The sequence below is a fragment of the Primulina huaijiensis genome, chromosome 13 (assembly GCF_012295235.1).
Source record: "Primulina huaijiensis isolate GDHJ02 chromosome 13, ASM1229523v2, whole genome shotgun sequence".
In the NCBI taxonomy this organism is placed as follows: domain Eukaryota; kingdom Viridiplantae; phylum Streptophyta; class Magnoliopsida; order Lamiales; family Gesneriaceae; genus Primulina; species Primulina huaijiensis.
In genome coordinates this window covers 18,596,699-18,659,123 of record NC_133318.1, presented here as the reverse complement: position 1 = coordinate 18,659,123, position 62,425 = coordinate 18,596,699, and the positions used below count along the sequence as shown (strand labels likewise).

Sequence of the window (62,425 nt, the reverse complement as noted above, 5' to 3'; positions counted from 1 at the left end):
CTTCAGATTTTTTTTTTTTTAAGTTTTTGCAGGTATGCATGATTGTTCGTTTTATATGCCGCATGCCATGTCCTGCTTGTTTCAGTAAGTGATATTCCTCATCACAAGTAGCTTTTCTGTAATATTCATATGTTGTAATAATAAAGTCCTTGTGATTTCGTGATCATGATTTATTCCCTGCACCTCAAGTTGATTTGCAGAAAGTATATATGCGTATATATAGTGAGAGAGAAGGTGGGATCATCAAATTCAAATTTGGTTTGAAATTTACAGTAAATACTACGTTCAATGTTACATATCGATCCATCGTTGGATCAAAGGCATACACGCTAGTGTCGTTTTTTCTGCTAACTTCGAGTATACTGATCACTTATTTTTTCTGCTCGCTCTGCTCTTTCCATCAATGGTAATATACAGATCGATCTGTAACCCCCCGCCCTCTAATTATATACGGGATCTATAATCCCGCGGGATTTATTTCTTTTCATGATCTCCCTTTTTCTTTTCTTTCACCTTCATCCATCTGCGAATCTAGTATAGAAACTAAAACGCATAAATTTGAATCAAATTATATATTAAATGAAAACAAGTATTAGTTTGATGATCCCACCTTCTCTCTATCTCTAGATATACACACCATAATAGAATAAGGGGAAAAGATGATCCAAAAAAGAATATCCTTAATTTGTTAAATTATAATTCAAGTAATTGGAAACAAACCATATANCAACGTCATGTAGGGCCCATGCCTGGCAAAATATTTACGTCATATTTTTTTATAAAAACAAAATACGATTTCCACACGGTTCTTTATATCTACGTTACCTATCATACTTCTGAGAAAAATAGTCCCCAAGGGAAGACTAAAATATGCGTCATGTCGCATTAATTTAAAAGTCCAATATAAATAAAATAATTAATTTTATAATCAAAGTAAATCATAATATATAATTGAAAAACTACAAATTAAAAATAATATTTTTTTTAAAAGCAATATCATCAATTATATCATCGTATGAAAATATCTTCAAACATGTGTTTTTAATGTAAACGATCATTAAATCATTCGATTTCTCTTACCTCATTGTGGTTCTCAAATAAGATTTCAATAAATTTAACTTAACAAGTACTCTATTCTCAATTTACTTTAAAATTGGACCTAATTCAATCACGTACAAAAGAAAAAGAGAAATAAAGAAATTACTTTTGTGTTGGAGGTGCACACAACGAAGAATTAATTATGAAAAATGTAATTAAGGGCCCAATGCTAATTGTCCAAATATTTGACAAGATTTAGTAATAATTATTTTAAAAGTGCAAGGATCTATATTATCCATAGTGATGTAACAGGGAGGACCAATACTATAACTTTCAATTTTTGATAATTTAAGTCATTTTACAACGTGAATGCTAATATAACAATAACATACATAACTCACATCATGTCTGGAAAAAATATTACAATATAATCGCAAAAAAATACAAAAATAACGGATTAATAGATGATCAAAATATCGCTTGCAAAAATACAAACATACACTACTAAATAGCAATTTTACCTTTAAATTTCATTCTTTCCAAATTTTATCGCACGGTCATTGGCCCATCACATCCCTTTCGTTTGCTAATCTTGAATGTACATAAATTTTCTTCCGATAAAATATGCCCATTTATTATTATTATTGTCCTTTTTTTTAAAAAAAAATTATGAAAAGGAACGTTTCTAAAGCAGGGGCTTGCCTTGTGATCGTTGAATAATCTGCAGCGGCCGGGGCGGAGTCACCTTTGGTTTAGGGTGGGTTCTAGTTCCACCTATTTTATTTTTAAAAAAAGTTAATATTTTTGAATTTCAAAATTTTTTCAGCCCGTATTAAAAATAGAACAAATTTTTTATCAGTTTTATTTTTTAATTTATTAGTCTCGTGTTTAAAAATTAAAAATAAAAAACTCCCACAAATCATAATTCATTAATGTGTATTGGTTGGTTTATTGTCATATGTTTTAAATTATGTAATTTTGGGATAAAAGATTAACGACTCTAAAATTATATTGAATATTTATTTGTGATCATTCGAGTTGCAATAATATTTTCTTATGATGTACGTGAATTTTGGAGTTTGAATTTTTACCTTAAAAATCTATTGTTTTAGATTTTTGGAATGATAATCAATTGATTGAAATGTTCGATGATTATTGATGTGTAATTATTATTGGGCTTGTTTTGTGATTTTTTTTAATAATCAAAATTTGAAAAAAAGTATGAAATTTGAAAAATAATTCTTTGTTGTAAAATTTTGGGAATATTTAATTTTTCTAGTTAAGTGATTTAGAGAATGAAGAAAATAAAAACTGTCAAATTATTAAACCAAAAGTGCATATATCAACAAATAACGTGCAAACATCAATTATAGTCTATGAGTGAATAATATATCGGTTTCAACCAAAATAACAGACCGAAATGAATTAATTTGAAAATTCAGTTTAGTGTTGATGTGCAATAATTGTCCCTACTAGGTGGAGCAATCGAACCATGACGCTTGGGCTGCTGTGCGATTTAAATATTTGAGTTGCACAATTACCATCAGCTATAGCTTTTGATAAAGCGGCAAGCGTTTAGTCCTACATTCGGTTTATTCGGAAGTTCGGTTTAAATTTTTTAAAATATAGATTAGTTCAGTTCGATTTCGGTTTTTAATATAAAATTTCGTTTAACTTGACAAACTAAACTTTTATAAATAAAATTAATATTATTATTTTTTTAAATAAAGTTTATAAAGATATAAATATTACAATTTCAAATAAAATTTAATAGACAATAGTACTATATTTTAAAAAAAAATTTAATAAATAAAATTCTAATTTATTCAATCCAATTTTTATATTGAACTTTTTTATTTAAAACATGATTATTTTTTAAAAAAAATTTAAATTTCGGTTAATTGTGTTACTGACCGAAATAATCGATTTTTTTCGATTTGGTTTGTTAGGTACGCAGTAAAGTTCGATCGATTTGGTTTGTTGAAAAAAAAGCTCACTTGGTTCGGTTTTAGAAAATTCTCTTCGATTTTCACTGAACCTATTAATGTTTAAGACAATATGGAGCCAGCCTCATATATTTATGAATCTTGGCTCCTCCTCAGTGTAGCGGCAACCAGGCAACTACTCTGTTCAACAATAGTTTCCACTCGCGTTATCAATTTCAAGCCAAGAAATTCAAAAGAAACCAACATCAGCACCCCCGGCCGAAGACTCATAAGAAATGGACATTTTGAGAAATCAATTCCATCTCCATCTCCATGCATAAATCACGCCTCCTCATCATATATATATAAAACCCAATGATACCCCCATAAGGATCCGGGTCGTTGATGACCCGGACACTATCAAGAGCCCGAGCACTACATATTTGTCAAGTATTCTTCGAACAGCCCGGTCTCCCGCGCAATCATCGCCTGAGCTCTCATATAAGTACCCGGGTAATCAACTGCCCGAGCCACCTCGAGAATTGAACCACACTCGAGTATGATTGATACAGGACGTCTAATCTGTCAGAACAACTTGGGCTTGGAGTGTCCTAGAAGTCATCAGAAGATAGGGTATTGGCAGCCGACTTGCCATACTTAGTAGGTAGCACTGGAATCGAGGTACTTACCTCATCTTCTACTATAAATAGCAGGTATTAATGTCATTTACAGATTCTGAAATCTTTGAACTCTTGACCATTATACATATTTTCTATCAAATATTGCTTGTGTTCATCTTCAACCTGCTGACTTAAGCATCGGAGTGGCCACGTCGGACACCTCTCCGGCGCCCATTCACGAGTTCTTTTCATTGTTTGCAGGTGCTCTTAAAGCCATTATCTTCTCTTAAATTTCCTAAAAACTATAAATTATTGATTTGACTCGTTGGAGCTCCTTACCCGGTTCACCCATTTCAACGAAGTCACATCATTGGCGCCGTCTGTGAGAAATTGAGATTAAGGCGTTGATATGGCTCATACTCGAAGAACTAACCTAGAAAATTCCCGGGCTCATGGGGATAATGGGCGTAGTTCGGGGCAAGGTGATGGTGTTCCTCCCACAAGACCCAATCTTATTACCATGACCTCGGAGGAGTTGGCTAGAATAATCTCCGAAGCGGTGGAGAAGGCTGTGGCCAGGAGAGAAACTTCTCATCAAGTTACACCACCCGGAGATGGGCAAATCAATGAGCAGGAGCAAGAGCAAGAGTTGAGGGAGGAGGAAGTGAGAGGAGAGGATGAGGAGTCTAGTGCTGGATCCAAGTCACCTACCGTGGCTGAGGAGTTGTTGGAACTAAGACAGAAAATGAAAGTTCTAGAAGGGCAGTTGGAGAGTCGTAGCATTTCACGAGCTACTGCTAAGGGTTGCCCATTTACTGATATCATTGTCCGGGAACCTCTTCCCGGGAATTTCAAGTCCGCCAAAGTCAAAGATTACGATGGCAATGCGGATCCTGATGAGCACTTAGCCCGGTTTGAGAACATGGCTATGTTACACTGTTATACAGATTGAATCAAGTGTAAGGTGTTCCTTACTACCTTGGTGGACTCAGCTCAAAGGTGGTTCGTAGGGCTGACTCCTAAGAGTATTGATTCATTTAAAGACTTCCAGAAGGTGTTCCTACACCACTTCAGTAGTAGCAAGAAATACAAGAAGACTGCTTTTAGTCTTTTCGAAGTTAAGCAACACCTAGATGAAAGTTTGAGGGCTTATATCAAAAGATACAATAGAGCGGCTTTGGATGTACCCACCTGCGCCACTGAAACAAAAACTACGGCATTCACACAAGGCTTGAGGGAGGGTGAATTTTTCAAGTCGTTGACCAAAAAAGTGCCCGGGGATTTCGAGGACTTATTATCTCGGGCAGAAAAATACATCAACATGGAGGAAGCCCAGAAGCAGAAGAGGGAAGCCGTAAGGAAAGAAGAGGAGACCGGGTAGCTAGGCCCGAGGAGAAAGGACAGAGAAAGAATAATCCAGGACACTTCTCTCACCACGTGCCTCTTAAGATTGCCCGGGACAGAGAGGTCCAGGAATGCAGTAGGGATCTGGCCCCGGACCATCAATTATCCCGGCCTGAGAAAAAATGATTTTGTACTCTCCATAAGGTGTGCTATCACAACACCGAGGATTGCAAAACATTGAAGGGAAACTATTCCTTCCCTTCCGCCCCGGAGCAAAGTCAAGCTAATAAGAGGCCGAGATTGCCATGGACATCTCCACAGCCAGGGTCCAACGCTCGGGGAGAAAGTATGAGGAGTATACCGAGAGGAGAGCATGGGAGGAGAAGAGATGACGAGCTTGAGACAAAAAAGAATTCACCCCCTGCTACGGGGTTGATAAAAATAATATCAGGAGGCTCTACTGATGGAGACTCCAACCGGGCGAGGAAGTCGAGGAGTAGGAGGGAATGTATGGAGGTAGATGGAATGAGAAGGAGCGAGGCAGTAATTAGTTTTAGCCCAGAAGATTTAAAGGGGGTGAATCTACCCCAAAATGATGCTCTGGTTATCCAAGCCCGGGTTGCAAATTATGACATTTTGAGAGTCTTTGTTGGCTCGGGCAGCTCTGTAAATGTAATTTTTAAAGATGCCTTTGTGCAGATGGATTTGCAGGGTTACCGTTTGGAAGCCGTGGAAACTGCCCTCTTTGGCTTTGCTGGCCATGTGGTTTACTCGGAAGGGGAGATTGTCCTACCATTAACCCTGGGCTCTCAGGATCTCAAGAAAACGGTGATGACTACTTTTACTGTGGTAGACTCCCCTTCATCATATAATATCATTTTGGGGAGGCCAGCTATGAATGAATTAAAAGCTGTGGCATCTACCTATCACCAAAAGATTAAGTTCCCAGTTGGTAGTAAAGTGGGTGAAGTTCGGGGAGACCAACCTTCCTCCCGGAAATGTTATGTAGAAGCTGACCGGGTAGATCAGAGCAAAGCAAAGAAGGCAGGGAAAAAGGCCCGAACTGATGAAGTAGGTGGAAGAGCAGTTGAGAAGGGAGGAGTGCATTTCGTGGCAGAAGAGGAGCAGGAAGTTGTGGAGATTGGACCAGACCAGCAGATCCGGGTGGCCCGAGATCTTAATATATCCACCCGGGTCAGTCTACTTAACTGTTTAAAGGCTAATATTCACGTTTTTGCTTTGTCCCAACAGGAGTTGACGGGAATCTCTCCCTTGATATCGGAGCATCAACTAAATATTCTCCCGGGATCTCACCCGGTAAAGCAGAAAAAGAGACACTTTGGCCCTGAAAAGGACAAAGTTATTGATGAACAAATAAAAAAGCTTTTGAAAGCCGGTCACATTCGGGAAATTCAATTCCCTACTTGGCTCTCGAATGTGGTATTAGTGCCTTAATCAACAGGGAAGTGGCGCATGTGTGTGGATTTTCGCGATCTCAATAAGGCTTGTCCCAAGGATCATTATCTTTTACCCCGTATCGATCAATTGGTGGATTCCACCTCAGGCTTTAAATTGTTAAGTTTCATGGACGCATACCAGGGATACCATCAAATCCCCCTGGCCAAGAGTGATCAGTATAAAGCCAGCTTCATCACCTCGGGGGGTACATTTTGTTATATTGTAATGCCTTTCGAGTTGAAGAATGCAGGGGCTACTTACCAGCGTCTGATGAACAAAGTCTTCGAGAAACAGCTGGGACGAAACGTGGAAGTCTATGTGGATGATATCCTGGGCAAGACCCGGGAGGTTGCCAGCTTTATTGACGATTTAGAAGAAACTTTTGCCACTCTCGTACATTACGGAATCAAGCTTAACCCGGCCAAGTGCATTTTTGGCGTAAAGAGTGGAAAATTTTTGGGATTCATAGTGACAGATCGGGGGATTGAGGTGAATCAGGAGAAAGTCAAATCCGTGCTGTGCATGCCATCTCCTCGATCTGTCAAAGACGTACAAAAGCTGACTGGGAGGATTGCTTCCCTCTCTCGATTTATTTCCCGATCAGCACACATGAGTTATCCTTTCTTTCAAGTCTTGAGGAAGGCCCGGCAATTTGGATGGGATGACAAATGTGAACAGGCCTTCCAGGACTTGAAGATCCATCTTGCAGAGCTCCCTGTGTTGGTGAAACCAGAGCCCGGGGAAAAATTATTTGTTTATTTATCCACCACAGAGTATGCTGTCAGCTCGGTTCTAATAAAAGAAGAAGGCTCCGATCAAAAGCCTGTTTATTATGTCAGCCATGCTCTGAGAGGACCCGAGCTTCGGTACAGTGAAGTGGAGAAGATTGCTCTGGCCTTGATCATGACTGCCCGGAAGCTAAAGCCTTACTTCCTGTCCCATCGAATAATTGTCTTGACTAATAGTCCTTTAGGCAGGATCATGACTCATTCTGAAGTATCGGGGCGAATGATCAAATGGGCAGTGGAATTAGGAGAGTATGATATCGAATACAAACCCCGGGTGGCCATTAAAGCACAGGCCTTATCAGACTTTTTGTCCGAGATGGTACAACCCGATAAAGATGAAGTATGGAGGGTGTTTGTAGATGGGGCGTCCAGCCTTGCAGGGTGTGGAGTAGGTGTTGTAGTAATATCTCCTCCAGGAGAGAAGATTAAATTGGCTTTAAGAATTGATTCCCAGGTTACTAACAATGAAGCTGAGTATGAAGCTGTCCTTGCGGGAATCCGAGCTGCTAAAGAGATTGGAGCTTCCCTTATTATTGTATATTCTGATTCACAATTAATCACTCAGCAGATAAAGGTTGCTTATGAAGCTAAAGATGACAGGATGCTCAAATATTTACAGCTCATAAAAACCCAGGCAGCAATTTTTGTGGATTGGAGTATCGAACAAATACCCCGGGAGGAAAATGGAGAGGCAGACGCTCTAGCAAAAATGGCTGCCTCATTATCAGAAGTGGTCCTGTCCACCGAAGAAGAAATATTACCAGTACCCGAGGACTCCTGGATGACGCCATTGATTAAATTCATTACAACAAATGAATTACCTGAAGACAGTACTCGGGCTCAAAAAATCAAGAGACAAGCTCCCAGGGTTGTTCTCTTAAATAAAATCTTATACAGAAGATCATTCCAGGGACCTCTGCTAAAATGCTTATCTGAAGGAGAAGTGGATTATGTCCTCCGAGAAATACATGAGGGATGTTGTGCTGAGCATCTCGGAGGAATGGCTTTGGCCCGGAAAACAATGTTTGCCGGGTTCTGGTGGCCAACTCTTAGCCAGAATTCTGCTAAAGTGGTCCAGGCCTGTGAGAGATGTCAACATCACTCAAACTTCCAGCACAGTCCGGCCACTCCCATGAAGCCTATCTGGGCATCTTGCCCCTTTGATCAATGGGGCATGGATATTGTTGGTCCTTTCCCAACTGCTAGGGCTCAAAAGAAGTTATTGCTGGTGGCTGTGGATTACTTTTCCAAATGGGTAGAAGCCGAGTCATTGGCTAAAATTACTGAACAGGAAGTATTGAAATTTTTGTGGAGGAGCATTGTGCCGGTTCGGAGTGCCCAGAAGACTAATCTCAGATAACGGGAGGCAATTTCAGGGCAAAGGAATTACATCTTGGTGTCATGAAATGAAAATCACTCAGTCTTTTACTTCTGTTGCCTACCCTCAAGCTAATGGTCAAACCGAAGTTATTAACAGAATTATTGTACAAGTATTGAAAACCAGGCTACAAGGCAAGGGAAAAGACTGGGTTGAAGAATTACCCAGTGTTCTCTGGGCGTACAGAACTACTCCCCGAGCACCTACTCAAGAAACTCCTTTCAACCTGGTATATGGTTCTGAAGCAGTCCTTCCTGTTGAAATTGGGCAAACTTCTCCCCGGGTAGAATCTTATCCAGGCAGCAATGATCAAAGTCGGGCCATGGAATTGGATTTGGTAGAAGAAAGAAGAGACCGAGCAATAATTCGAATGGAATCATACCGAGGTCGAATCATGAAATCATGCAATAAAAAGGTCCGAGTTCGAGATTTTCAAATAGGGGATTTAGTCATGAAAAAAGTTAATCCTGCCGGGGATGTTGGGAAACTAGAAGCTCGGTGGGAAGGACCTTATAAAATTACCCGGAGGGTTAGCTCGGGATCTTTTTATATAGAAGACACGCAAGGACGCTCTCTCAAAAGGCCTTGGAATGTATTTAATTTAAAGCAGTACTATGCCTAACAGATGTAATTGATTGGTTGAAGATATAATGAAAGATCTGTTTTTCTCAAAGAGAAGTATTATATTATTTATCGGGAAGAACCAATTTGAAAGCCCAGGGCACTACACCCTGGCTCGGGGACCCACACCTCGGCCATTCACAAGTCCCGGGACATGATCCCCGGCCCAAGGCCCCGCACCTTGGTTCTAAAAAGCCCAGGGCACTACACCCTGGCTCGGAGAACCACACCTCGACCATTCACAAGTCCCGGGACATGATCTCCGGTCCAAGTCTCCGCACCTTTGTTCTAAAAAGCCCAGGGCACTACACCCGGGCTCGGGGAACCACACCTCGACCATTCACAAGTCCCGGGACATGATCCCCTGTCCAAGGCTCCACACCTTTGTTCTAAAAAGCCCAGGGCACTACACCCTGGCTCGGGGAACCACACCTCGGCCATTCACAAGTCCCGGGACATGATCTCCGGCCCAAGGCCCCGCACTTTGGTTCTAAAAAGCCCAGGGCACTACACCCTGGCTCGGGCAACCACACCTCGACCATTCACAAGTCCCGAGACATGATCTCCGGCCCAAGGCCCCGCACTTTGGTTCTTAAAAGCCCAGGACGCTACACCCTGGCTTGGGTTTCCGAACCTTGACATTCTTTAATCCCGGGATACGCCCTCCGATCCAAGATTCATATTTCACGGTTATTCAAGCCTATGTCTTGACTTAAAAAGGCTATGATTCTTGGATATATTAAGAGCACGAGTTGTTGTCTGGATAAATGGTTCCTTGTCCAGGTTACTTATTAAAACTCCCGGTTAATTCATAACAATTGGAAATTTTTGTAGTTATTATGAGTTCAAGTAAAAGGGTAATTGAGGAGATATTTGAGCATCGTAAAAAAAAAAAATCAACCGATGTATACAGAGAGAGTTGTAATTTATGCCCGAAGGCTGAAGGAAAATTGAAAAGAATTACAATCCTATTCAATATACGTCTACTGGAGTGGATCGCTCTCCGGCCTCTTCAGGAGCCTTCTCGGCCTCCCTGACAGCAGCATCGTCCTTGGGAAGGGAATCGATGGCCTTATCTATATCCGGGAAGCCCTCCTTATTTGATGGGATTAGGCCTTCTTCCTCAAACTGCTCCTGGCATTTCTGAAAGCCGACTTTGAAGTAGTGGTAAGACTTGTCTTCAACAGCCGCTTGAAATTCCGAAGAATGAAGGAAGACGGTTCGCCATTCCTCTTGAGTCAGTTGCAGGAGCCTAAGCCTATCCTCTGCAGCAACGGCCCGATGCTGCTGTATGTTGGCTTCATCCTCAAGGTAGCCAACTCGGGACTCAAGGAGGGCAATCCGCCTCCCAAGCTCCTCTTCCCGGGCTACACTTTCATCCCGGGCAATCTGGGCAGAGGCCAATTGTTGATCTAGGGAAGCTTGGAGACCGGCCGTTTTATCCTCGTAAATTTTTTGAGCCCGAGCAAGCTCCCCTTGAAGTTGATCATTGATTTCTTGAGCAGTCCGGGCTTGCTGCCCCTTTTTCGTGGCCACTACGGCCACCTCTTCAAACGCCGAGATGATCATATAAGCCGCCTATATAAGAGAAGTTAAAAAAAAAAAAAAAGAGAAGGGGGGGCAGCAAACGAGCAACTAAGAAAGAAAAAAAGGGATAAAACTTACAGATAGGAGCCGGTTTGATCCCTCCAAGAATCTAACACTGGCGGGACTGCTTTTCAAAAGTGCCTCCTCAGCAGGATTGAGTATCTGCTTAAGGCGCATGATGCCAGTAGAAGTAGCCCCCTCAAAAAAGATATTGGCCTGAGAAGGCTTATCAGGTGGAGGAAGCTCCTGACCGGGTGCTTCAGCGGAAGGAGGACGGAGGGGAGGACATTGGGCAGATCGGGAGGTTCCCTGGCCGTCCTCAAGGAGATCTTCGGGAACAACTAGCTCGGGGTCCGCAGCAGCTTTTCGTTTCCTCTGACTGAGAGGAATGAAATCTTCAGCCTCCTCCGAAGTCTCAGTCATTACCCGGGGAGTGCTACCCTGGACAGCTTCAGTTCTCCGGACACTATCAAGAGCCCGAGCACTACATATTTCCTAAGTATTCTTCGAACAGCCCGGTCTCCCGCGCAATCATCGCCCGAGCTCTCATATAAGTACCCGGGTAATCAATTGCCCGAGCCACATCGAGAATTGAACCACACTCGAGTATGATTGATACAGGACGTCTAATCTGTCAGAACAACTTGGGCTTGGAGTGTCCTAGAAGTCATCAGAAGATAGGGTATGGGCTGCCGACTTGCCATACTTAGTAGGTAGCACTGGAATCGTGGTACCTACCTCATCTTCTAATATAAATAGCAGGTATTAATGTCATTTACAGATTCTGAAATCTTTGAACTCTTGGGCATTATACATATTTTCTACCAAATATTGCTTGTGTTCATCTTCAACCTGCTGACTTAAGCATCGGAGTGGCCACGCCGGACACCTCTCCGGCGCCCATTCACGAGTTCTTTTCATTGTTTGCAGGTGCTATTGAAGCCATTATCTTCACTCAAATTCCCTAAAAACTATAAATTTATGATTTGACTCGTTGGAGCTCCTTACCCGGTTCACCCATTTCAACGAAGTCACATCACCCAATATTCCCATCATTTCTCCAACGAAATATTCGATTCTTGTAATAATTCCATGAAGAAGATATTGAGCAAGAACATAACGAAGCCACTGCTTCTCACGGACAAGCAGCTGAAGAATTTTGGATGGACCCGAGTTCCCCTCCGAGGAAACTAGACGTCAGACGCCGAATTTTCTAATTATGATCTTTTCCGTATGTTAAGACCATCTCCAATCATGGCACCACATTGGTGTCACACCATTGTGGTGCCATGATATTTCACTCCAATCCAGCACCAAAACTGGCGCTGGATTGGAGCAGCTCTACAAGCTGCATTTTGCTGCGCCGCAAATTTTTTTTTTTTTTAGTTTTTACTTTGATTAATTTAATATAAGTGTTTAATATTTAATTAATTAATATTTTTTGAAAATTTAATTATAAAATTTTTAATATTCTGATTAGAAATTAATTAAGTATAAAAATAAAAAAAACACAGATTAAATTAATAATGCGGTACAAATTACGAACACGAAATACATTAATTGAGCATTTATGGGAACAATATAGTAATTCGAATATTTAATATTGTATTTTTGTTGTATTATTAATTTAATATCAAATGAACGTGTTTTTTTCTATGATATTTTGATTTTTTTTCAATGATATTTTGATTTTATTAAAATATAGTTTGTATTAAATAATTGTACGTAAATCAAATAATTATGTTGTTAATATGAAATAATTAATTCAAATTTTAATATATAAATTAAAATATTTAAATATATATTTTAATATATAAATTATAATATTTAATTATCATTATATTATCAAATTATAAATAGTTAACATAAAACAGAAATATTAATATTGAAAAGAAAAAGAATATTTTTGGAATATTTTATTGTAGTGTAAAATATAGTGCAATGTGGTTGGAGATGATTTTAGTATAACACCAACGTAGTGCAGAATGTAGTGCAGTGGATTGGAGATGGCCTAACCAACTGTTTCAAGGGTGGTCTTGTCCGCTTCGTCACAGGCCATTGACCTTTCCTGTCTTTAATGTTGATTCTTGTGTTGTCATCTAATTAACTTTCGAATTGCCCATTCGCCTCACTGTCTGATCAGCGTCTGAGGGTCTCTCTGCCTGCGTTATCTTTTTTCTTGAAATTTTTGCTTCCTTTTTCTTTCGATTGTAATCCTACATTTCTGACCTCTTTTGCGATTCATATACATACTTATACGTACAGACTACAGTCCTAATGTTTCTTGTTCATTTGATCTCTGCAACTCGAGCTGATCCGCAGATATGACAAGATTAAGTTTACAAGACGGAGCCAATTTTTTTATATATATAGAGATAATTGGTGGAAAATAATAAATTTATCTAGTCTCATACGTCCCTTAAATCGCTTCACATTTTAATACTCAAATTCTAACTTAAATGTCATTGAGGTATGAAATTGAAATTTAATTCCAACATAAATTCAAAATGTACAAAATTAACTGTTTTTAGTTTAAGTTTGGCCAGAGAATAATAATAATCTCAAACACGCAACTTTAATTAAATATCGTTTTTTTAGAAAATTACTTTTTCCGTTTTTTATGTTTGATTTTTTGCAATTTTGATCCGTTATATTATCAACAGTGATTTTGTCTTGTATATTTCATTTTTGACAATTTAGATCCTTTATTTTGCAATTTTAATGCCTTTTAATTTCCATGGAAGTGATTATATGACATTGAATACTCATGTCGGTGCTGCATGTATAGAAAAATATTAAAATTGTGATTAATTAAAAAATGAAAAAAAAAGAAGAAAAGATAACATAATATAATCGAAAAAAGTTGTTAACATAATTATAAAATAATCAGCATTAGTCGTCAACCCACCACCTGCTAACTTGTCGTTCGACAAATTAACCTATTGTTTATTATATGTAGTGATTATGTCATGATCACTGAAAAATTAATGAGAAAAAAGTAAGGTGAATGCTTAATATTGTTTTGAAATTATTTTAATAGGTTGATAAATAAAATATGAACCGAGGTGGATATTATTTAGTTATTAGAGATAAAAACAATCTAAGGATGATCTGATACTGGACCATCTTTGTTACAAGATTCTATTTGTATTATTTTAATACATGATATATTTACAGTTGTCTGGTAATAAATTCTATATCCATATTATATTTCAATTGTAAAATTGGGTAGATGAGATTTAAGTATATATTCATGACACACTCGAATCTTACAAAATAATACTTAGATTTTAATTGATAAATTAAACAATTGATCTGAAGACAGACCATCAAGAATGTTATTTAATGTTACAATCAATGTATATATAATATGAGAACAATTGTTATACACTTCCAATCAAAAATAGTACAAAAATTTTTGTGAGACAATCTCATGAGTCAATTTTGTGAGAGAAATTTTCTATTTGAGTCACTTGTGAAAAAAGTCTTAAATTTTTATGTAAAAAATATTACTTATTATTGTAAATATGAACGGAATTGACTCATCTCACGAAGAAAAATTCGGTGAAATCGTCACACAATATACCTTCAACAAAACTAATAAATATAAAAGGTGCGTTCGTACATGCATTGCATTTGTCTGGTATGGTAGTGTTGATTAGGATGACCCAAAATATATTATCATATAGTGTGAACGGCATCAATTAAAATTGTGAATTTTGTATATTTATTTATTTATAATTTTTTTATTGGTTAAATTTCAGCTTAATTCAAATTTATTCAATTTTTTGAATTTTAGTCATTTTTCTTATGAGTATTGGCGTTACACTCTATATAGCATAACTATGTCGTTATCATGTCAGTATCATTTAACATCACATTAAAAAGACTAAAATTTAACCAAAAAAATCAAAAATAACAAACAAATTCGAATTTTGATAATATAAAAAATTAAAATAAAAAAACAAAAATATAATTTTCTTAATAAAATTTAGTCAAAACAGGACGCGTGGGAGCAATGGCTAGACACGAGATGATCGATCGTCCGCTCTCTCACGTCGCTGTCATCAATTTATTTTTAAAGTCATGTTGAATGAATGAATCCATCGCATGTAGCAAATGGGTTTTAAAAAATGGCTAGTCATATATAAAAATTTATAATGAGTTAGAACAAAAATATTCGAATTTATTGATAATATAAGATTTCGTGTTTTTTCTTATGTTTATTCTCCGACAGTTCTTCCATGTTAGTTGCCCAGGCTGNAACCGGGAGACCAGGCCAGATCACCTGGGTCATCCCACCAAGACAGGTCAGACCACATGGACTCATCCATCATATCAGACTATTCGAAGTCATCTCACCAAATCAGGCCAGACTCATCTCATTAGGTCAAAATCTTCACAGGGAAATTACAAATCTATGTTCGGTAGATTACCCACCCAACTCATCCAATCTATCCGGACATCATCATATATTGTCTGCATATATGTATTATTATAGATTTTTTTTGGTAAAGTACCAAATCTAGCTGTTAATTCTGTAATGATAATCTATAATAATACATATATGCAGTCTTTGTGCCTTCCTGTTCATTTGATCTCCGCGACTCAAATTGATTAATTTGCATGAGAAGTGAATGATAGATGCTTTATTTATCAAATAAAATATCATCCCAAAAAATATTAGTTTTACCCGAAACATCCAAGTAAATCAATGAATATAAAATCAAACATATTCATCCAAATGTAATCTTAGATTATGCTTGATCTCATTGCTAGCTAGACACAATTAATTGACCTTTTCATCTCTCCGTTCTTCACTAATATATATAACTTGTTACGCTCGACCAAGAAACAGAAAAACAGATAGAAAGAAAGAAAGAAAAGATTTGTTTGTAGCAACGAAAAAAATTGAAATATGATTTCTTGATCATTGAAATTTTAATGAGAAAAAAAAGGCGGTGGATGATTTAATGTTTCGAATGAACTATTTAATATGCTGATAATAAATTATAGTATCATAAAGATTCGATGATAAACTATTTAATTAGAGATAGTTTAACCGGACCTTCTTTGTGGGTAGATTCTATTTGCAGCGATACTGATATACTTATTATTATATATAGTCAGTTGGCTCATACTTATAAAATATTATTATTATTATTATTATTTTATTATTGCAAAATTTGTAATATTATCGAGATTGATAAATATATTTGATTATAAAATTTACAAACCAAAAGAAAAACTTCTGGACTTCCAAACAAAAGAAGTTGAGTCAGAAATAACAAAGATGTCAATAAATATGCTATTATCTAATTTTGAGTTTTGATACATCAAATTAATTAATTTTTTTTTGATAATTAAATTTTTTTTTTCATCTTCTAATATTTTTTCCCGATTGTTGGACATGTTCTTTAATCCTGTATATGAAATTCATCAGAAACCAACATCACTGACTTGACCAACCACCCTCCGCCGATTACTCGACAAGATACAAAATACATTGCCCAATATAATATTGTTCTAAAATAAGTCGAGTCGATTATATAAAATATACATTTTTTTAATCAATATAAAATATAATTTGTGATGTGCCTTCTTTATCTTTGCAACCGAAGTAGTAACTTCGTAGAAACATCGCCTCCCCTCCCCCCAACCCCAACCCCAACCCCCCATGATCTCTTCATTAATTTGTATAAATTGCCCTTTGCGCTCTTTTTTTTGCACCGCAAATTTTCAGACAAGAATAAGCTCATGAAGCCATACACTACCAGTTCCTACCCCCCATTGCCTGTCCGTGGAGCTATCAAGCGTCGGATCTTCTCCCTTCTCTTTCGTATATTACGCAACTGTTTCCTTCGTTTTTTTGTCCGTTTCTTTAAAAGGCACTAACTTTATAGATCAGAATATATTCCATGTAATATGCATGTCTTTCGGACTTGGTGTTTCTTCGAGGTTTTTCCTGTTTGTAGCATGGCAATTGGAATGGTTTCAGTTTTTTTTTCCTTTGGGATTTCATGTTAGATTCTGTTCTTCGGATTACAGCTATTTGTGATTCATAATAAAAGAGTCCGTTGTGTTATAGTGTTCATTAAATCTCGTAGACTCAAGTTGATTTACAGAAAACTGTATGTAGATAGATATACGTGGAGACTGGAGAAAGAATTGTGATCATATATCTCAATTATCTTCCCTTCTTTTCTCTTCCAATATCCTAATTAATCCTAAGAAATGGCGATGTGCCGATGACAGTAGTCTGGCACCAATATAGTTATCAGTGTTCCAAAAAGCGGCGTACGGTAGGCGGCCGCCTTCCAAGATCGCTCGTTTTTCTTTTTTACCGAAATATACGATTTCTCTTGTTTTTATATGTATTTCTCCAATAATTTGTCTATATGGGATGCAAACTCAAAATCGATTGTATATTCTTCTTCTTTATATTGTATAAATTGATGGAAAAATATGTGAAATAATATATTTTTAAAAAATAAAAAAAAATTATATTAGAGGTTGTAACGACGCCTACACTGATACTTATTTCAAAATCTTTAAAGAATATTAGAGGCTCGCACGGGTGAAGGTAGAAAAAAGAAAAAATGGATTGGATATTCTTTTAAGAATAATTATCGAAACTTGTTTCTGTTGGATAAAAGGGAATTTTTGACTTCTTCTCCGAAACCTACGTATACATGAAAGCTGCATACGTATATAGTATAAATTAACCTACGACGACTACCAGTTACAGTCGTACGTTGACTTAACAAACGAATCTCCATTTCCCAAATGTCACCACCCATTTTATTTCTCATCGTAATTTAAAACAAATTAAGGATATATAAATAAAATCGAACTAGTATTTAAAAAAAAAAAAATTCAATACAAATAGGCCTTCAACTTTTCTAGTATGTGGGAATGTGTATGGGCCATTGAAAGAATCATATCGTAATGGACCGTTGATATTTGGGCTATCCCACTTTACAAGCTTGGAAAAGGAGACAAATAACCCATTTGGAAGTTGAAATTTATCGATGGTCGTAATAATATCATTTAAATCTTTTAAATCGTAACAACAAATCAATCGTTATGTTTTTGTTTTTTTATCCAGCATAAACGATTATCGCACCATAATAATTAGGCATTTCGTGTCTACCTTGAGACAATTTGAGTTTGAGATTTACCTACCCCATTTATAATAAAAAAATTCGATTATAAATCAAGATTTTTAGCAAGATATATTATTATTATTATTACAAAATGAATACACACACACAAAAATCCCAATAATGAATTATTGACGATTAAAAATAGGCCGTTGGTTTGCATTGTGACATAGGTAATAGCCAATCATATTTTAGTAGCATCATTTTTTGGTGTTTTCTTATAAATCCAAATTTCAAATATTATTTTTTAATAGATAGACACACTTCAGAAGACCAAGATTATAACTATTCACAAGAAATTTACATTTTTCTTTCTTTTTATTTTATAATCTCAAAGTTATCATCATGACTTCATCAAAATAAAAAAAAACTTTAGTTTATGATTGTATTTGTGTTAATAAGTTTTATATGTAATTAAACTTTATATGTTTTATAATATTAAAATTATTGTATAATATTAAAATTAAACTTTATATGTTTTATAATATTAAAATTATGTTAATAAGTTTTATATGTAATTAAACACAAACATTAAAATTAGTGTATTCATTTCATCTTAATACAATATTTGTAAATTTCATAAAATTAATTTAATCTCGATAACTCAAAAACAGATTACATAATAAGTCCGATCACTAAAGTTTTAAGTTTGAGATCACCACAAAAATATTTCTAATTTATAGTGATCTTGGAATTCACGTTTTTATTCTCAATTATTAATTAATTATATATAAATAGATTACTCACTTTATGTAATCAGATTGGTTCTATTATCCTTGTGAATACTGTCGAGGACCAGTGGTCCTGCAACAAAACCCTATACACATTATATATCAAATTGCATATAAATAATATATCAAAATACATAATGAATATGATAGATGCTACAAAATTTATGTGATTTGGGTTCGGTCTCATGAGTTAAAATATGATAATTTTTGTCACAAATGTCTTGGCCGAGCTTCCCTTCGTTCACTATTATCCGAGTATAATGTTTCTCTGATTGGTAATCTCCTGAGTTGGATTCATGTATAGACAAACAAACGTCAGGGGGAGTCGGAGAGGATTTGGGCGTAGCCCCTTTTATGCTTAAATCAGTTCAGAAAGCAAACTTAAGTGCGAGTATATAATGTTGTGCAAGCAAGTAATTAATGAAGTAAAACCGCATATAATACTTGATATTTATACGGAGGCTAGGTATCTTGTGTCACGCTCCGAGACCGGAGTTATTCGACATCGACGTTGTTCAACAATCATATAATCACCAAACAAGAAGTCTCACAGTACATTATAAACTAAAATCAGTTTATATCATAAATACATCAAATAGAATCGTTTTTACAACGTAACATCTAAAATGATAAAATTGTACAGAAGTGCGGTATTGCCCAAAATTCGACGAATGTTCCCACTGTACCAAGACGAGTATTTCCAGCGTGTTTATGTTATCACTAACATGTACCCTAGAAAATTTTTTTCTAGGGGTAACTGCCTCAAGTAACTTTGGAGTTCTTATGTGATGAGTTCTCCAAAAAAATATGCACATTCTTGATATGAGTAATACATATCAATTCTTTTCAAGTCATCATCAACTGCACAGTCTAATAATGAATAGTTTTGGAATCTCTCTCATTCTGGTGTGAGATTGGTTCATTCATGTTCTTTTCGCCTAGAAGCCTGTCAGGAGCCGCTTATTGCCCGTGCAACCTCATGGCACCGACGATCACCCACCCTCTTTGATCCCGAGCGTCACACCATGTATTGAAAGAACTTTTGTTCGGAAATAACTTCAATACGATAAGGACTCTAGTTTTGACAAGATTGTGTCGATCTTAACTTATCTCATAAACTCAAATAACTTATCCATATTCTCTCGTGATTCTTTTCTTATCATGAAAGATTTTTTCAAAAATTTTATACAAATAGGACTTTATTCACATTCATTCAGATATATACTCGGGTAGGAGAGCTCTTAATCCGGATGCTCGATAACCATGTGTTCGGATGTTTAGACTTTACTTGATAGAACTTTTCTCGAGCAGATAGAGAAATGAGCCGAGACTTGTGTAGGTTTTCGAGTCTTCTACCTTGATCCTAATTCTATTTAATATGCACCCACCCATGACCTTGACTAAGGGTGGTTACAATACTGATTGGGTCGGCTTAACTCGGATTCAGATCAAGTCGTAATTATAGGGCATCAGAATCATTTGCAAATGAGCTCGACCATTTCAACCCAAAAAATATTTAAAAAGTGAATCACTTGTGTTGACATTACACTTGTGTTGACAAATAGAATTACCGAATGTGCATATAATTTTTTTTCATTTCTAAGATTACTCTCTATCTTTTCCTTTCTAATTGGATCATAAGACTATATTCGATATATATAGATATATATAAGGTCATAAGATGCCAACAGACAGAACACGATGCCATCACACACATTTCACAAAACGACACGCGCACGGCTACTTTCCAGTTTAATCTTTCCTCCAACACAACATTCTTGTTAAATATTTCTTACTTCAAAACAATCTTTTATTCCATTTTATTTTCACGAAATTATGAGCTTTGTTCGAGTGATGATGCCAGCCTTACATCATAAATCTTGAAATTCAAATTTGAGGATTGACTTCACGTGCACATAATTTGGGAGCACACAAAACAAGGGAAAAGAGGATATTTGTGTGAGTTTATAATAATATATAGTAGATGTGTTTGTATAAAATCATCGAAAAAAAAAATTATAGACCTCACGATTTTTGTTTTCAAATCATCTTATACAAAATAAAAATCGAGAGATTTACTCTCGAATAGACTCAACCGAGTATATTTGCATGTGTGATTTGCTTAAGCTGTTGGGTAAGGGATAAAATGTATACACACACGTATTTGCACATCCAACGAGAAACACACGTTTGAGTAAATATGACACAGCTTCGCTTTAATTTAGAGCCTTCAAAAGTGGGAAATTTTTTGTGGTCTGATTGTGTCCAAGTTGTCACGTTGCTGACAGATTTTTTTGGTGAGGTTTTTAATGGAGGAGGGTCCCCTTGTTTCACTTGATTTTAGGCAGTGTAGCAACACACTGATCCATATTGTCTTCACTTCATTATATTTATATTCAGTCCAGAAGGAAATAATATAATATTTTCTAAAAGAAAATAGTAAAAAAACACCGCCATTGTTGTGGCGGAGTTCAGAAGATCTCAACCCGTGTATATATATATATATAACTGGCAAAATACAAAAAAAAAATTGTCAAAACCTCCTCAAACCGATGTAGTATGCATAAAGTTGATTGATGAGGTTGTATTTTCGGAGATTTTAAAAATGGCTTTGGTAAAAGCAAAATTTGTGTGAGATGGTTTCACCAGTCGTGTTTTATGAGATGTATTTTTTATTTGGATCATTCATAAAAAAATATTACTTTTTATGCTAAAAGTATTACCTTTTATTGTGAATATCGGTAGTGTTGACACGTCTCATAAAGATTCGTGAGACCGTCTCACAAGATACCTATTCTTCTGTAAAAGTCCAGGTTTGTAGAAAATTTTTTTTATTCGATTGTTATTAATTTTAATATTTAATGTCTCATACAATCATGATATCCTCGTACATATTATCTTAAAAACTTTCGAATGCATTACAATTTTTTTTCTTTAATTATTATTAGTCAAAATAGCTAATTAAATGAGAAAAATTGCCGCAAGACTTAATTAATAAGTAATAACGAAATAATAATAATCCCGGTAAGTAATCCGAATCTTGAATGCGATCTTCAATGATCCAAAAACTACGTAACCAAGTCAACTTAGCTGCTTCCTCGCATCTCCGCTATGTTTCTCTCTCTACATATGGATGCACTTGTTCCTCTCTCTATATATATGTCTATATATTTCCATGTATGTATAGGCACGCTGCAATTATTATACCGTGAAAAGACAGGTAAATAACGGCATATTCCTCTCCGCCTTTTCGTTATTTCCGGAGAGAAATCCTCCAAACAATTCATTTTGGAGTCCTAAAAAAACTATTCTTTCCCATCAGCATTCTGCTTGGGAAAGAAAATCCATTCAGTATTCACAGATCATCCATTGTGTTTCCCTTATCTGGAATTTATAAAGGATTTTTTTCCAAACCCACCTAGAAAGAGGAATCTTGCTTCCAAAGTTTCAGTCTTTCTTGGCTCCTTTTTCTGTTTCTTGAAATTTGACCCAGATGGTGGTGAAGATGATGAGGTGGAGGCCTTGGCCGCTGCTGATTTCGAGAAAATATGAGGTTAAGCTCGCGGAGCTGAGGTTTGAGGGTGGCGATTGGATGCAGGAGAGTCTAGAGAAGGAGAATGGCAGTCTTGCAGTGGAGATCAGATGGAAGGGTCCCAAGTTTTCTTTGGGCTCATTCAGGAGAAGTGTGAAAAGAAACTGTACTCGTGAGGAGAATGTGAGAAGGGTGGATGAGCTAAACGGTGCCGTTTTGGTGGAGTGGGGAGAGGAGTTTCAGACCATTTGCAGCATTTCTGGGTACAAAGACAATGTTTTTCATCCTTGGGAGATCAACTTCACTGTTTTGCATGTGGGTTATTTTCTCTTGCCTTTCAGTGTATTTTCTTGGATTCCTTTTAATTATAATTTTTTTCCTGTAATTTTACTTGTGCAATCCCTCAAGTTCAGTTTGGGGTTTTGATCTTTTTTTCCTCTGCATCTGCATTTGATACTTTGATTTGAAAATTGGTGTCTTCTTGGAAACACTCGGACGTCAGGAAAAAAAAAGCTTGCTATGGAATTAAGCAGTTGGTTTAAGATGTATCTATAAATGCTTATCTTGGTTTGTGGATAAAATCTTGACTGGTTTTGCGTGTAGTACTGGTGCAATGTATGTATTGCATGTGCTCTCATTCCTTTTTTGTTTTGTTTGAACATCACGTGCTCTCATTCTTGTGACTCTGGTTTTGGTTATTTGTTATTTCTCTCCAATTATTATAGGAGGATACATAATAGGGTCCATGTTCTTTTCGGATTGTATTTATTTTTTTAATATTGTCAATTGCTAGTCTACTTGTATTTCTCTTGTTCTTCTTCTTGTGACCCAGATTCTTTATGGATCTTGCTATGTGAAATTAGTTGATTTGTTTGTCAAATATTTTTCTTATTTGAAAGATGAACTATGATGATGATCACTAAAATGGTGGTTATCTATATATCTCGAGAGAGATTGTATATTCTGCAATTTGAGAATGCTTTTTGTTGATCCTCATCTCTGATACCAAAATCTGGTTAAAGAATGAGCTAATAGCCTGAGATGCCAATGGTTTGGAACCTAGGGATTGTGTCGTTCTCTCTTAAGTGAGACGTGCACCTGTCAGCATCGGACTACCAAGTGAATGATAGCCACTTAAAAAATTAAATTTTGGGGATAAGTGAACTTAACCTGTTTGGATTTTTATCAGGGGATGTATCAAGGGGTGAAGAACAAATATTCTGTCGTTGGATCAGCAGTCCTGAATCTTGCTGATTATATGTCTAGGGCGACCGAGCCAGCCATTGACATCAAAATTCCCTTGACATTATCTGGTGGCCGGATCGAGCATTGTCCCTTCCTTCATGTGAGTAAACTGGCTTTTTACACTAATTCATGATCTGAAATATGTCCTTGTAAGTAACTAATCTAGTAAACTTCACTTATATTTCAGATATCTCTTGGCTTATTGGAACTTAGAGCCACACTAGAACCAACAGAGCTGTTGCAAAGTCCAATAATACCTGTTCCATCTCCTGCAGCATCTGTAGAAACTTCTTCTACTGAGAAAGACGAGGTTTCTGCATTAAAAGCTGGTTTTAGGAAGGTAAAATTATTTACCGAGTATGTTTCTACCCGTAAAGCTAAAAAGGCATGCCGTGAGGAGGAGGGTAGCGACGGCCGGTGCTCAGTCAAGAGTGAGGGTGATTATGCCTACCCTGCTGACTCCGATTCTCTTGAAGATTCTGAGGATGGGGAAACTGAGGAAAATAAGGAAGAATCCACGGTCCGAAAGTCATTTAGCTATGGGACACTGGCGCATGCTAATTACGTTGGTGTATCGTATTATTCCAGTGCTAGAATCAGTAATGAAGCTGAGGATTTGATTTACTACAGCAACCGACGTAGGTCTGATGTTGGTTGCTCTCGAGTAGAGGATTTGAGTTTTTGCATGCCGGATAAATTATCGATAGAGAATTCCAAACGTAGCATTTTGCCTTGGAGGAAGAGGAAGCTGAGTTTTAGGTCTCCTCCTAAGACTAAAGGGGAGCCATTACTTAAAAAGGCTTATGGAGAAGATGGTGGAGATGACATAGACTTTGACCGTAGGCAGCTCAGCTCGGATGAATCTCTCTCTTTTGGGGTAAGAAATCTTGTGTTAAAGACAGACGTTCAGGTTTTTTTTTTGCTTCAGAAGTACGACTCTGGGCACAACTGTGAAATTTATTGTTTTTGTATGAGATGTAAATATTTCTTTTTCAAGGCAAATAATATAGCTATGCACTTTCTTTGCAGTTGCACAGAACTGATGAAGACTCCAACACAAATCGATCATCAGTATCTGAGTTTGGTGATGATAGTTTTACCATTGGCACATGGGAGCAGAAAGAAATAACAAGCAGGGATGGGCACATGAAGATTCAAACACAAGTCTTTTTTTCTTCCATCGATCAGAGAAGCGAACGTGCTGCTGGCGAAAGTGCCTGTACAGCTCTTGTTGCTGTTATTGCCGATTGGCTACAGAACAACCATAATCTCATGCCCATTAAATCGCAGTTTGATACTTTGATCAGAGATGGTTCCTTGGAATGGAGAAATCTTTGTGCCAATGATACATACAGGGAACTGTTTCCTGATAAGCATTTTGATCTGGATACTGTCATCGAAGCCAAAATCCGCGATCTTTGTGTAGTTCCTGCGAAATCATTTATCGGGTTTTTCCTTCCTGATGTGGTGGAGGGAGGAAACTTCGATTTTCTGCACGGAGCAATGTCGTTTGACAGTATATGGGATGAGATTAACCATTCCTCTAGTGATGCCGAGGCAAGAATTTTCATAGTTAGTTGGAACGATCATTTTTTCGTTCTGAAGGTTGAAAGGGATGCTTACTATATTATCGACACATTAGGGGAGCGACTGTACGAGGGATGCAACCAGGCTTATATACTAAAATTTGACAAGAACACAACCATCTATAAACAGCCGAATGCTGTTCACTCATCAGAAGATAAACCTATGAACTCAACCGAAGCTTCCCAAGAAGGAAAATATTCTATTGAATCCGAGGAACAAATGACGAACGAAGAAGAAAACGAGGTTGTTTGTCGAGGTAAAGAGGCCTGCAAAGAGTACATAAAAAGTTTCTTGGCTGCTATACCGATTAGAGAACTTGAAGCTGATATCAAGAAAGGTTTGATGAAATCAACGCCTCTCCATCACCGTCTGCAGATAGAGTTTCACTTCACTCGACTACAACACGATTAGCACGCAGTAGAAGTTACTATATTCTAGCCACGACAAGTTAGCAGCAGCACACTCAAGTAAACGTATATATCCGAGTGTAGTGTGATTATCTCTTTACTTTATTTTGTTTTAGGTGTTTGTGGGGTTGATGTGCTGCTATAGATTGGCTATCTCACCATCACGAGTACGCACATATCCTCTAGGTATTAATGAAAACTCTAAGATTACGCTTGGATTGATTCATCTCAATTGATAATTCGTGATTCAAATTCTTAAAAACTTATTTTATTTTAGATCCAAACAATTTTGACAATGACTGTGGTGGATTTGATACACACAATTTAAAATCCAATATTCAAACACAAAAACTCATCTGAGACGGTCGCATGGGTCGATTTTATGAAACGGATATTCTATTTGAGCTACTCATGTAAAAAAATTACTTCATGTGCCAAAAGTATTATTTTTTAATGTAAATATAAGCGTGATTTATCCGTACAGACTGTCTCACAACAGAACTATTTTTTTCAAATTGTTCTTTAAATCTAATATTTTCCATAAATTAAATCATTCCATCCAATTACAATTCGAGAATTATGGATTGAAAGCGATAGAAATAAACTAAATACACAGAAATTATTAAATAACAAATTTTTAATGTTGCTACATGCATTTAGATACCCTTTTTTTTAAGGAAATATCCTATATCTTAAACATGGACGGGCATACCATACAAAATAGTTGGGCCATGACTTGTATTTGGAAATCACAAAAAATATCACAAGATTGTCTACCGACTCAATTTTGTGATACTTATATCTTATCTGACTCATAAGAAAATATTATTTTTATATCAAAAGTATTATTTTGATGATTACAAAACAACTCAAGCCCATCAAGTCAAAGTGGATTTATACAAAGATTGTATAAATCAAAATTTTTTAGTAAATCATTTCTATTGGAAATAAGTGATGACATGTCGTATGAGTATTTAAGTATCCGAATATCTATAAAAATCTTTGTGTAATTTACTTTACTCCGCACTTACTTTGTGTTCATTTTATTTGTTAAAACTCGTATATTGAATATATATTTTATCACTAAATCTAGTCGAGCTGTTTTTCGTACTCAAAATTATTTTTAATTGATCTAGTTAAACTTAGTTGTTCAAGAAAGGGTTTAACAGCTAACAAATGTTAAAACCAAATCAAATTCAGAGATAAAATTTAAAAAAAGTTTATTCACTTCTTCTAAACTTTTTTTCTAATCCTAACAGATCGGATCAACTCGTCTTTTGGATATAAATCCGTGAAATAGTGATTCACATGAAACTTACTCTTACTAAAAATATTAGTGGATTCAAATAAAATTACTCTTCTATCCCATGACTTCCTTCCCCCCTATCGTTTTTTGTTTTGTTTTTCTTTTTTTTTTAAAAAAAATAATATTCCCCCAAATATCTTTTCTGTGGGCTCAATAAGAGAAATTTATCGTGAAGGCGGGTCTTTTTCTCAATTGCATATATAACCCTTTATTTCATTTTCTCCAATTAATAATTGATTTTTTTGCCAAATTATTTCAAAAACCAATGACAAATTATCAGCAAAAATAACAAAGTAACCCAAGAAAATGATAAATATATTTAATTTAATGGTTGAATTTTTATGTAAAAATTAATTCAACACCAAAAAATCCTTTTCACAAAAAATCATCGTAGAAACATGCCATGCGTATATCAGGAGGCTAATAGAAATAATACTTCAACTGTCTAAAATTGTACCGGATATTATATATATATAATCTTATATTTAATTTGATCATAGGGTTTACGCGTGTGTGTCTATCATATCATTCATTGTAAGCCACTTCCAGTCAAAAGAAAATCTTAGGATTCACCATTTTTTTAATTGTTTTCTATATTTATTTGAATAAGTATCTTATTGATGATCTCACATATATATATCTATGATTTTTACCAACAGTTAACTGTAATACTTTTAACATAAAAAAACAAAACTTTTTATGAATCGAGTCAAGTCGGAAATCCGTCTCGTAAAATTAAAACACGAACGATCTAATAGAAATTTGTGTGTGTATATAGTAATCAATTCAGAGTATACTAATCAACTCAGAATATCCAAATTAGGTGAACAACACTAAGCAATGATTCACTAATCGATTGAGAATATCCAAATTCCTCCTCGATTTCTACGAGGAAGAGATTTCCTTTTAAAAAAATATCACCATTGCTCGTTTGTGGGGGGAAAAAAGGAAATGGTTTGGCATAATTGTTAGAATATAGCATTTCTTGAAATTCCGTGTCATGTTTATGATGATGTGAAATCAAGTCATCAATTACACATTTAAAAAATAAAATAAAATACAGGAAAGTTGCTTGAAATTTAGGCTTCTTTATATCTTATTCACAACTCTCTTCCATGTTCATTCCCTTCGTCAGATGAATAATTTAAATCTTAAGAGATTTCCTTAAAAAATATGTTTCATCTTTATTATATTCATGCATGTTCATAACTGATCTTTCCTGTGTTCAATCTTCTTCGTTCCAGAAGAGAGCAGGTTCTATACTATATTCAAAAGGACTTCTCAAGTTTGATCACAAAACAGGTAAATTCACCTGACATGCTTGTTAGTTTGTGAGCAGAAATAGAGTATATCAAAATCAACAGTAAGTGAAGTTTATTTCATTTCACGAGAGCTTATTGTTAGTTGTCCAACGTAGATAAAATTCTTGAAAGTTGTATATATGAACTTGGAAAATCTTTCTCTCTATATATTTATTCCAGGACGTTAGGGGGTGTGTTATCGGTTATTGTGAACTCGTGTTCTGGCTTGTAACGTTTTTCTGAAGCTGAGATTAAGAGTCATAAATTACGGCTCCGGAGAGAATTGCCTCGGAAGAGGCAGTTCCAGGAGGGTTTATAAAGGCACGCTACCCAGTGGGAAAATAGTGGCAATCAAAGCTTGTGTGCTTGATAGGTTACTGCATCAAAGATGGGGAACAGTATTTGGTGTATGAATATTGTTCTAATGGAAATCTAGCTCAGTGTCTCCTGAGTATGTACCTTTTTTTCACATTTCATATGATATTTAATCTTGCGAGAAGAAATATTTGAGTACCAAGTGTTGATGAACTTTTAGGGAAAGTCTCGGTCCTAACATGGGAATTAAGAGTCAAAATCGTGAGGGATTGCGCATATTCTCTCAAATACCTTCACAGTAACGAAGATGGATGCATTGTCCATAGAGATATAAAGGTACATCATGATGATGTTTCTCAAGGATTGTTTGACTCATTTGGCCTCATCAATTCGGATCTGATTCTTGACAGTGTTGTCTTTGTAGCTTACGAACATCCTGCTAACTCATAATATGGATCCAAAACTATCAGATTTGGACTGGCCAAGATGTTAGAAATGGAAGAGAGCAAAGTGTATACAGATGTTGGGGGGACTATAGGTTATATGGATCCAGAGTACATGAGCAATGCCAAGTGGACTAGTGCTAGTGACATATACAGCTTTGGAATTGTGATTCTCCAACTTTTAATTTGTCCGGCCAAAGAGTTGGTAGAGATAGACTTGGATGCAAGAGACCAACTCACGCGAAAGGTAGCTTTTGTCACACAGAAATATGTCTCCTGGCTCATCGGTTCACACACTCTTTCAAGGTCGAGTTTCGGCCAAGCTATCAATTATTGACCTCGTGGCAGACACTTAAGGCCAAGACAGGGTCAGATCGAGCAGGAGTGCACTCGATACTGATTCTTGAAAATCTTTGCAGGCAAAGGATGTGAACATGGTGAAACTATAGCAGATTTCCAGGATCAAAGGATGAAAGGGGGTGTGATGACTGTGGACTTAGTGCGTGTGTAAATGTGTAACTGATGATATATATTTTTTATTCACTTGCATAAAGCAAGGAAAGAGAAGAGCTTATTGGTTGAAACACTGTCGAAATCACTTGATGTGATGCATGATGAGAATATTGAGTGCAGAAATGACTGAAATTTTCTGAGACGGTTGGTTCTAATAATAATTGAAGAAATCTGTAGAAGCTGGGATCATTGGCCATGATCTTAGTATACAACTAGTGTAATTAGCAAATATATTTTGTTTTAGTTATTAATTTTTTTTTTTCCTTTTGGTTATTATGGTCACTAGCTCGATGTATTTAGTTTCCACGTCTTACCAAGATACATACCAAAAAAATTGGTTTCTTTTAGATTGTAGTCTAATTCTTATATTAGTCAAAGTTTGGTTCATAATTCAACTTGAGTGGTTTTCTTGTCATTTTTTCTTGGAAAACACTAAATCATACAAAAGATATTGTTTATTAGAAATCTCAAATTTCAGTTAACAAATTTGGCTACTATTTAACTAAACTCTAAAAAAAGGATAAAATTAGACTCCGAATTATAACGTCGATGATACCAAATAACCTAACTATTTACAAGATCAAGATGAGATATTAAGTGATCCAACATTTTTTTCCTACAACTAGCTACAAAACATGCACTTGATCAATCCATTCTCGTTACAACTCTGGCACCGGATTGGTAATCCTTCATTTTGTCCCTCCGACGTCACTTTGCGGCTTCCGTTACACCTAGAACACAGCACGAAATGAATCCCACCGCACCCTTTGCAAGGATAATTCGAACGGTTCAAAGGTATCCCTTTTACTAGATTTATCAGCATTCCCTTTTCATGCAGTCCCACAACTTCCTCAGCTCCTCCAATGCATTTCCCTCTGATGAAAAGTTTAGGTGGGATAACTCTACAACCTAGGATTTTCCAAAGCTCCTCTCTGTATTCTAAGTGCATGGAGACATCTCTTTCGTAGTAAACAATCCGAAAACTTTGTAGAAGAAACCGGATCGTGCTGCAATCCTCGAACGTTTTCCGGATTCCTCTGAGGCTTGTTGTGTAAAGTATGACTGATTTATTTCCTGTCAATGGGGAGCTGATGTTGCACTCGACTTTTTCGGGGTTTAGGTGACTTTCTTGATTGGATTTCGGGTTCGAACAAGGTGGTGGGATGGAGTTAGACGAATTGCCCTCTATTTCTTGACTTTCTTGCATTGGAACTACGATAAATTTGGTGGGATTTTGGTCTATTTTTTCATGGACGCATATTTTGGGACATGAAGCCGTTTCTTCTTCCGTAACATCCTTGTACAGCTCAGAATCTTTGAGTTTGTCGTGTGCTGTAGCATTAATGGAGTCTTGAAATACTTGAATCGGAGTGCTTGTTTGTTGAGCTAGGCCTGGCTTCCAAGTGGGAACGGCGAGAGATTTCAGTTTTCTGATTATTATTCCTTTCATTTTTGGATCAAAATCTTGAATTTTGGTTCTAATATGAGAGGTTTACATGTTTTGGGATAAAGGAAGAGAGAGAGGCTGATCGAGAAGGATGAGTTTTGGGTGAGAATGACTAGTGGAAGCATATGATGGGGAACAAGATTGAAAAGAAGAAAGAAGATCGCGTTTTTTTTTTTACTTTTTTTTTAAAAAAAAAAAATTAGTGTCGATCAATTTTATAAGACAGATATTCGATCAAATCCAATTCCTAAAAAATATTATTTTTTTGTCAAAAATATTATTATTCATGATAGTCATGAACATTGTTTTTTTTTTTTTTTTTAAGATACGAATTATTTGGCCATTTTACTGTTTCCTTAGCATTACTTTTATTTTAATCTTATAATATATTATAAGTTCTTATGACTGATTGATCCTTTGATCAATTAAAACTCACTCATCTTATTTTAAATGATTCCAATTAGTGGATGATTAGACAAAAGTCGAGATTAAATTGGAAACTGAGTGAATAATTAAAACTTGTATGATGATTTGAGATGATTGCTAACAATAAAAGTGCAAAATTTTCAACGAATTTTTTTTATTGATTTTAATTTCGGGTGGTTGAAAAAGTTGTCACGAATGCCATTTTTTTGGTTGCCTTTTGCATCTTTCCCAGTGAGCTATGGATGACTTACTTTTAAGGCCGATCCACGAATCACATCCCTCCACGTTGACGAACGAAGGGTATTTCAGCAATTTCGGCCTGGAAATAATTTGGGACAAAGCGTGGCCCGAGTGAGCAAAAGCACGCACCACCCTTTTTTCCATCACTTTACGCACTGGACAGCCACGAGTCATGTCAGGTGGACCTCAGATTCGTGGAGGCGGCCAACCCTAAACAAGAAGAGATGGCTCGATATCTTTTGCAAAAGAAGTTGAATACTCGCATTACCCGGTCCACCCCGATTAAAAAAAAAAAAAAAAAAGCAGCACCCGAACATTGGTCGAACTTTATTTTTTTTAAAAAATAATTTTTACATATATTCGACCGCATGACGATCAAATTTTTTTTTAAAAAAATATTTGTTTAATGTTATTTAGTTGCCCAAATTACCCGAGGTAAACATTAGAATCATGGAAATTATATAAATTAGAAATAATTTACTTATATTAAAATTATATGTTGCGCACACATCATATTTAGGCAACAATATATCTATGAGTAAGTCTCTTGTAAGACGGTCTCACGAATCTGTATCTGTGAGACGGGTCAATGCTATCGATATTCACCATAAAAAGTAATACTCTTAGCATAAAAATTAATACTGTTTCATGGAAGACCCAAATAAGAGATCCGTCTCACAGGATATGACCCGTGAGACCGTCGCACACAAGTTTTTGTCTATATTTATAAGTATGAGACATCTCGATCTTTTAATTTCAATGGAAGCAATACTCAAATTTCATTTTTTTTTATCAAATACGAAATTCCAAAATAATATATATTAACACCATCAGTTCCTCTCACATAAATTATTGACCAAATCCGTGAGGAATAATTATAATAACTTTTCTATTGTAGTTCATTGAGTAGCAGCACTTGATATTTCCTTCGTCACGCCATTTTGACAACGAAGTCATTGACATGCACAAAATCCAACGAAGTTTCTCCAGAAAATAATCAAATTGTACATGTACATGTTGGCTGCAATCATTAACTCTGTCCGCTTAAAAACGATCGAATCATGATGATTATGTTATTATATCAATTTAAAATATTTGAGTTATACCGTTATCATCAACTATAATTTTTGATCAGATTCCATAATTAAGAAAAATTGTTGAAATACGATAATCGATCTGGAAAAGAGAACACATTATAAATTTGGATTCAAATGAACATTTGTGAGAAGAAAAAAAAAAAGGCCTCGGATGCTGCAAATAAAAAGTCGAAGTCGAAACAAAAGCTTGTCGATTGATTATTAGTTTAACCACAGGCACATCATTACAAGACTAGAAAAAGTCATTCATTAGGTGAAAATTAATATTCTTGTCTCTAAGTATCATTATTTTCTCTCCTTTTTTCCTGTAACATCTTAATTAAAGTTCAGTTTATTTGTTTAATACACTAATCGTTTAGCTTTTCTTTTTCTTTTTTTTTTTAATTCTATCACACGTTGGGAGGAGGATCGAACCCGGAGAGGAAGCCAGCTTAAGCTGGTGGGTGAGACAGTTGGGCTAAAGCCCGGTCTCTTTTAACTTTTCAATCTCACGGCCTATTTTTATAGATTCTCTTGCCTATCATATAATAGGTGGTCGAATTATTTAATTTTTTTTACTTACTATTAATTATTTATGTTATCAACGAAGGAATTCAAAATCCTAAAGAAGTTAAAAACTAAGGATTGGTGGAGAAAAGATAACTTATGCCCTTTTTTTTTAAACAGTCTTTGTTCTTCGAAATATTTGGCATCATCTGGTAATATAATAGATGGATTGTGAAAACGTCAATATCCGATCATATACTTGGATTGCAAATCCCAGTACATCTTTGATTGCTTCACCATTTCAGCTCGTTCCGAAATCGATCTCTCACTCCAGTATTCCTTGCAACTACAAGGTTGAATGGATAAAAATGAGCCATCTTTAACCAAAAACAAAGAAATAAAATATACCCTTGCAGATTATTAGTACTCACTGTTTCTTCAAGAGCAAAGATAATTCAATCATATGTGTACAGCGCTACCTTACACGCCAGCCTGCATCAAGAATCAAGGTTTTAAAACCAGAATCCTGTTATAAGTAGCAGCATTTTATGGCTTTAAAATTCTAGGACCAAGCACGTACGAAATTATAGTATGACGTTTTATGGCTTAAAAACTGTAGGAACCCAGTACCGCAGTGTACCAAAAATTATAGCTTGCATCTTCTTTTTTTAAAAAAATAAAAATTTGCCATGTTTCACCTTGCATGACTACAGTGGTGATTGTTGCTACCCAAAAATGCCCCTCGACAATTGTTCCAACTTACAATTTGTGGAAATCTAATGCCCCATTTAGGTTCTAATACAAATTAAAGTACCAAATGTTTATCGACGTACCAGCAGCTACAGCTAGTAATATATGTGCAATTCTAATCTTCTGAATTGTTAAGCAAACCAAATCCAAATTCCAACATTCAATTGTGTGCTACACTGCTATGTTGACTGGTACTGAGGGCGGTAAATGTGAGAACCCGAATTTCCAGCAGCTAGCATTCTCGCAGCAGCTAGCAATATTCAATAGCAATGGAAAATTTCAGCAGAAGCTAACAATTCCAGCAGCAGTCAATAATTCAGAAGATGATGTTTTTCCAGCAGATTAGAATCCAGCAGACCGAATCCAGCAGCAGAAGAGCGAATTCCAGCAGACAGTTACTAATCCAACTTATGATTTGTAACTGAAGCATTAACATGGAATAAAGGCTGTTAATGGCAGATTATGGTCATTAATAAGGAGGCTAACAGTCAGATTTTGGCCTATAAATAACACCCTCAAGTCTCTGAATTGGTGTTACACAAATCTTGAGATTTTTACTTGAATTTTCGAGTTCAGAGAGTGCTTTGTTCGAGCTGTAAAATCCAGTAGCGAGAGCAACCAGATTTCCAGTAGACTTCAACCGAAACTTTAGCGAATTACTGTAAGTGGGCTTGTGTATAAATATCTTGAAATCAGTTTGATAATATCTGTTTTAAAGCATATTTTATGTTGATTTCTGATATCTGATTTTGAAGCACTGAAACTCCCTAGTGAACTAATGATAGGAATATATATTCTGAACATTTCTGAATTTTGATTCTGATTCTGGCCTCACCCCTTAGAGGAGAGAACATATAGGAGACTGATATCAGTTTAGCCATGAAATTCACTAACGTGCTCAGTGCTTACTAATTCTGCTTTCTGTTCTGAATCCTGTGATTTCTGAATTCTGATTCCTGTTCTGGACACGAGAGTTTTCTGTATATTATTGTATTTCTGTTTCTGTTAAAAATGGTGTTTGAAAATTGGGAGTTATTCCCGCCCCTGCTTACTGAGTGACAACCATATCACTCACCCACTAAACCCATCTCAGATAAGAACGAGGAAGAAAAGTTAGAAGAAGAAGAACAGATGCAATTCTGGGGCTGGTGAAGAAGATCGTTGTTTTTCAGTTCTAGTTATATTTATTCTTCTGCACTTGTTAAGACGTTGTTATATCTGGTTTTACATTTCCGCTGTAAAACATTATTATTTGAGTTGTATCAGACAATGAATATTCAGTATTATGAATAAAAAACTGGTTTCTGAAATTCTGTACTTCTGAGGCTTGTTGTTTTCGAATGTAAATTTGAGAGCAACGCCGGTGTCGACCAACCCCGTCTAGGGGCGTGACAGTAAAGGTAATGTTGGGTGTTGGAATATATATATAAAAGAAAATTTGATAAATTTGGAGGCTAGAATATATCAAAAAATGCAATATATGTCGATGGATTTCAATAGAATTCTTGCATTACAATTCTATTTAATTTACAATACAATCTTGATTCTCTCAAACTCACTCAATTATTTTCTTTCTTGGTTTCGTGCAGTAGAGAACCATTGATTTTACAATGCAAAATGGACATCTATTTATAGGGAATGGAAACTTAATCTTGAAGAACTAATCATGCATCTAATTGGATAATGTAGGCAACACTTATGCGGTCAAATTGATCTCTTGCATCAACTTCACACGGCCTTTTCTTTCACCCGACATATTGACCGACTTCAAGGATTCTTGTAGAAGCAATTTCACTTGTGTAGAAAAGCACCTCATCAAGCAAACGTGGATCATTCTTATGCCAAGCTTTGACCGACTTTGATTAGCTTAGTAATGAAGCAATTTTACTCATGATGATTCAGCTGCTTGCCGGAGATTGTGGATTGCAAATTTCTTTTTTGAACACCCCCTCTTAATTTGTAATCCGGACATCATTTCTGAGTTCAAAATTTCCTCAAGTTCTTTGTCCTAGTTAACCTTCCTTTCTTCAGACTTGAGCAAAGTTATCAGAACATTTGGTATGTGGACAGTGAATGCAGCAACCACATGTGGGGGAATAAAGACATGTTCGTGAAGTTGGATGAATCATACTCCTCAGAAGCAAAGATTGGGGAACACAGCTGATAAGATGGCCACGGAAACTGAAGAACCAGTTGTGGAAGGAGAGAAAAATATTGATGCTGAAAAGCCATCAGAACAAGACGACGTTGATGCTAACAAGGAAAGTCCTGCAAATGACCAGAACGAAGAAAAGAGCAATTATGTGCAACGAGGACCAATAGGAAGAGGTCTTGGTTGAAATTCAAATTTTCGAGCACTAGGTCTAGGCAGAGGAAATTTTCATCAAATAAACTTCAATCAAAATTCAGATTCCTACTGCCGAATTTGCAAAAGAAATGGCCATGACAGAAAAGATTGCCACAACAAACGCAAGAGATGCAGAAATGCAAATCATGCAGATAAAGATTGTTGGTACAAGGAAGATAGAGACAAGAACAAAGCAAACTTCTCAGAAGAACAAGAAAAAAAATTGAGTGAGTTTGAGATAATCAAGATTGCATTGTAAATTAAATAGAATTGTAATGCAAGAATTCTATTGAAATTATCGACATATATTGCATTTTTTGATATATTCTAGCCTCCAAATATATCAATTCTTCTTTTATATATTCCAATACCCAACATAAATTTGGTATCAGAGCCACCCTGGCCTGATAATCCAATAAGTATACGAAGATGGTGCCAACAAGTAGCAGCAAGCTTGCCTTCAGTTATTCCCAACAAGGCGTACCGGTCTTTGTTGGTCAAGATATGAACTATGGAGCGTCCTGATGCAGACGTTGTTCGTGTCCCATGAACTTTGGGATATCGTTGAAGAAAGATGTAAGATACATAGTCCAGAAGATGAAGCCGTGTTGACAACATCCAAAATAAAATAGCATAAGGAGAACAAGAACAAAGATGCAAGAGCCCAGACCTTTATGCACCAAGGAGTTAGCCATTCTGTTCTTCCACGTATACGGGTGTCAAATCATCAAAAAATGCATGGGAAATTTTAAAAAAGCAATTTGGAGGCTATGAGAAGATGATTTCCATCAAACTGCAAAATCTATGGCGTGAATTTGACAACTTAGCCATGAAAGACAATGAAAATGTCCAAGAGTTCTTCCCAGAATGTCTACCGTGGTTAACCAGATTCGAGGATATGGTGATGCTGCCGAGGACAAACAAAATAATACAAAAAGTGGTGTGGGCGGAAACTACCAGTGAAATTTGAGCACATCGTTGCAGCCATTGAAGAATCCAAAGATTTATCAAAATTGTCTTTGGATGAACTTATGGGTGTTGGGGAATTACACCCCGAAGCGATGCCAACCACGATGATAATAGTACCCAAAATTTGCGGAATAAAATAACCAACAAGAACACAAAGATTTACGTGGTTCACCCAATATAGGCTACGTCCACGGAGCACTGCAACTTTTATAACTGGAAGAAATATTACAACAAGTGTATACACCAATACACTCAATATTTCTCACACTCCCAACCCGAGTATACCGAGAAAATAATTTCTCTAACTCACACAAGAGAATTCCCGCACTCAAGAAAAAAATACACTCTTTTTTTCTATGCACTCTCTATTTATCAAAGCTAAAAAAGCTTTTGATTTTGGGATACAATAACTGAAGGAATTGAGCTCTATTTATAACTAAGTTCTTCCTGCAGTTTTTGTAAACATTCCGATGTGGGATGAAATATTCTGAATATTTTATTTACGTGGGTCCCTCCACTTGCCTAACAATGGGATGAATGAAAGCACATGAGAAAGAATGAGCTGTTTTACTACTCAAAACTTGGAGCAATGTTTTTCAAGTGAAGCATAGTTTTTCAGAGTAGAAAATAAACAAGATGAACCTAATGCATGGTCATATGAAAAAAATACTCCACTGCATGAGTTAGAAAAGAGATTTTGAGAGCATCAATTTAGAATAGTTGAGTGCATTGTAAAATCAATGGAATTGTAATGCAAGAATTCTATTGAAATATATTTCATTTTGATATATTCTAGCCTCCAAATTTATAGATTCTTCTTTTATTTATTCAAACACATTCTAGCGTCCAAATTATAGATTCTTCTTTTATAAATTTCAAACACCCAACGGGTAATTGTTGTTCCCCGGCTATCTAATATAAGATATTGAATACATGTTTTATATACAGGAGAGATGCCATAAAGAAATAAAGTAATATTGTGGATTCACTGACATCAATTCGTATAGCATGTTTCGGCGAAGTTAATAGTGTTTAAATGAAATGGAAATGATAAATAAATACGGGTACATATAAACAGAAGTTAAAAGCCACAAGTATGCACATATCTAACCTCCCTGCAGGCGGGGCATCTTGAATCAGAATCTGCAGAACAAGCACATAATTTGCAAAAGAGATGCCCACATCCCAATGCATATGGTTTGAAAACAAGTTCCTGTAAATGATAAAAATTGAAACTCGGGTTACAAAAAAAGAACGTATTTTCACCATTACCAATAAAATCCTGATCCAGAAAGTAACCTTACCAAGCAAATAGCACATGTTAGACTGTATTCTAATTTCACATTGTCTGGAAGTGTCAACGTCATAACAGGATCGGAAGAACTTAAATCAAAAGAGAATGGATTAAGTACTTCATCAAGCTTTCCGTTGTTTGATTCGCTAAGATTAATAAAGAAAGCCCCAAGTTCTATCAACCATGGTGATTGTAGAATTTCCATGTGTTCTGACCGCATTTTAGATTTGAATTTCATGCCATTATCAGAACTGTGCACCTACACAAAAGTCATTAGGACATCAAAAACTAGAAAGAAATGCAGAAACAATCTGATAGCGTCTCTACGTTTCTTGAATTGTATTGCTTCTGTATCTAAAACCTCTCTTATTCTTGCTTACTTTATCATACTTCTTGAGGATTTTCCGCATGGCAACAGCATTCATCATAACATATTCAACTAACATTTGACATTCTTGTGCCTTGCAATTATGGGGGCTCGTAAAACATTGGCAGAAGCTTGTGATGTATCTTTTAATTCCATGGTCTTGAAGATTGAAAAGGCGCCTCACTCTCAAACTAAAGTACCAGGCAATGTCCGAGGCCTCCTTTGTCAATTCAGAAAAGAACTTCCGATCACATACTACAAGATGAGAAGAAAAAAAATAGGTTATTTATAGACGCAAAATTGTCATGTAATAACAAACCAAATATTGCAAAAATTGGGGGGAAATGACATCATAAATCGTGAAAAGTATGTGTGTTTCCCATCTCGCTCAGAACCAAAAAAGATAATACAACGAAAATAATTCACCCAATTCATGTAAGGGGATAAAAATTTGCAAGTAGTTTTACATCCCACTCTAGTGCTTATAGCATATGAACCATCGAATTACCTTTCATCATGAGACATTAGAAGTGCAATGCACAATCAGGCACATGGGTATTGTGGAGCCTAGATGATGCAAGATGCCAGGCAAAACATACGTTTTGTTCAGTTGACGTACCCCAAGGGATAATATGACAGGATCATACTATCTTGAAAATATTTCACCAGATATAACCAAATAACTATAATAAAAACTATTGAATGACAATAAAATATGTACCCACTTTAGGTGACATGAACGAAAAAATAAACTATATGGATATCTAAAAGATTTCACGCCCATCTATTCTTCTCCACAAAAACTCCATCCTGAAATGAAACCAGCAAATAAACTCAAAACCCAAGTCTTGCATGCATCTACACATAAAATCATAAAAACATAAAACGTATTAACACTTAAATCAGCAAAATCGAGAGATTACTAACGTGGGCAAGACTCGTATTGACAACACGGAGACAAAGCATCGTCTTCTTCATTATTTTCAGAAGAATCCTTGAGATCCCTGCATCTCCTGCAACTTTTGAGAACCTTTTTAAGCCTTTTGTACTCAACGTGAGACGATTCCTCGATAAACCTCTCCTGATGCGCCTGCAAATACTCCGTAAACGTTTCCCCGAATTTCATACTTGCGGATTATTTGACATTATTTTCTCAAGAAAATTTAAATCCACATGTCAGATTTCAAAACCGAAATTTCGGAAAAGATTTTGATGGGCTTCGATTTGATTGTTTTTTTCTTCTATCTGTAACTGGAGGGAGATGATTGACGAGGGGGAGCGGTCAGAAGTGGGAGAAGTAACGTCCGGAATTCTCGGACGGGCGATATACACAATGAGAATATAAGAGGGATTGTTTTTGCATGTAATGCACGTGTTGGAATAGTCACGTGACTGTATATCCTCGTACACGTGCGATGCGACCAGAGTTTTTTATTTGGCTTTTTGTTGTTTTGTTTTGTACAGTTTTAATTTATAAAGGTTTCCCCCTTCATATGGTAAATTAAGAGATGACTGCATATACTGATTCTTTGAGCACATTTTCACGATATTTCAATAAGCAATATGTTTCACACGAAAATCAATCTTGTGTTGCCAAATAATATCTTCTCACGTCACCTTGAGTCTTACCAACTCACGTGTTGTAAGTTAGCATAATCATTTTTTTCTAATAGTTTTTAAAAAATTAGAAATTAAATTTGTAAAATGAAAAATCAAATTTAAATATTTCTGAGTTTTTTTCAAAAAGAAATTACCAAATTGTAACCGTCATTCGAGAAAAAAATATATTTTAGAGATTGAAAAAAATTATCATCACACTAATTTCTCTTTGTTAAACTCGAATTCACGTATATAGTATATCAGATTTATGACAAGTGATTGTTGTTTAATATTTACTATGATGTTTTCGGGTGTAAAATCAATTTTGGGGTGTAAAATATTTGCTCCTACGTACATAATGTCAAATTCTAGGTTAACATATTGAAAATAATTTCGTATGAATTACTTAGTATTATTCGATCAAATTAAAAATAATAATAACGCATGCAACGCGTGTACATCTTTTACTAAAGTATATAAACAAAATAATTTCATTCGATGTTATAGCTGTGAACAAAAAAAAATGAATTAAATTAGACTTAGAATTATTTTGATTATTTGTTAAAAATATAAAAAAATTCAAATTTTTTTATCTATGAATAATCAAATTGAGCACCAATTATGCTCTCAATAATAGCACATATTTCAAAATTATTATAAATAATCGTGGTTAGATTAAAAATTAAACTTTTAATATAAATCATAAACAATAAATATATAAAACAAAAACTTGTGTGAGACGGTCTCACGGGTCGTATTTGTGAGACGGATCTCTTATTTGGGTCATCTATGAAAAAGTATTACTTTTTATGCTAAGAGTATTACTTTTTATTGTGAATATGGTAGGATTGACCTGTCTCACAAATTAAGATCCGTGAGACGGTCTCACGTGAGACTTACTCTAAATAAAAAACAAAAACAAAAGGACCCATCTTGTTCCCTTGATATAAATATGGATCAACCCGTAACCACGCAGAAACCGTGAAGAAATCAAACCTCACAACCGACCCGAATCACGAGGGTTTCGATTTTGTTCGATAATCCAGGACGAAAATCATCAGGTTTTATCTGTGTATATTAACAAAATCATGAGTTTTGTGGAATGAAATGTTTGGGTCGCTTTTTAATTGTTATAGTATTTTTGTACAAGTGGATACTTGATCGATATTTATTGGAGTCCCCGAGCATGACCAGCTCCATCATCTGTGATACTCTTTTCTTGATTTGAATTTTCCATTTTTGGTACGAGATGCGATCAGATTGTGAACCAAATTTTCTGGCTCTGATTTTCATTTTATTTATGTTGTTGAGATTGGAGTCTTAGATGAATGTAAGTCAAAGAAATTCCATTTTTTGCTCCCATTCCACTGTTGGAAAGCAGGTTGGAACGTGATTCTCCAATAATTTTGGCTTAATGGGCGGTCGAACATGATTAAATAAGAGGCTACGTGGTTCGCTGTTACCTCTTCGATGTAGATTTGATGTCTGCAGTACTGAATTGTATAGTTTTTGAGTGACTTTCTGTTTATATTCAGTCCGGTCCCCAGAATCTATGGTTGGTTTTGAAATTTTGATGTAGACTGTATTTGGTATCATTTCTCGTTTGATGCTGTTAAAACTGTTGTTTTGTTTATGGTCTATGATGTTTTTGTGAAAGAAAACATGTACTTTCTTTTTTTTTAACCCTTACAGATTGAACGTATGACTTAAACTTTTTTTATATGTAGTTTTCATTAGCAAACTATTTCTTAACATTGCACGTACATGACATTTTACATCGGCTACACAAGCTACTGTGGAGCATATAACAATCTTTGGAGGTTCCTCCGCTTAAAAGGCTAATATTTTTGGTTTTGGGCTCTACTTCTGGGTTCATGATATAATAATGATGCTCTCATTGAGAATCAAGGGGAGTGTTAAGTTGGGAAGGGCTGTCATCAGGTTTGTGTCGATAATATGGCTGATATTTACATTATATACAAGATTAAGGTTCATGCTTCAAATATTTGTTGTTGAGTAAATGTCGTCCAGAATAGGCAGTTGTGAGTATCAACTGCTTAAGGGGTGGACATTATTACGTCCACTACCGCTTCACAATAAATTTATGGAGTAACTAATAAGTTTGGGATTTATGACCCAACATTCGGAGCATCAAAGGTGGTGTATATATTGGATAAAAATTATACAACTTGGGCCAAAATAATATTGGACAATAACAATTTCTTCATCATTAAAAATGACCTTGCGCTCATGGTGGTCACTACGCTCACCACTTAACACAAACAAACCTATAAAGCCTTTATTACTAGTCGGCTTGAATACTTTCAGTTGTGATTTCTTATTCTCCAAGTGACTCAATATTTTCAGTTATGATTTCTTACAAGTGACTTGAATACTTTCAGTTATGATATCTTATTCTCCAAGTGGAAATTGTTTCCTGACATGGTTCAATGTATCCAGGTCCAGAACAAATGGTGAAGCCAAAACAAAAACATGTTCCCTTTGGTGTTGGCAAGAATAAGAAAATCCAAGGTGTCTCTGAAGTTGATCCACTGGATCACGGTGATTGGACACTGGTCAAGAAACAGCGAGTCACAATTATAATCCCAGCATTACCTATTAATATGCAGTCCACGTTTCCTATTGCAGGGGAGGGTCAGCTACACGAAATTCCCAGAAAAACAAATTCCCAGTCACAATGCCCATCATTGACCCCTTCCCCGAAACAATTAGTTCGTCAAACTGAGAAATCCATTACACTATCACCCAAGCATACCACTCCATCTACAGAAACCGTTCATCCTCCTGAACCCACTTTAACACCCCAAAAGCCACCAACTCCATCACAGAGAATTTCCTTAGACGATTCACCACTTCATAGGTTTGGAGAAGACTCAAATATTGGATTTTGTACTGCCACAAAAGTGAGCAAAGGCTTCATGATGTATGATTTAAGTAGAGTGTTACTGAATCAAAGGATGAGAGCATCATATCTCGGGAAAAAACTGAAAAAGGCTGGAGGATTGGAAAATTGGCTAGTTTCCCTTGGGCTCGGCAGATTTATTAATATTTTTCATGGGAGATGTGTTGGAAAATTTCATCTGGCAAAACTTAACATGAAAAAGCTTAAAGATATGGGTGCAGATGCTGTTGGCCCACGTAGAAAGCTGTTGCATGCCATTGAATGCCTTTGTGAACCACACTGTTTCCTGCGGGCATGAATTTGGAATCTTCTCGTGTTCTACAAGCCTTCGTATGACTCAAGTAACACTTCATTGTGGGACAACTAGAGTTGGCTTTCTGCCATCACCTTGTCGGCTATCTTTCGGGAAAGTCCAGTACACTTTCACGACTGCACTACCAGCTGCGATTTGAGATTGCCGCTGTTAAATTGCAGCTATTATTGTGCCTTGACATCCCATTCAAAATGTTGTTTTAAACGCATGGCATGGTTATGGTTTGGGATTCTAGCTCCCGCAGTGCGTTTGATGAAATTGTAATGAAGTACTTTTCTAAGCTGTGATATGGACCTTATATTCCATATTGAGCGCATGGGCTGGTTTAACCACTTTTGGTCGAACCCAACATCTGTAGTTTGTAAATCACCCAACCCAAGCTCGCAAAGGTGAAAAACGATGGAAGATACTTCTTCCTTTCAACAATTAAAGAACAAGTTACGTGATGTAAAAAGTTCACGACCATCTTGGCAAAATACAATATATTCAAGTTATTGTTATGCGTAGTTTCTGGTGCGCCAAATATTTGAATTGAACCAGAGTTTGGATCGGTCTTATTGCTTCGTATGGTTCTCTGTCTCTTTCTCCTAGAGATATTTAACGTGGACGAAAAGATATATCATGTATGTTTGATATAATATATTTTTGGGGTCCCTCTCTTCATACATAACAAATTAAGAAATCGAAATAGGAGAGACGAAAATGTAATGGGGCAAGAATTATAACTTGATCATGAAGTTGATGTACCAAATTTTGTTGTGATTTTCCTCTTGATGAATTCTTGGAATTCAAAGTGACAAAAAGAGATTAAGACCACCGCGTTTTAAGGGATCTATCTGCATGTAGAGTCGTGGACTATTTTCTAGTTTGGACTATTTTCTAGTTTGTAAAAGGAAAAAGAAAAAAGAAAAAAAGAGAACCGTACACAGTACGCGCCAGGTAGGGGTCGAACCTACGACTTTCTGCTTAGGAAACAGACGCTCTATCCACTGAGCTACAGGCGCAAGCATTTGATAACAATGTATATATATTTTTATATATTTTTATATATATATATATATATATAAGTTTGCGCAATCTAACATAAAAAGTCTACTGCCTTACTAATAAGCAATTCTCTCTTTTTTTCTGCTTCAAAATTACATCTATATGACCGTACAAATCAATAAAATGTTTGCTCGAGTCGTTTATATTAATTCCAATGTTGATTTACACACACACACACATATATATATATATAGCCCGTGAGAAATAATAAATAAAAGCGCATTTCAACTGTGTATCCTTCATTACTTTCTGAATTTAGTATCAACCATTTTGCATATCTTAGTAAACAAACTATAAGCAAAAATTTCTCTTAGTCCATTTTTTTAAGAGTATAGTGGTATTAAAGCATGCTTGTTAGTTGTGTTCTACAAAATATCATGAATGATTAACTGTCTTAATGGTATCAAAAGGCCACTCTGTAGAAATTATCTTATCAGTCTCACCAGGGAAAGTGGATATCTATCTATCTATTACATAAATATGAGATCGTGCAGAGAAATACTAAGCATTAAAGGGTCTACTTTTTATATTTTTCTCATTTGCAAGATTAACCGTCTCTTGTACATCATATACTGTCCCCTATAAAACATGAAATACAGTCAAAACAAAAAGATATGAAACTCGAACAAAGGAAAAAGCGCTAAACGGAGGCCTAACTATAGCAACTATACAACCCCATCAATCAAAATTTAAGAATAAGTAAAATAACTTACAAAGGAAAGTACTTCAACCAATGTTAAAATTGGAAGATAGAGAAGCAGAATAATATCTACCCACCACCAAAAAATCAAAGTACATCTAAAGACCGAAAGCCCTTCATCCAATTCAAGTTGTAAGACAAGATAATACTGAAAACAACCCTTGATCCCTAGGAGATGAGAAGAAAGAACGATCATCAAGCATCTTTATGCTTGTTTCCTCCTTTGAATATCCACACTTCAAGATTTTCGCCTTCTTGTTTTGATATCAAAGTAAGCATATTTTCAGGTGCATTTCCCACTCAATTGTATATTTTCACAGGTTTCTCAAATGTATGCCGGTTCTGTGATGGTCACAAGGGTAAAATATGATATAAGGTTCGGACCATAATCTGGGTACTATAAACAGTTTAACAATATCATAACGGGAAAACTGAGAATTCAGTTCAAAACTTAAAGATAATTCAGAATGAACATATGAAGTTCCTCTATAGTTTTGTTTATAGCCTTGCATCATAATCATAATTAAATAAAAGGTAAGCGACAATCATATAAAACCTATCAGCTATATCAATCATATAAAATCTATCACCTATATAGCAGTCGGACGCAATTACCTGGCTTGCAGCGTAAGTCCTTTTAGGAGAAGTGTCTGAGTGTTCCAACCCTAGGTACTGCTCCCAAGCGCCATAAATGTCTCTTCTCTGGAAGAGAGAAAAACGAAAGTTATTTGTCTTGATTTATCATCTAGGAAAAAATAAAATAATTCACTAACAAAAAAATACTGAAAATCAAGCAACAAAGACCCGGAAAATTACCTGAAAACGACTGGATACAATGTCAGAATCCTCGAGATATTCTGGGCGTCCAAGGGACAAAAATGCGAACTTCCACTGAAGGAAGAAATCCATTGATCAAAAATAGTATTTTAGCAAAACCAAGGGAACTCATTCTCGAGAAAAAAAATAGAACGTATATCAAATACAATTGTTCAACAAATATCTCTGAAGTTCAAATGTAAAAATAGGGCATACCTTAGAAAACTCCTCATCTGGAACCTGCAACCTCTTTTGAATTCGTACTTTAACATTTTCTAATGTTTCACCTTCGTGGATGACAAGAAAGAATGGTTCCCCAAAATTTGTGACTTGCTGTTCCATATAATGCAAACAAGTAAATAAATGGTTGCACAGTTCAATATCTACATCCATGCATAAGATTGAATATTAGCATCACTCAAGATCATTATTGTCAGAGAACGATGATTATGTATAGAAACAACCAAACAGCATTATATGGCAATTACTGCAGGATCTGCTTTAGTACCACTTGATTCTGCGCACTCTCCTTTGTAATATGGTAAACATGGATCAGCCGGTCATTGGCCCCAAGGTTCTTCTCTTCTTCTGGAATCTGAAAGAGAACAAAATTTAGAAATTACGAACCATATAGATAAACAAAAAACACAATGTCAATCTTTTCGCCATAGCAGCAAAAAAAATGCAAATAAGACAAGTAATCTCCAACTAAGACACGGTGGAAGGTTTTTCAAAATCGTTGTGCTTGTGTATTCCTACACATCATCAGACATTGCTTATAATTCATCTGCTGCTAAATAATATTGAATAAACTCATCTTTAATGTTGCGGGCTACGCTTCAACTTTGAAAGTTAAAAATAGGATTCACAGCCGTGCAGGCTATTGTGCAAAAACAAAGTAGTTAAAGATATTGAGAAGTGAATTTACCTCCTCAGCACGCAATGTCCAGTATTGGTCATTTATATTCTCAATTTTCTCATTGACAGGAAAGATCTGCAAAATTAAGAAAGCGGAACCCGGAATAGATTAGAAGGACACAGAAATTCAGAAGATAATAAAATCAATGCGACATTAAAATTCCAGAAAATTAGCTACTGGAATATCTATTCAAGCCAATGCAAATCAAGGAGAATTTTCTAAACAGAATTTCAGGAATCATGCAAGGGTCAGATCGTTTGTAAAATTTTCGTTAATATCTAAGATATTCATTAAAAACTATCCTGACTAGTGTATGATAAAGATACACAATTTTGTCTAAACTAGTCGCTGCAAACAGCACAAAAGCAAACAATTGACAACATATCCAGAAAAGAAACAATATCAGGGTAGATGAATTACCTTGTAAATCTTGTGATAAAAAACTTCAAGCAACCTGAGTTCAGCACTAGGATGAGACAATTCTACCTATGATTGGATGCATAAGATGTGAGATCCCATCAATATTATGCTGCTACAAAAACAAATATTATGCAAAGGCAATGGTTGACAGGTTGCCTTTGTTTTAATCTCGTTGAGGACATCTCCAACAGTGCTTTGTTTTGGCAATCTAATATTGAGAATTAAAGCCTGAAAAGACAATGTAGTAAAGTTTAATGATTTTATAAAACTTAAGCAGACAAATGACATTATCAGTAAGCAGCACAGCAATAGTAGCACCTCATCCTTTGTTGCGTGATGGAAGGCAACTTTCAGAGTTTTCAGACATTGCAATTCTGGAAGAGGGATGTCCAGCACTTCATAATAGAGTGTATCAGAGATCTATCACGAGAAATCAAATACCATCAATCCATTAACAATAACACAAACACCCAGTCTAAGTGTCTAACCAGTCTCAGCATCCCCAACACCACCACCCCCCTTCAAAAAAATAAAACAAAGAAACATAACAAAATACAAGTGGGCAAAACAGTTTACGGCTGAGCTACCTGATTGTAGTGAACCAGCATGTCTAACAAATGGTCCACTGATCTATATTTGATAGGATTAGGCTTTGGTTGCTGAGAGTAGCAATTATGAGGAGTAAGCCGAATTTTAGATGGGTCATCCAAGCCAAGGCGCTTGGCCACCCTTTCCACAACATCATCATACGAGTGATTCTTTGCTCTGTCGATTTAATCCAAACATGATAAAAATTCTCTCTGAAGCTTTCAAGGAATAAATCAAAATGTTACCCTAATTTTGCATTATCAACTGTCACTAAAATGGTATTAAAAAACTTACAAATCCAGGGAAAAATCATCTTCCTTGGGTCTCTCCAAAGCTCGAAAATGCACAACCTGTAGAAGGGCAAATATATAATGAAATTAGTTCAAGCAAAAATTAACTACAGATTGAAGAAGAAATACTTCTGTCAGAAGGGAAGGGGACAGGAAGTAGCTTTTCAGCCACGCAACTAGGAAAAATCATTATAACGAAGAACTGCATAGCACAGAACAGAGAAAATTCAAAGCACAGAAATTGTGCCACCACATGTCTTGCAATCAATTGTTAATTTTTCATCTAAAATGTACAAAATTGACCTGGCGATTCTTCACGTATTCCAAAAATAATGGAACTTCAGGAAATCTGATGTTCTCTTGAACTTCGGACAGAGGTCGTTTTTGGAAGCAAATGATGTCCCCGTCTTCAATCTAGGAAGGAGAGATGGAGGAAGAAAGAGTAACAAAATAACATCCATAACAACAATAAAATTTTTTAAAAAAAGAACCCAATTGAATAAAAAAACTACTAACATACAACATAAAATACCTGACTAAACCGAAATGAAGCTCTTTTATCGAGGCGTTCACACATAACAGATGGCTCATATTTAATTTCCTAGAGAAATTGCAACCCACCACATTAGTTACGCAAGTATAATTCAATGCTCTTAAATGGCAAAAGGTAAAACATATGATCAACAGCACAGATTAAATAGAGTAAGTCCAAACTGAGACTGTAAAGTAGCGCCAGAAATACCTCAAAGATTTCTATCTCTACATCAGGAGCGAATCCAGCCAATACATTTAGTTTTGTTAGGATCTCAATTGGTTTGCTGTAGCTTTTCACAAAAAGTCTCCCGACATATCTGAAAATTGCAAAAATCAACTTGAATCGGTACTCATAATTAAACGAAAATTACAAACAATATATACATTCAGATAAATACCGAAGCTCTTCTTTTTCAGGGTCATAAAGTTTGAAGAACAGCAGTATGTCATCCTTCAGTTTTTCAGGTGGAGGAACAGGATGTAAACCCTGTAATTCATTGACATAAATGCAGGTAAAATAGGAACAACGAATATCCTTCAACGTTCAATTCAAATGCCAGCAACCAGGTCATATAAAATGTGGTAAAGAAGATACCAATCCATCCTCTATTTCCAAAAACAACTTCAACTCTGCATTGTGGGCCTTATTGGAAACTTCCCTCAATGCTCCAACCTGTACAACATAATTGACAAAAGGTTGAATAAAATTTTAGAGAATTAACAAAAGGAAATAAAGTAGAATTCAGTATCTTATAAAGTGTTTTGTCTCACGGTAATAGATGAAGCATGGCAAAATGGAATGTAAATGAGTAATCAAAACCATCTCCAACATGTATCTCATATCAAGGCAATGATGGTATCCATATGGATACGAGGAATCGTTGAACAGAAGCAAGGGCATCAAAATCAAAAGGCTGAAACAAAATTTTTCAAAGCGTTCACATGTGCATTAATGCTAGTCATGCCATGAGATATATTCAGGTGGCATCATTTGATCAATTAGGGTAAGAAACAGGGAGAGATATTGGTTGCATCTTTGAATACACAGAAGGCAATGAAAATAGAACATTAGATCATTGAAGAACTATAATTGTGGAAAGAAAGGGTAATTAGTGGATTAAGAGACAGCCAAATGCATAAAGAGAATAATTTGATGTCCTTCAATCAGACTAAACTCTAAAGGAATATTGTTTGGACATCCAGCACACAATTCAAGGTAAGCATTTTATAGGTAATTCAGCCGTTTGTGATTATAAATATTCATAGGGGTGGATTATTTGGTTTTGAAATTTAGGTATCAGTTAGTTTGATGCCTTTACAGCCCCCCCCCCCCCCCCCCCCCCGACATATGAAAATTGATAGGCTTCTGAATCGGCAAAAGGAAAAAATCTGAAAGGAATTCTCAATTTATGATATCCAAGACAACTCACCCCCCTCTAGCCAAATATATACAATGAGAAATTAAAAGTTGTGAAGGATCTTAACCCAATCATTATGAGCAGAAAAATAATCAAACCACTACTAACGCTCCTTATTAAATTGCATGCTAATGATCTCAATAGGCATTTCAAACCAAGGAGTTTCATCACAAATCACATGCTTTTCTTTAGCATAGATGCCGAAGAAGCAGGTGCTGATAATTTTTTGTTTCCCGTAAGGGTCAACCATCAACCCAGGCCTCACTGTCAAGTGTCAACTGTTACAGCACTATAATGGTCCACCTTACATGAATGATAATTAGGAAAGATAATATTGGCAAGCCAAAATTCAAGAACTTTAATGGAGCTTATTCATGGTGGTCAGATTTTGGTTTGTTCTGGTAGTTACTCAGAAACATCCAACATCGATAGTTGGATATTTAGACCACTCACCATGCACAAGGAGAAAACCACAGCCACTAAAGTTTGACTCTGCCTCTAAAATTTCACTGAAGAAGTTTTTTGAATTAAAAGCCCATACAAGGCTCATGCTATCCACACCTAATAACTGATTTCCAAGACAAAATTTGGGACCATAACCACGGACATATAATTTCTGAGCATAGATCGCACATTGGACTAATCCAGTTACCTCCGCTCAAATTGGAGCCCACACATTTTACAATCATTCTTACCCATTAATTACTGGTAAAGTGCAATATTTGTGCTTGATCATATCATACACACAACTCACAATTTAAAATCCTGAATTCACTCAATATGTGAGCACACTATGAATTCTCAAAAAGGATTTTTTCTGTGATTGTAAGAGGTAAATGGAAAATAAATTGCATTGTTATTTACAGTTTGCGCCTCCTCCTGTGGTGTCAATGGCCTGTTTGGGCGGTAAGTATGGTTTTGTCTTTTGGCCCAAATCCAAAAACGCTGGAATTGAACTGGTATACCAAATTCTTTAGCAACCTCCTCCTTCAAATTAACATCAGATCATTAGCATTCAACCAGAACGTGAAATAAATAAGACATATGCTTTAGCTTGTTCTATTAAACAAATATAAAATAAAAGCAAGAAGTATTAAAAAAAACGATTAAAATAAAATTATTGAAGCATAAGTAAACCCAAAAGGTTGAGAAATGAATCTGCAAAATTCCTCAAAGAAGTTACACTCTCAATCTCTACTAGCTAGTTGTGTTTAGCTTTGACAAGGAGTGTCAAGAACAAACATGTCAAGACGCGTTTAAAATTACTGTATAATGGCATGACATGCCAAGATGCAATTAAAATTACTGTATAATGGCATGAACATTATAGCATGTTGTTTTCTTTTTCCATATTTTCATTAGATTTAGAGAATTAGCATCCCACAACAAATCGTGTGTGTAACCCTGTGTTCTAAAATGCGGTGAAATTCTCCTTCGCTCAACTGAACTCCACAGATCTCGGTTGAATTCATTAATATTTCCATTCCGTCAATCAAGGTTATCTTTGAATTCAAATCATGAAGGTACTAACACTAATCATTTACCTCACCTCAGTGTTTACAGAAAGTAAGAGTGCAACTATATATGCTAATACTAATTCAAATCGTGTGTGTAACCCTGTGTTCTAAAATGCGGTGAAATTCTCNAAGTACTATATAGCCCATCTAAAAGCTTTAATTGCACCCAAACATTCATTTTCTAGACCTAAAAGAAATAGATCAAAGTAATAAACTATTTAATATATTGAACATGAAAAAAAAGGTACCTTGAAAAGGTTAAATGTTAATTGTTTCTGAATTCGAAAGTTGCGGACTTTATCATGATCAACAAGATCAAAATATATATCCTTTCCAATCTGTTCCTTCAAATCCTCATCACGAGCAACCTGCAAACATGAATAAATTGCTTCAACAACCCATACCTAGAAATGCCACAATCAATTTTACTTTAGAATGAAAATATAACCTTGATGATAGTATAAAGGTGTGCCTGAGCTTTATATCTTCTCTTGTCCTCCTTTTCTTCTTGCTCTTTTTTCAGCCTTATCTGGGGAAAGGATAGTATGGCATGTTTAATGATAAACTTATGCAAAGCGATGATTAGATTGGGACAATTCCATGTTCACGTAAGCAAAAATTACCCTCAGATGTTCAGCAATATCCTTTTCATCCACATCACAAATTATGTTATCGTTGTCACTCACTCGTACATACACCAGCATGTATGCGTTTGAGTACTTCGTAAATTTAAATGGAGTGTTATTGTATCCAGGATTTGTCTGTGGTAACTGGAGGATAAAGTGAAGATAAGCAACACACCAGAAAGGGAAAGCAAGAAGTTGAAATCAAGAGAAAGAAATGCCACCTCTTCTTCACCGCCATATTGCTCCTCCAATGCTTTCTTCACATCTTCCTTAGTGACCCTCTCATCATCAAATTTGTACCTGTGAGGATAATCATCATGCAGTCTCAGTACCTTAACAATTTTATCATACCGAAGAGAGTGTAGTCGTCTAGCAATTTAGTAAAGGTGAACTGATGGATGAATTACAAAAATTGCATATATGTTGTGTCCATACAATAAATGAAGATGGGAAAGTAGATGTGTGTTTGTGTGGGCGCAGGGATGGGTGAGGGGGGAAATTCTTCACAAGCATGTGCAGTACCATTGATCAGAGAGTGTCGGCCTCATGAAAGCATGATAATGTCCACCATGCACTCCACCACTATGCACCAAAACACTGTTGAGAAGGGAAATAAATAAGAAGAAAAGGTCAGGCCGGCCAAGTTCAAAATCCAAACAAGTAACAGCCTAATTATTGTAGCTAATGTCATGGACGACCTTGCCAAGGCCTCACGCGCAAGAACCAAAATACAGAATTATCATTTTCAAAGATCAGTAATATGACAATTTCATGCCATACCTGAGAAAAGTTAATGACTAATCAAATTATGTAGTAATAATTTTCACTCTAAAAAGATGTAATATACAATACTGAAAAGGTAAAATATAGTTGAAACTTGTACATAAAGATGCAACACCGAGGTTGGGCGAGCATTTACTCACACACCAAGCGATATACTATTTTATAAGGCTGCCACAAAAAGTTTATGAGATATGGCCGTTGAATAGAAGAATAAACTATAAATCATTTTACAAAGTTCATTTTCTGGCTACCATCTATAACAAAAGGCTAAAATGGACTGGGTAGTAGGAAATGCAGGTCATTAACCAATAACTCCAACTCAAATTCAAGTTGGTGTTGCCAAAAAACAAGAAAAATCTACAGGGAGCAAAGACACACATAGAGAAACTGAGACATAAGTTCATTTAAGGAGAAGGCCGACTTTTATTGAGTTTCTAACATATTCCTCAAAGCCAAATAAGTGGTTGTCATTGATACCCACAAGAAAAGAGAGAGCTAAAAGGTTGAAAACATAGATAAAGTTAGTCAGATAGGTAATACACAAAGGAGGCACAACCACCTATGAAGCATGTAGAGGTTTCGTATGCTCCTATCTGCTTCTGGAGACAAATACTTTCCGTTATCTCTATCAAGATCAAGTTCCAATGGAAATTCATAGCGGTCATTTATCTGCAACCATGAAGCAATTTTTCCAAAGTTGCATACAAGGCAGCCATTATGTCAAGGAAAAATTTAAAATCAAATCAATCCAAAGTTGAGTAATTATATCATCTGTGTGGAGAATAAATTAAAATAACATCTATGAGATAGAGAAAGAGATGAACTTCTGACGAAGCTTGTTTCTTGGAGAAAATCTGCCTCGAAAATAATATAGAAAGTAGACAGGAAAACCATATGGTCAAGATACATTCACACAAATCACATCAACATGACATTGGATAGAGTAAGATTTAGACAGCATCATCGACCACAGGTGCCAAGTATAACAATCATTTGAAATTAACTTGGGAAGCTATAGTGAACACCAGCCACCAGCACAACCAGAAAACTGAGGCTGCAATAGTAATGTAATAAAATACTCAAATGTAGGGAGGGAGAACCACGAACAGATTCAGCTTAATCCTCCAATAATGATCAGAGAAGGGAAGGAGAATGCTACATAAAATAAATAAAAAAATTCTCCAATAAATGCCTATTACAATCCTAAAGTTCACCAAGAGAACAATCAAGAACAGATACAGACCCACCCAGAAAGGTCATTTGTTTTAATTATTATTATTATTATGAAGACTTACGTGGAAAGTATGAAATTTTTTTCCTGGTAATCCATAAGTCTAGGATAAACTTGAAAAGAAAACTATAATTTGCTGTCAACCAGGTTTAAAGAGACAGAGGATCAATCAACGAGTAGAATCAAAGACATAACTACTGAACATGAAATTAACTTGGTAAGTGACAATTGTTCACCCCTCTTAGATTCATTATGTGGATGAAGCCAATAATTGTAAACATAACATAAGAGGCAAACAAAAGAATACTGTGTGAAGAAAACAAAAGCAACAAATTTTACTCTAAAAAGTACAAACACACGAAAAATAATCAAACAATGAAACTTCAAAAGTTATAACCACTAACCTTAACCATTGTATCCCTCATGAAATCATACTCAAAACGCTTTAACTGAAGCTGCAGAACTGGAGGAAAATCAATGAAAAGCACCCCCTTCTTCGCATCCTAATGTCCAAAAAAATATTTTCAGCTGATTTCTTAACAAGAGAACTGATTGTAGAATAATTTATGTACAAAGAACATAGTTAATCAACTTTCATGACAAACATAAACAAAAACCTCGAAGAAATGTTCATTAGAGAAGCCAAAACCCCAAATAGCAGTTCATTATACTTTAATAACAGCCATCCATGATTGGCGTCACCCATGAAAAATCACCCTACTGGAAACAATGTTCAAACAGCATAACAAAAGCTTTTCTCTAAAGAAACATAATTCAGAGCCACCCTCTAATTTGGCTCCTCTAATTCATAAGCACCAAGTCAACTTTCCAACTCCTTTTTATATAACTTTTGCAAATTTAAATTTAAATTTCTCAACAAGCCAACAATCAATTCTCCGGGTCTTGAACATGCTTCAGCTCAATACAACCTACTATTCATCCTTATAGTCTCAGACAACAAACCTAAAAAATAGTAGCATCTATGGATTAAATCATTATCCATCAGATCACTACAAACCTGCAAACCATGCTCTTCAGCATGGTACTTGTTATCTCCTTCAAGCCGTTCAACTTCCACATACTTGTCGAAGGAAGCATAAACATCCTTACAGCCTTTTACATCAAGTTGAAGGTCTGCCACAATAACATGTATATGCAATGATTTTTGTGTCCACTAAAAAGTTAAAGAGCTACTATAAGAAACAGATTATACCATAAAATGATTCCTTTCGTGTGGATTTGAAGTCTACGTTGATACATTCAATGTAATTCATATGGTGCCCTTCAAACAACTTTTGTATAGTCCCCTCGACAACAGTTCCCTGTTCCAGTAAAACAGCTATATCTACATCATACCTTATATAGATAGTACATCAGAAAATAAAAATCCAGAAAGGTGGTCACATCACATCCACTTACCTTCATCTTGTCTTCAAGCTTTTCGCATAAAACTCGGTTAAGTTCTTGCACATCATGCTGCATGAAGGAATCATGTGTATCCCATCCAAAAGATTTAGTTAATTCTTTGGTAGCCACACTGGTGTCATTATATTGTAGCTTATAGAATAAGCTCTGTAAAGCCAAGGGGATGCTCCCTGTGGGGTTGTCATTCTCTGTTGTTGGCATATGGTATACAGCCTGATATGACATCATTCGAGTGAGGCGTATTAATACTCCCCTAATAACAAGCCCGTTCATTAAAGAAAATATGAAAATCTTAACTACATAAATGAAAAGTCTATTATTACCTTTCTAAAGTAAGGAATATGATACAAAGTTTGGAGTAGAGAGTTCATGTAACAAGTTGCTCCCTGGTTCTTCAATCCAACGTAGCCTGTCTCCTTCTTTGAGTCATATGACCAGTAATCAATGACCTTACGAACAGCAACATCAGCCTCGATAACACAAGTATCGTTCACAAGGTATCCCTTGTTCGGATCATAAAGCTCACTAAGCGGCATGAAAGATGTGAAACCCCAATCACTCTCCCTTTGATTGAACTGGTGCTGTGTGTCTGTGATACCCACAAACAAGGATTGGTGCAAAACAACCATAACTCAGGCAGAAAATGTTTTGTTCCGGAGGAAAATTTACTGAATATTGATGTACCATGATATAACAACCGAGCAAATATTTCGAAGAAAAATACCAAGCTTCTAAAATTCATTAAGCGCTAGTCGGGCGGCAGAACAGCATCTGACGTCTAGGTGGAGACTAGGAGCCGCTAGGTGGATTCTACAGTATCAAGAATCAACAGACCGTAGACTCTCCCCCTTGGCTCAAATGATGAAGATGAAAGATATTCGACATAAGAGAAATGATCTATTGATTGCCTCTTCAACGTTATTTAGGCCTCAGGGCCTATAAAACTAGGCTTTTAATTGTTAGGGCAAGCTAACAAATGAGACACCAAATTTCTTTTTATTGGGCTTTAAATCTAAAAGCCCAAAAGGAAAAAAAAATTGAAAGCCTACAGCACCTAGACGATTAGTCGGCGCCTAGGGCCACCTAGGCTGGCCGACTAGCACTTTTTCGGTGAGTTTGCCCACGCCTAGCCCGAAATTTAGAACACTGAAAAATACGTTAACCCAACAAGTAAGGTAATTATAAAGCAAGAAGTTATTTTACAGTTTTCATTTCAAGAATTCCAATCCAACGATTTCTATTTTAGTTAGCAAGATCCAATAGATCAATTAGCTAACAAAATAATATACGTACAAAAGAAGGGTGGTTTGATGAGAACACTGATTATAAATACTAAAAAATAAAATTCGCTATGACAACACCCAATTACTAAAAAACTAAATCAACAATCATGTACAGATGTACGCAAGAATACTTGTTTGTATGTTAGTAGACAATACACACTGGCCCACAAAAAGAACGATAAACAGGTCATTCATCATAAATACCTTTTTTCATTGTATATCTGTTATGCACCTGATTAACTACAGCCAGGCTAAATTGTGCATATCTATTCCACCCATATGGCAAGGTTGCTGAGTCAGCAACATCTACATACATCGACAAGTAATCGACATTATTTCCTTTCGGGAAAATAAGCACCCGCCTGCAAAAAACAACGCAAGCCAAAAGGCAATTAGGATCTTACTGAATGCATAGCAACATAAACATGAAATCTGGTTTTATAGTGCATCGAGACGTAGAAAAATAAAGAATCGTTCTTCGATTAGTTTGGACTAGCAAGATAAATTTTCTTCCAAACACAAGCCAATATAAAAGAAGAGAGATAGTAGCATTCAGCTGTCAAGTACCATTTATATCCCCCAACAACGAAAACGTCGGAATAAAGCTTCTTCACATTCACTCGAGAGAAGTTCTCTATGGTCCACGTGAAGCGAGATGCCAGAGGTTCATCATTTGCCTGGTTTTCCACAGTTTCAGTATTGTCCGCTGGTGCCACTGGGAAAATGAAAGCGCTTGAGATATACATACAACAAAACATCATAAAATTCACTTACTTTGGTACAAACAATATACTGGAATCTGAACAACCCAGTAACCACATGCAGCGTGTCAGAATGAACGTCGTAAAAAAATCTCACAAAAATAAAAGAAAAAATCCGGAAAGTACTTAAACTTCATAAAAGGAAGCAATGCTAAACAAACAGATAGCAAAAACGCAAGCACTGACGGAAAAAAGATCACCTTCCATGGGCTGAGGGCCTTCAACCAACGGCTGGGGACCTTCGACCAAATCAGATTGCGGTACCCGCATCTCTTCGTCTTCCTGCTGCTACAGTGTGACGAGAAAAAAAAATTAGAATAACACATCTGATCCAATAACCCAAGCCATTTTCCCAATTTAAAACCTCCATAAAAAGATCAAATTCAATCGTTGAACATGGTAAAATTGAATTCAGTCACTTAAAACCTCCCTTCCCAGTCACTCAAAACCCTAGTCGATCACAACCATTCAGGCCCCATAGACCAACGCGCAATCAAGGACGAAAAGTAATTATCCCCCGCAAAAGAAAAAATAATAAATTGAGAGTTCTTATGACAGAATACAGAATGAAATTTGCATGCAATCACACATAACACAACGTTGAAAATTGACAATGGTACTTAATGATAAAAGGGGGCGAAGAAGAAGAGAGCGGAGTTACATCCAACGGCTGAGGAGTCATCATCGTCATGGCTTAATAGATTGTAGCCGCTCGATCGGTGAATCAGAGAGAAATCAATGATGTTTGAGAGAAGGGGGAGATTGAACGAAGAATGGAGAGACCAGGCCTTCAGTGAGTTTTAAGTCTCAGTTCATATGCGGGGATATATTGGGAAATATGAGACGGGAAGCGCATTTCGGGCATAATATATATATATATGTTGAAAAATTATTTAAAAATGTGAAAAATATTTGTGTTGAAAATGTGAATGTTGAAAATTAGGTAAAATTAGGTGTTGAATATTGAAAATTAGGGTGTGATGATGTAGGTAATGATGTATTTTATTTTTGGATTATTTGTAAAAATTTTCTATAAATAGATCTCTCATTTGTGAAGAAAATCACAATTGAGTTGAGAGAAAAATATTATAAAGTGTGTAGTGTGATAATTTTAAGAGTTTGAGATTTTTACTTTTTACCGTAAATTTTTACTTTTTCACAACACGTTATCAGCACGAAGCTCTAAAAGTCCTCCATATTTTTCCAAGCTCCGAACAGAAGAAAAAGGTAACAAAAGTAATAATATTTATTTTACTGTTATTTATTTATTGTTTATATATTTAATATATAATATAATGTTATTATTAGAAATAATAAAAATAATTTTTTCAAAAACTTGTTATAAATCCTGGGAGGATGTTAAGACGACATCCCACACTCCCGGTAAGGGATACGACAAGTATAAAAGCCTATAAGGTTTTTTAAACAAAATAACTTATGACACCTAATTATAATAATGTGATATGATATACATAATTATTTAAATATGACTAATATTATATACACCATATTATTACCATAAAATTATACAAATACATACATTTATTTTCTTATACACCAACGGTAATAAACGGTAACAAAACGGCTAGTTTTTGCTCTATAAATACAATCTCACAAATACATTCAATCACTCCAACTTTCTCTTCTTCTCTAAAAATTATTCTTCATCAAATTTTCGAAGAAAAAAAGAAGATGGCTTTCACGAGGTTATTTTTAATTATTTTGGTTATCATACTCACCAGTCTTGTATTTATCGGAGAATATCCTCCTCGTGTGTTTTCTTTATTTTTACGAATACTTGTACTTGTTGTTTATCCATTACTTTGTATTGCAATATTCATTAACTAATAAAATGCATCGTAATTTTTAGTACCACCATGGCAAACTTGGCAAAGCTCGAATTCATCGCTCTTGATATTACTGGGAAAAACTATATGCCATGGACTCTTGATGTAGAAATGCATCTTGAGTCATTGGGTCTAAGCGAGACCATTAAAGAAAATGGTATATCTTCATCACAAGAAAAAGCAAAAGCTATAATATTTTTACGACGACACCTTGATGAAGGTTTAAAATGTGAATATCTCATCGAAAAAGATCCCATGGCTCTGTGGAAAGGATTAAAAGAGAGATTTGAACATATAAGGGAAGTTATACTTCCGACCGCCCGTGATGAATGGAATATGTTAAGATTCCAAGACTTTAAAAAAGTCAGTGATTACAATTCAGCGATGTATAGAATAATCTCGCAGTTAAAATTTTGTGGACATGAGGTTACAGAATCGGAAATGCTTGAAAAAACATTTTCCACGTTTCACGCATCAAATATAACACTACAGCAACAATATAGAGTGCGTGGATTTGCGAGATATTCTGAACTCATCGCCTGTCTTCTTGTGGCGGAAAAGAACAACGAGCTATTAATGAGAAATCATCAGTCCCGACCCACTGGATCAACAGCATTTCCAGAAGTAAATGCTGTAAGTAAAAATGAATTTAAACCTGGAAACCAAAATCAAATTCAAAGACAAGGTTTTGGTCGAGGTCGAGGTCGAGGTCGAGGTCGAGGTCGTGGACGTGGACGTGGACGAGGAAGTGGTCGTGGTCGTGGACGCGGCCGTGGTTTTGAAAATAATCGAGATAGTTATTTCTATAACTCATCTCAAAATAACGTCCCAAACCATCCACAGAAAAGGCATCAAGAAAACATGAGTGTTAATGAAAATCACTCGAAAAGATTTGAAAGTTCTTGTTTCAGATGCGGTACTCCAGGACATTGGTCTCGTATTTGTCGAGCCCCTGAGCATCTTTGCAAACTTCATAAAGAATCGATAAAGCGGAAAGAAAAGGAGACCAACTTCACTGAGCGAAGTGATCGTTTGAGTGATTCAACTCATTTTGATGCTGCTGATTTTATGAATGATTTCTCTGATCAATATGTTGGTGGGATAGAAATGAACAATATTGATGCTGCAGATTTTCTCAATGATTTCTCTGAAAATGAACAATATAGTGGTAGAATATAAATGTACAATAATTTATTTTTCATGTATTTATATGATAATGTTTTATTGTACAATTATGATATGTGTTATATTTAAATATGTATTGTCATTAATTTTTTTTCATTGCATATTTTTTGAAGTTCAAATATGGAAAATGCTATGAGCAAAGCTGAAGTTTGCATACCCGATAGTGGTACAACGCACACTATCCTCCGAGATAAAAGATATTTCTTGGAACTAAAACCAACAAAAACAACGGTGAATACAATATCAGGTCCTGTAGACTTGATTAAAGGATGTGGTAAAGCACAATTTTTGTTACCTAATGGTACAAAATTTTTGATCAATGATGCTTTATATTCACCACAATCGAAAAGAAATTTGTTGAGTTTTAATGATATATATTCCCATGGGTATGATACTCAAACAATGAATGAAGGGAATGAGAAATATATGTGTCTTACCACATATAAATCAGGAAAGAAATATGTGATTGAAAAACTACCAATGCTCCCTACTGGATTGCATTATACACATATACGTCCCATTGAATCAAACATGGTAATTGATAATTCTTCAATATTAACCAATTGGCATGATCGATTAGGACATCCTGGTTCAACAATGATGCGAAGAATTATAGAAAATACACATGGTCATCCATTGAAAGACCAGAAGATCTTTCAGAATAATAAGTTTCAATGTAAAGCATGTTCTCTTGGAAAACTTATTATAAGACCATCACCAGCCAAAATCCAAACTGAATCACCAATGTTTCTTGAACGTATTCAGGGTGATATTTGTGGACCAATCCATCCACCATGTGGACCATTCAGATACTTTATGGTATTGATTGATGCCTCCAGCAGATGGTCACATGTATGTTTATTGTCAACTCGAAATGTTGCATTTGCAAGATTACTTGCTCAAATAATAAAATTGAGGAATCAATTTCCCGATTATACAATCAAGAAAATTAGACTTGATAATGCTGGTGAATTTACTTCCCAGACTTTCAATGATTATTGTATGTCTATGGGAATCATTGTTGAGCATCCTGTTGCTCATGTACATACTCAAAATGGATTGGCTGAATCATTGATTAAACGTCTGCAAATGATTGCTAGACCAATGATTATGAAAACAAAGCTCCCTATTTCTATATGGGGACATGCAATTTTACATGCTGCTTCATTAATTCGCATCAGACCAAGTGCATATCATAAATACTCCCCATTGCAGCTTGCATTTGGTAAAGAACCAGACATTTCTCATCTGAGAATTTTTGGATGTATGGTGTATGTGCCTATTGCACCACCTCAACGAAAGAAAATGGGACCTCAAAGAAAGATTGGAATTTATATTGGTTATGATAGTCCATCGATCATTCGATATCTTGAACCACAGACAGGCGACGTGTTCACAGCACGTTTTGCTGATTGTCATTTTAATGAGGAAATCTTCCCAATGTTAGGGGGAGAACAGAAACATACCGAAAAAGA

The 62,425-nt window shown here is 35.7% G+C and overlaps 4 protein-coding genes, 1 long non-coding RNA gene and 1 other non-coding gene across 9 annotated transcripts; 3 read left to right on the top strand and 3 right to left on the bottom strand.

The window, feature by feature from the left end:
* Nucleotides 1-21,728: 21,728 nt before the first annotated feature.
* LOC140991452 (uncharacterized) lies at nucleotides 21,729-25,646 on the top strand. Its single transcript, XM_073461413.1, has 5 exons — nucleotides 21,729-21,873; nucleotides 22,147-22,500; nucleotides 23,375-23,530; nucleotides 23,618-24,307; nucleotides 24,460-25,646. Exons 2-5 carry the CDS (start codon nucleotides 22,147-22,149, stop codon nucleotides 25,426-25,428), a joined length of 2,169 nt encoding a protein of 722 aa, XP_073317514.1. The 5' UTR covers nucleotides 21,729-21,873; the 3' UTR covers nucleotides 25,429-25,646.
* A 2,228-nt stretch (nucleotides 25,647-27,874) lies between these two features.
* Nucleotides 27,875-29,639, top strand: LOC140956403 (uncharacterized). Its single transcript, XR_012171454.1, has 4 exons — nucleotides 27,875-28,032; nucleotides 28,212-28,482; nucleotides 28,567-28,682; nucleotides 28,771-29,639. It is a non-coding gene; the product is annotated as an uncharacterized lncRNA (long non-coding RNA).
* Nucleotides 29,640-33,140: 3,501 nt separating this feature from the next.
* LOC140991130 (probable E3 ubiquitin-protein ligase BAH1-like) lies at nucleotides 33,141-39,999 on the bottom strand. Of its 2 annotated transcripts, none has more exons than XM_073461077.1 (6): nucleotides 39,653-39,999; nucleotides 38,739-38,980; nucleotides 38,364-38,617; nucleotides 38,176-38,277; nucleotides 33,430-33,490; nucleotides 33,141-33,344 (listed from the first exon to the last, which is right to left on the bottom strand). In XM_073461077.1, the coding sequence occupies exons 1-5, from the start codon at nucleotides 39,849-39,851 to the stop codon at nucleotides 33,454-33,456; spliced, it is 834 nt and encodes a 277-aa protein (XP_073317178.1). In that variant the 5' UTR covers nucleotides 39,852-39,999; the 3' UTR covers nucleotides 33,141-33,344; nucleotides 33,430-33,453. The 2 variants fall into 2 exon arrangements, with proteins under 2 accessions (XP_073317178.1, XP_073317179.1); XM_073461078.1 differs by having other exon boundaries at nucleotides 33,189-33,344; nucleotides 38,369-38,617.
* Nucleotides 40,000-41,790: 1,791 nt separating this feature from the next.
* Nucleotides 41,791-43,867, top strand: LOC140990856 (uncharacterized). The gene is made up of 2 exons (XM_073460683.1): nucleotides 41,791-41,824; nucleotides 42,785-43,867. Exons 1-2 carry the CDS (start codon nucleotides 41,806-41,808, stop codon nucleotides 43,543-43,545), a joined length of 780 nt encoding a protein of 259 aa, XP_073316784.1. The 5' UTR covers nucleotides 41,791-41,805; the 3' UTR covers nucleotides 43,546-43,867.
* A 624-nt stretch (nucleotides 43,868-44,491) lies between these two features.
* On the bottom strand, nucleotides 44,492-44,564 carry TRNAR-CCU (transfer RNA arginine (anticodon CCU)). Its single transcript has one exon. It is a non-coding gene; the product is annotated as a tRNA-Arg (tRNA).
* Nucleotides 44,565-45,109: 545 nt separating this feature from the next.
* On the bottom strand, nucleotides 45,110-58,763 carry LOC140956417 (ubiquitin C-terminal hydrolase 12-like). 3 transcript variants are annotated; one of them, XM_073413153.1, is made up of 32 exons: nucleotides 58,580-58,763; nucleotides 58,119-58,206; nucleotides 57,725-57,872; nucleotides 57,362-57,519; nucleotides 56,198-56,463; nucleotides 55,869-56,087; nucleotides 55,663-55,771; nucleotides 55,468-55,583; nucleotides 54,854-54,952; nucleotides 53,778-53,887; nucleotides 52,958-53,032; nucleotides 52,657-52,735; nucleotides 52,433-52,579; nucleotides 52,258-52,338; nucleotides 52,058-52,177; nucleotides 51,157-51,279; nucleotides 49,470-49,547; nucleotides 49,273-49,361; nucleotides 49,083-49,191; nucleotides 48,873-48,941; nucleotides 48,644-48,754; nucleotides 48,345-48,400; nucleotides 48,050-48,227; nucleotides 47,781-47,882; nucleotides 47,619-47,690; nucleotides 47,463-47,528; nucleotides 47,052-47,117; nucleotides 46,632-46,718; nucleotides 46,340-46,456; nucleotides 46,124-46,198; nucleotides 45,923-46,009; nucleotides 45,110-45,649 (listed from the first exon to the last, which is right to left on the bottom strand). In XM_073413153.1, the coding sequence occupies exons 1-32, from the start codon at nucleotides 58,607-58,609 to the stop codon at nucleotides 45,608-45,610; spliced, it is 3,372 nt and encodes a 1,123-aa protein (XP_073269254.1). In that variant the 5' UTR covers nucleotides 58,610-58,763; the 3' UTR covers nucleotides 45,110-45,607. The 3 variants fall into 3 exon arrangements, with proteins under 3 accessions (XP_073269254.1, XP_073269256.1, XP_073269255.1); XM_073413155.1 differs by having other exon boundaries at nucleotides 52,433-52,570; XM_073413154.1 differs by having other exon boundaries at nucleotides 58,119-58,203.
* Nucleotides 58,764-62,425: the final 3,662 nt, after the last annotated feature.

Excerpts from the sequence above, each read along its gene's own strand:
- LOC140991452 (XM_073461413.1), top strand. The coding sequence starts at position 22,147 with ATGGTGGTGAAGATGATGAGGTGGAGGCCTTGGCCGCTGCTGATTTCG. Across the intron at positions 23,531-23,617 it reads AGCATTGTCCCTTCCTTCAT|ATATCTCTTGGCTTATTGGA; the intron begins GTGAGTAAACTG and ends CTTATATTTCAG. Across the intron at positions 24,308-24,459 it reads ATGAATCTCTCTCTTTTGGG|TTGCACAGAACTGATGAAGA; the intron begins GTAAGAAATCTT and ends CTTTCTTTGCAG.
- LOC140991130 (XM_073461077.1), bottom strand. The coding sequence starts at position 39,851 with ATGAAATTCGGGGAAACGTTTACGGAGTATTTGCAGGCGCATCAGGAG. Across the intron at positions 38,981-39,652 it reads TCAATACGAGTCTTGCCCAC|TATGTGATCGGAAGTTCTTT; the intron begins GTTAGTAATCTC and ends CTCATCTTGTAG. Across the intron at positions 38,618-38,738 it reads TCCTCAAGAAGTATGATAAA|GTGCACAGTTCTGATAATGG; the intron begins GTAAGCAAGAAT and ends ACTTTTGTGTAG.
- LOC140956417 (XM_073413153.1), bottom strand. The coding sequence starts at position 58,609 with ATGACGATGATGACTCCTCAGCCGTTGGAT. Across the intron at positions 54,953-55,467 it reads CTGAAGAGCATGGTTTGCAG|GATGCGAAGAAGGGGGTGCT; the intron begins GTTTGTAGTGAT and ends TTTGGACATTAG. Across the intron at positions 53,033-53,777 it reads AACCTCTACATGCTTCATAG|TGTTTTGGTGCATAGTGGTG; the intron begins GTGGTTGTGCCT and ends CCTTCTCAACAG.